The sequence below is a fragment of the Martes martes genome (genome assembly GCF_963455335.1).
Source record: "Martes martes genome assembly, chromosome: 8".
NCBI lineage: Eukaryota > Metazoa > Chordata > Mammalia > Carnivora > Mustelidae > Martes > Martes martes.
In genome coordinates this window covers 126320553-126392641 of record NC_137895.1, presented here as the reverse complement: position 1 = coordinate 126392641, position 72089 = coordinate 126320553, and positions in this window count along the sequence as shown.

Sequence of the window (72089 nt, the reverse complement as noted above, 5' to 3'; positions counted from 1 at the left end):
AAGGGAACGTGGGCATGATGGCCGGGGTGCTGAGGGCGGCGCATGCCGAGCCCTGTGGGGTAGGAGGTGAGTTATTAGGCTGAGAGCAGCTGAGTTCTCAATGGGGAACCAGCAAGATGAGATTTACATCTCGAAGGACAGACTGCTATTTAAAGGAAAGGATGAGGCATGGAGAGGCAGGTGAGAAGCTGGCAGGGTGCTGCAGACCTGGGATGATGGGGGCAACTGGAAGACAGTGGGGGGGGGGCAGAGGTTGAGGGCGGGGGTTCTCTTAGTGGAGTCCACGGGATTTGGTCACTAATTAGATGGGGTTTAGAAAGAGCATCAAGGTGACTACTGCAGACATCTTTTTTAATGCAGCGAGGTAATTAACCTGCTGCCTTGAACATAATACATCTTCAGTGATGTATATTGAATTAAATTCCTGTAATGTTGCCATAAGTTACCAAGGGCACCCAGCAATTCCTACGCGATGCAATTATGCTAAAAACGTGTGTGTGTGTGTGTGTGTGTGTGTGTGTGTGAGCATGTGTGCACTGTCTATTTTTTTAGGTCTTAAATTTGGGGTAAGAACGGGTCAAAAGATACATGAACACAAAGGTATCCCGGAAGACCACTTTCTCGCTGAACCCCGACTTCCACTTTGTTTTATTCTGCGTTCGAGAGGAAGAAGATTAAAATGGGGCCATTAGAGAACGTTGGTAAGTTGTGGCTCCCTTATGGATTCACCTAACAAAATGACTCTGAGAGTTATTTGTCACCGAGTCTGTGCTTTTGCCTGGAGGTTTGGAAAATATTTTCGTAGTAACTTACCATGACTCCTGTCTGTAGTCAATATAGTTCATCATCTTTCTGTTCAGAGAGCAACTAAGTTCCCTCTTGCAGTGTTTCCTCCGAATTCATGAGATGTCGTATCTAAGCTAAAGATTTCAGGCCTTTCACAATCTCTCTCATTGTTCCTGACCGTTTAACTGCTCATCTGAAAATAAGCCTTCTCTTCATCGCTTAGATTTCTGCGATAAGATAAACAGAAAGGAAATGAGAACCATTCTTAACAACTCGGCCAGACAACAGGAATAAATAGCTAATCAATTTAAGGGAATTATAGTTAAGCTCTCCATTAGCAAAAACCAAATACATGATAAAATCCTTAAGCAATTATACTACCCAGCTAACTTACCCTGTGATGGACGGTCTTCTCAAACCACACACTTTGACTCTAATCTCCTCGCATGTCAGCACCCACAGACTTCCCACAGTAGACACTTTAACTGCTACGGACCAATGGAGACTGAACAGTCTCATCCCAAATTTAATTTCACTTAGATTAGAGAAATTGCACATGACTGTATCCGGGAAGGACAGAATTCAAGACAACAGAAAGGATGGGAGAGGAGCCTCTGGATGGATAATTGAGCCAATGGTCAGACATCCTTGGGCTAGATCACCCCTTCCTGCAGGGACGACACCCCTTGGAAGTACCATCTCAGTACTGCAGAGTGCAAAAGTGATGATGATAATGGTGCCCTGCCATGGGCAAGCACTGCACTTTAAGATTTCTCTCTTTTGTTTCTCGAAGCATTATTACCTTGAGCAGAGGACTTGACTCGGTTGCCAGAGTGCTTGGGTTTGAATTCATGCTCTGCTCCTTATGAGCTATGGGACCTTGAGCAAGTTGCTTAATCATTGAGTATTTCGGGTTTGTCTTTTATAAAATAAGGATAATAATGTATAGATTAAGTGGCTTAATATGTATAAAGTACATCCAGAGAACTTAACACAGTAAGCCCTATGTAAAAGAGGGGTACCCGAGTGGTACAGTCAGTTAAGCATCTGACTCTTGGTTTTGGCTCAGGTCGTGATCTCAAGGTGGGAAGATCAAGCCCTGTGTGAGCACAGAGTCTGCTTAAGGCTCTCTCTCTCTCCCTCTGCTCCTCTGTCCTACTCTCATTCTCTCAAAATAAATAAATCTTAAAAAAAAAAAAAAAAAAAAAAAAAAACCTTGCCCAAAAGTCCTACGTAAGTGTTCGTTGTCACTGTTAGCATTATTATCTTCATTATGGATAAATCACAAGTGGGTAAACTGGGCTGTGTAAGTTAAGTGAGATACTGTGTTGGTGAGTGGCAAAGCCAAGATTCAAACTCAGCTCATTCTCACTGCAAAGTATATATTCTTTCTGTTATTTTCCTCCCTTCCCTCAAAGCCTGGTTCAAATGTAAGCCATGCCAATTACTATCTTTGACACTTTGGTCCAGTTACTGGACCCTCCTGAGACTCATTATTCTCATGTCTGCACTGAGGGATAGTACTGGTTGCACAAATTTGCTATGTTGAGTAAATGAAAGGGCATGTCAGGTGCTCAGAGCCGAGCAGGTGATCAATATATGATCACTGATGCTCTTGAGCCAGAAGCCAGGTCTCCTAAGAATTTTCCTGCCCATTGGGTATATCTGCTTAATCTTCATAACAGTTGGTTCACTAGAAGAAGAAAGCTCCAGATGGTTTTAAATACAAACAAAACAGCCATTTGAAAAAAAAAAAAATCGCATCATGATTTTGTTCAATGGATGCAGAAAAATGACAAACCCTTCAAAGAACTGACATCTTATCACACAAATGCATTTTCATCTGGCCTTTGCATAAAATTGACCTAGGGAGCACTGGTTTCACAGCAAGAGAAGAATTTTCTTTAGACAGTGTAAAACTCATCACATTTTAATAGTTGTTGGGGGAAAAACTCAAAACCTCCTGGAAAGAAACTGATTCTTGTGCTGAAGGCTTTCCATCGAGTAATTCAGAGATCCGCTATGGAATGTCTCTCATCAAGTCCTAATACAGTTGCCTAGTAAGTCAGCCGGTTAATCAGTAGCAACAATAGTAACACCTAACATTTATTACTTACTTATTCTGTGCCAGGCATTATGGTAAGCATTTTATGTACTTTATTTCATTTGATCTGCACAACGGCCACATGAGGTAGAAACTATTTTACTTCTATTTTATACATAAGGAAACCTAACTTGCCAAAACTCAGTTGGCTACGAAAGAGGTGGACCTGGGTGTGGTAGAGACCCCTAATGCTTCTCCTGTTGGCTCTCCCCTTCTTCCTGGCAACGTGGAAAGACTAAACTACCCAGACTCTGGAAGTTAGGCAAAGCCATGAGACTTTTCTAGCCAAGGAAACACGGACGAAAATGGTGAGTGACACACAGAGGCCAAGGCATTCAAATGCTGGGGTGTCAATGTTTTCCCTTGCCTTGTGGAATCCGTGTGGCTGCCCTTTGACACTTTTGTGAATGAAGGCAGTCCAAGAGACCTGAAGGAACTACTGATACTCCTCAAAAGATTTCTACATCACTGAACCAAGTCCTCCTGCTCAAAAAGATGGCTGGTCATAGTGACTTGAAATGAAAGCACCCACTTAATTGTATCTCAAGCTATGGCTGATGTAATAATAAAAAGACTGAGGAATCCTGCTGGTGATTCAAGAACCCTTCCACTGGCAGTGTTAACAAGACTTCAACACTCCTCTTGGCCATTTTCACCCACCAGGTCACCCCACCTATTTAGAATAGCCCCCTTTGGAGCATTTGGTCAGAGATGCAATATCTCCCAGCAGTGGACGTTACTAGAGTACCCCATGGTTTCAGAACAGATCACAATAGGTTTGCCTTCTATAAACCTCAAGTTCATGATGTTCTACCTTTATGAGACACCCGCTGAGTGCACAAAGATGAATGGGAGACAGAAAGGTCTAGAGCACATGAGAGGTGACAGTTAAGGCAGAAATGTATAATAAGAGGATAGAAATATTTCCAACTTCAAAAAAAATGTGGTTCCGTGGGCAAGAGCAAACAAAGTCTTCAGAAGAAGACAAAGCTAGCTAACAGGTAACGTATGATGAGGGCTGTATATTCAGATGATACTGGCTGGACAGAAGCCCAAACTTGCACCAATTAGTCTCTGCTTATTACAGGCATACCTTGTTTTATTATATTTTGCAGACAGTGCATTTTTTATAAACCGAAGGTCTGTGGCAAGCAAGTCTATCGGCACCATTTTTCTAACAGCATTTGCTTGCTTTGTGTCTCTGTGTCACATTTTGGTAATTCTCACAATATTCCAAACTTTTTCATTATTATCAGATTTATTATGGAGATCTTGATCAATGATTACAACTTGCTGAAAGCTCAGATGATGGTTAGCATTTTTTAGCAATAAAGTATTTTTAATTAGGATATATACATTGTTTTTTAAGACATAATGCTATTGCACAATGAACAGACTGCAGTATAATGTAAACATAACTTTTATATGCACTGGGAAACCAAAACATTCATTTGACTCATCTTATTGTAATATTTGTTTTGTTGCAGGAGTCTGGACATGAACCTACGATGTATCTGAGGTCTGCCTGTATAACATTTGCTCCAACAATTGTTGAGCAATTATTCTCTTGGAACAGGGATGATAATCTCTGTGCACAAACTATTTCCCAGGAGAAAATGAGCTTTTTGGATGGTGCATGACCTCTTCTATCCTCTTAAGCAGCATTCATTAAATGGACATACAGGTCCACACAGTAAATCTCTGGTGTCCTAAGAATGTGAACACAACTTCCTGTATGTTTTGTTTGGTCCCAGTCTACAGCACATGAGAAAAGACAGAAAAGTTATTAGCTGTGTGGCTCTCTGGGGAATATGTTAAATAGTAAGAAATGAGACTAACATTTCCCATTTGGAAAGCTACTGCCACAAAAGGAGGAGGAGAGCACTGACGACACAAGGAGACTCTGGTCCATGAGGTCACATACATATGGCAGATTTGAAGAGCTGTGGCATTTGAATGCAGACAGAACTGAGCTGGACTTTTGATTCAGCGTGACTTGGGGACAATTATTTTCCATTTCTGACCTTCAATTTTCTTAAAATGAGAAAATGGACATTAAGAGCAACCTTTGAGTCCCCGGAACCTGCCATGCTTCCTTGACAACCTTTCCTTACTGTGTCCTTGGCCTGGAATATCCTCCCCCAACATTTTGGCTGCTCCTGTGTTGCTTTAGGTCTTGGCTTAAATGCTCCTGCCTCTTCTAGAATGCCGTTCTGCCTCCCTAGGACTGGATTAGGTTCACACAGGTGTTTCTTGAATTCCTGCTTCTCAGGAGTACCTTGCACAGCAATGGTAGTATCCTGCCTCTATGTTCATCCTTCCACTGCAAATTTATTAAGAGCAAGGGCAGTTTCTTTTATCATGGACACCCCAGCACCAGTGAGATGACTGGCACAGCAAAATGAATACTTAAGGAACCTTCCTTTTCTTCCTTTCTTCCTTCCCTCCCTCCTTCCTTCCTTCAGTAGGTAAGTATTTATACCTCCTATATGTTAGGTCTTTTTTAGACCCTGGAAATGTTAACAGTAGAGAAAACAAGAAATAGGGGTACCTGGGTGGCTCAGTCAGTCAAGCATCCTAAAACTTGACTTCGGCTCAGGTCATCATCTCAGGGTCCTGAGACTGAGCCCCGCATCAGGCTCTGTGCTGACTGCAGAGTCCGCTTGAGATCCTCTCTCTCTCCCACTCCCTCTGCCCTTCCCCCAACTTGCTTGCTCGCTCGCTCTCTCAAAAAAGAAAAAAATAAGAAAACCCTCTGAACCCTCTGGAAGCTTCCATTCTAGCAGGGAGAATGAGACAATCAACGAGTAAGTACAATACACAGTATGTCAGATGATAATACACCGTCTCCAACCTCATTCCGTCTCCACTCCAACTCAAAGCCATCTTCATCCCACCCTTTTCCACATCTTTGGGCCCAACTTGAGCCCCCATCCCAGTCTCTAACCCTATCGCATTTTTATCTATAGTTTTCTAATTTAAATTCGTTTCCATCACTATCCCCAATGAATGAATGAATGAATGAACGAACGAAAAACAGAATTATTTCACGTGTTGTTTGAGTTAATACCAGGAAAGTCTCTAGCACAGGCCTGGCCCTATTATGTGCTCCATAAATGTCCCTTCCCACCCTCCCACCGCCCCCTCTAATCCTCCTGTCTGTGATGGAGTCTTGCCATTTACTTCTTTAAAGCCTTTAGGGAGTCAGAAATAATGAGGTCTAAAGCTAACATCATAAAAACATCTAAGAAAAAAATGTTGAAAGACTCCAATATTCAGCATTTGAATATATCTCAGCGGCTATCTTCTCACAGAGCATTCATAGAATTCTCATAGCTCTTCAGTGTAATGATTACCCCCAAAATCCCGGTAATCTTATGGGGGATAAGTCTCAAGCCATGTGGACAGAGGCTGGATCACGGCCATGGTTACAACTACTGTGTAACCACTATCTGCCTGGTGGGTCAACACACTGGGTCCGGGGTCCTTCAGGGTGGTGCGGTTTTAGAGGGAGAGGGCTCTTGGTTCAAATTTCTGCTCTGCCATTTTCTGGCCCTGAAGAGTGAAATTCCCTTCATGCCTCTCATTGGATTTATTAATCCATACAATTGAGATAATCAAATCATCAACTTCCTATGGTTATTATAAGGATCCAATGAATTAAAACATGTCTTAGAAGAGCATATGACATATAGAAGGTGTTCAGTAAATGTTGGCTGTTACTGTTCTGATTCAAGATTGTCATGCTGTCCCACTTTATTTCCTTCATAATGAGACTGGAGATGCTTTAGTAAACAAGCTAGAGAATTTTAATTATAAAGACGTTATTATTTTCTCATTTTGATATTTCTCGATGACTTTGTACGTATGAAATTGAACACTTTCCAAAAAGCTTTTTCAAATAAAAAATTCCTTCACAGTACTTGTATTATCATGATCATAAATGACTTTCAGTAGAATCACTTTAAAAAAAAACCTAGACAATCTTGTCTTCAATATTATAAAGATTAAATCTAAAAAAGGTAAGAAAATAAAGAACTGTTGATGTCTACTTTTCTGGTAAATGAAATTTATAGCTGCAATTTCTTTGGGGTATCTGGATTTCATGCATGTGTAATGTTATTCCGTACAAATATAAGTAATCATTGTCAGAGAAACAAAATTCTCACTATGCATATATCAAACAATCTTGTGTATTTCTACAAATTAAATAACATACATAACTCTGAGAAGTAACAAAGCAACTGGAAATGTAAATATATATATATGAATCAACTAAAAAAGAATCAGACTTACAAAATCTCATCAGACAGCCCCGAAGAACCGCTGTCCTCTCTCACTGCTTATTTGCTTTTGTACTCGAGGGCATCTTAATACACTTGAACTCCCCATGCGTTCTCTGTCAGGGATTCACAGGGTTTGTGAACCTGACAGATATCTTAATTTTCAAAAGATTTGTGTAAGAAGACTTCGCGGCGGGATTGCCTGAATCAGCCAAGTAACCCTAAAAGATAAAAGACCAGTAAGAAATCTCTGATTCTTCCAGGACTCTCTCTCACTTTACAATTCCGACTTTCTGTTTGTTCTTTCAGAATCCTAGCTCTTTTTACCTTGTGTTATTTATTTATGTCCCCTTCCTACCTGTGCTACCAAATTGTGAACTTGCTGAGGGCTCACAGTCGAGCAGATGACCTTATACAGTCTGGCCTTCTATAGAAGTTCCAAAAATGAGAAAGTTTTTGTTTTTTTAAAGATTTAATTTATTTATTTGACAGAGAAAGATAGGGAGAGAACACAAGCGAGCAGAGCGGCAGGTAGAGGGAGAGGGAGAAGCAGGCTCCCCACTGAGCAGGGAGCCCGAGGCGGGGCTCGATCCCAGAACCCTGAGTTCATGACCTGAGCCTAAGGCAGCTGTTTAACCCACTGAGCCACCCAGGCACCCCACTGAGTAAGTTTTACAGATAGGTAAGTAACAAAGCCTTACTGGGATTGGTGACTAAGCCAGAATTAAACCAGGCTCCTGAGACTTCTGTTTACATTGTATTTCACTCATTCATTCATTCATTCATTCACTCATAATTCATTCATTCATTCATCATTCACCATTCATTCATTCATTCATTCTCTTGTTCATTTATTTGTGCAACATACTGGATGCCTACCAGATGCCAAATACTATTCTAGGCACTTGGAATACATCCGTGAACAACAACTACAACAAAAAGCAAAAGCCAAAGCAAATCAAAACAAAAATCTGTGGCCACACGGAGCTTACTTTTCCGTGGAAGAAAAATAACAATAAAGAGTAAACTACAAATGCAGCTTTTCTTGATATAACAGGGACTCCATTTTCTTTTCAAAACCACAGCATACGTAGGAGAAACAGCCTCTCCCCTCTCTTTAAGTCTCAAAGCAAACTTTATCAAACCCAGTGTCACTGTGAGGTAGTAAACAAAACGGCATTTGTCTGCAATGTCTGAGGAGTGGGTGTGGCGTCCAACACAACATTCAACCCAATCTAAATCTGAAATCCTGGCAAACATGCCCCCAGCATTCTTTGTATGGTTTTTCTTAACTGGGAATTTGCTAGGCACTGTTCTGAGTGCTTTATATATACGTTAACACTGTGAACTAAGTGCCATTATCATCCTCAGTCAACAGCTGAAGAGATTGAAACACAGGGCACCTGGGTGGCTCAGTGGGTTAAAGCCTCTGCCTTCGGCTCAGGTCGTGATCCCAGGGTCCTGGGAGCGAGGCCCGAATCGGACTCTCTGCTCGGCAGGGAGCCTGCTTTCTCCTCTCTCTCTCTCTCTCTCTCTGCCTGCCTCTCTGCCTACTTGTGATCTCTCTGTGTCAAATAAATAAATAAAATCTTTAAAAAATAAAGAGAGAGAGAGAATGAAGCACAGAGAAGTTCAGTATATTGCCTGGGGTCACACAGCTGGTGAGCACTGGGATTTGAGCCAAGGCAGTTTTCTCTAGGGTCTATGCCCTTATCCACTAACCAACTTCCCATGACTCCACCAGCAAACACTCGGATCAAACTCCAATCAAATAGACAATGTATCATTTTTGTATATAAGATATACCGTCACAGAAACATTGGAAAGTTTCTGCACTCACGCTGCAATGGGTGAAAGGTTATCTCAGGAAATGACCAGGGTTGGAAGGATCTAAGTCTATGAGTTAAGGAAAACGATCCTCTTTACTATCAGGGCGGGGAGTTGGTGGGAACACAGGAATTTCTGGTATTCAAAACTGGATGAGGTGCCATTTCCCCATTTCTGGGTGTTTCCTCCTAACCTTCCCTCTTACTAATCATCACCATCTATGATGTCATCTATGTGCTTATCTTGTTTGTCATCTGTACCCTGAGCCAGAGCACAAGCTCCATGAAGGCAGAATTTCTCTCAGTGTGGTTTCCCACTGTATCTCCTTGCCAAGAACGGCACCTGCCACATAGTTAAGGCACTCCATAAAAATTCACTGAATAAATGGAGAAATTTAATGGTAATCTTAATGGTAACTTTACTACAGTCACCAACTGAAAAAAGAGAGGAAGAGAAAAAAGATCATAAAATGCAAAAGTCTGCTTTTACTGTTTTGAGTAATTAGGTGAAAAGCTTTGGTAGGGGATGAAGTTTATAGGACTGGCTAAAAGAAAAGTTCGGGATGTTCATCTACACATTGGACTTATTCACTGGGTAAAAGTCATAATCCTGATTTTGGTCTGCTAAGCAAGACCTCCTTTGAAATACTTTTATTTAACTACATTCTTTCTCCAGTCATAAATGTTTCATGATACATATATGCACTCTGATCCTTCTATTTTAACTCTTTTAGGAATAAAGAAAGTGGTCTTTCTGAAGCTCCTCCTACACCCATCTCTGCAAACTGGATTATTATCAAATGCTTTATCCATGGGAAAGGTGGGTTCTTAGGGACTCTTGAAGAGTCTATATATAGACTGTGATTATGTGATAATATTTTTGCCCTGCAGGTAGGCATTAGAAAAAAAGGAAAAGAAAGATAAAAGGAACACTTAGCAGGGGTGCCTGGTGGCTCCCCAGTCAGTGTGGGTAACTGACTACTTGGTTTGAGTTCAGGTCTGGGATCCAACCCCACATTGGGCTCTGGGATCCATGGGGAGTCTGCTTGCCCCTCTCCCTCTGCCCCTTGCACAGGCGCACTCTCTCTCTCTCTCTCTCAATCGAAATAAATAAATAAATAAAAATCTTAAAACACACACACACACACACACACACAGAGCAGTGATCCTTTCTCCCCAGCGCTATTCTACATTACCGCTTTTTAATTTCTCCGAAAGGTGAAGACATCAATTGTACTTGCTTGAAAGTTTGTTGTTGGTTATGGGCAAGTGAATTTAAACTCGACAGTGGCTGCGTGTATGGGTAAAATATGAATTTAGAGGAAATACATACGTAATTAAGGAAACACTTACACAATCCGAGCCCCTGAAATAAATCAGGAAGCCTTAATGAGATTTTAGTCAGGTTGTTTTCCTACATGATCTTTTCTGTCTACATGCCAAATAGCTTCCTTACTTTTTTTCCTTTTTTAACAGAACATACATTGGAGCACACAAGCTGCAGGCAGAAACCCGTAGAGAAGGATGGGAAGCTGCCCAGAAGAAGGCGCCCATAAAATGGGTATGGCCGAAATGAATTCTATTTGGTTTACAACTATTACCTACATCGACCTTCACTAACCACAAGAGTAGGTTCCAAAGCCAAATATTCTCAGGGTGTAAAAACCAGGCTTTACATTTACCCAAGAGCTAAAAATAGGTATTCGGATTTGCAGGGCCCTTCTGCAGCTGCGAAAGAGCCTTCATCCATCAGAGAAAGACATTCTACTACTTTCTCGCTTATAGTCCTATCATTTCATACGTGTGCAATCTTACAGAGGTGGACTCTTAAAATAATGACCCTCGCTACTACTATTAGAAACCAAATATATAGGAGAATCGCTTCCAAATTCCAGCAAATGCACCACTAATTTTAAATTAAGAAACACTTCATTTTAAAAATACATCCTGCATAATGAAAGATTTGTGATAGCTTCTTAAGAGTTCCCTGAGACGGCGTTTCGTGAGGTCTTTTTCTTGAGGTGAAATTTACATCGCACAGATGTTAAATGTAAAATCTGTTGCGTCTTGGAAAATGTACACAGTCCCGTAACGATCTTCTCAACTGAAATATAAAACAATTCCATCACCCCAGAAATTCCCTTATGCCCCCTTTGCAGGTCAATCCCCAACTCCCTCCATAAGCAACCACTGTTCTAATTTCTTTTAAGATTTTATTTATTTATTTATTTATTTATTTAGAGCAATCACGAGCAGGTAGAAGGGCAGAGGGAGAGGGAAAGGGATAGAGAATTTCAAGCCGGCCTGAGCTGAACCCAGAGCCCGATGTAGGGCTCCATGTCACAATCCTGAGATCAGGACCTGAGCTGAAACCAAGAGTCAGACTCATAACGGACTGAGCCTCCCAGGCACCCTGCAGCCAGTGTTCTAATTGCTACACCACAAATTAGCTGTGTATTTTTTGGAAACTCACATAAATGGATTCATATAGGACTCAGGCTTTTGTACCTGGCTTCTTTACCTAATGGTTTTGAAAATCACCCATGTGGTTGCCATGTCAGTATTTCATTCCTTTTTATTCCTGAAGTGTGTTCCACTGTATAAACATATCACAATTTATGTTTATTCTTCTATTAAGGAAAATAGTAATAATTGTGGATATAATGTATGAAGCCATTATGAATATTCTTATAGGAGTGTTTTCTGTGGACATATGTTGTTTTTCTTGGTTGAATACTTATTGGATCATAGACTAGATGGACCTTCAACTTTTTAAGAAGCTGCCAAACTCCTTGGCCCAATGTGCATCTCTTGGCAAAGCATGTTTATTTTAAAAATTTCACATTTAAAAATGTTCACATTACACATTGCATCTACTGCATAGATATATAATTGATTCTTTATAAAGATTTTTTATTTATTTATTTGAGACTGAGAGAGAAAGAGTGAGCAGGGCACAGTGAGAGGGAGAAGCAGGCTCCCTGCTGAGCAGGGAGCCCCAATGTGGGGCTCGATCCCAGGACCCTAGAATCATGATCTGAGCCAAAAGCAGCCGCTTAACTGACTGAGCCACCCAGGCACCCTTATAATTGATTGTTATATCCTGACCTAGAATTCTGAAAACGTGATAAATTTATTTGTTCTAGCAGTTGATTTGTATATTGTTCAAAAACTTCTAAAAATCAATCATGTCATCTATAAATATAGACAGCTTTTTACTTCTCATTTTCCCTTCCCTTATTTTCCTCTTACCTTCCTTATACATACCTACATACAAATAAATTTTCTTTGGCTAGGGTCTCCAGCACAATGAATATTAAGTGGGCAGAATGAACATTCCTATTTATTCTTGTACCTTTGTATATAATGTATCACTTTCCTTTGGTTTATACTTGATACTTAGCAACATTACTATGATGAGCCTAGGTGTGTGTTTGATTTATCAGAGTTGAGTTTGTTGATCTATAAGGTAATGTTTTTCACAAATTTAGGGGATTTTGGCCATCATTTCTTCAAATACTGTTTCTGCTCCATTTTGCTCTCACCAAAGTTATGTTTTTCCTCTGCTCTTCATAACGTATAATTTCTGCTGATCTGAAATCAAGTTAATAGACCCCATCTTCAGTCTCCACTTTGTTGTTAAGCCTATCCAGTGAATTTTTTTCATTACTAGTTCTATAATTTTTCAGTTCTAGAATTTCCATTTGGTTTTTTTCTTTAAGTTTTCACTTTCTCTTTTGATATTCCTCATTTACCCATTCATTATTACCATCTTTTCCTTTACCTTCTTTAACATATTTATAAAAGCTGTTTAAATATCCCTTCCTACCAATTCATATCCATGTCACCTCAGTGACTGTTTCTATTCATGACTTTTTCTCTTGATTCCTGACCACATTTTCTTGTTTCTTCACGTGTCTAGTGAAAATTTGCATTCTATACTAGGCATTGCCAATGACATATTACAGAAGATCTGAATTCTGTTTTCTTCCTCTGAAGACTGTAAATCTTTGTTCTACTGGCTGACAACATTATGAAGCATTGCTTTTGCATTTTTTTTAAATTTACTAGTTTCTTTCTTTTTTTTTTTAGATTTTATTTATTTATTTGACAGACAGAGATCACAAATAGGCAGAGAGGCAGGCAGAGAGAGAGAGGAGGAAGCAGGCTCCCTGCTGAGCAGAGAGTCCAATGCAGGGCTTGATCCCAGGACCCTGAGACCATGACCTGAGCCGAAGGCAGAAGCTTTAACCCACTGAGGCACCCAGGCATCCCTGCTTTTGCATTTTTTAAGGAAAGGTTTGTTTTGGTTTTTACCCTTACTTTTAGGATGAATCCTTAGTCTTGGATTTAGACTTGACTCCTAAGGCTTGGCTCTTCTAGAGATTTAATAGAATTTTTTTTGAAGATTTTATTTATTTTTCTGCGAGAGAGAGAGAAAACACAAATGGAGAGAAGGGGAAGGGAAGAGAGAGGAAGAGGGAAAGAATCCTAAGCAGACTCCATGCTGAGCGTAGAGCCCATTATGGGGCTTGATCTCATGACCCTGAGCCAAAATCAAGAGTCGGTCACCCAACTGACTGAGTCACCCAGGCATTCCTCAACAGGATTTTTTTATGTTACCCAAACCCTCTAATATAACTGAATTTAAGTCCCAAACTGTCACCTCTGTGCCAGGCAGTATTTGAACTACTCAGCCATTCACTGTTACTTTTTGCTGGGATACTTGGAATTTCCTTTATCTATGTTCAGGTTGGGAGTCAACCAAGAATTTAAGGAGATTTTATACACAAATATACAAGCTCCACAACCTGATTGCCTCCTCCTGGAATATTCTCTGTTTCCAAACTCTGTGAAAAATCAACCCAGTATGAATACAGCTAAATTTGAATTCCAGCTGTCCAATGCTGTACAGGCGGGGGGAGGTGGGTAGCCTTAGGCCAAAAGCTGTATAAATGTCAATCTAATTCAGTATGGTTCTCTTTATCCAAGATCAACTCTCTTCTAGTTTTTGCCTGCTTTTGGGCACTCTGTAAGGACTCTGAATAGCTACTGTTCATATTCTGTTAGTAGTTAAACTTATTACTATGTTGTATAATTAGTCCAATCTAATTCACTCCACCATTAGTAGCTCCATAAGTCTTCCATATATATGTTTAATAAGGATTGATTTTTCCCTCTTTAGGTTTTTATAAATATATTTTCAATCTATTACAGAATAATGCTGAAATTCAAAAATATAGTAAGGAAAAAATTACCTGTAATTTCACTATCCAAACAATGATTGTTAAAAATTTGAAATTTTCACCTCCAAATTTCGGTCTATGCCTAAGTAACAGGTATGGAACTGCCTATACCTCCAGCAAGAGTGTAGGCACCTGAACCATCTTTGTATGCAGAAATCTGCAGAAATATAGATCTTCTTTGTCAAAAATATTAGGAGAAGTTGCTTACTTATTCTTCAGAGGACTATTATGTTTTCATTGTTTCATTTACTTTGGCACAGTCCTAAATAGAAATGGAATTAAGAAATTGAAATACCATGACAGTGATCAGAAAGACTTTATAGAATACTTACACTTTTATTTCTTCTTTGACCCGAGTTATTCAGAAATATATTATTTCCAGTTATTTGGGTGAATTTTCAAACATATATTATTGATTTCTAATTTAATTCCATTATTGTCACAGAATATACACTGTGTTATAGAACCTTTTAAAATTTACTGACACTTGGTTTTAATGGCCTAAACTGTGGTTTGTCTTCATAAAAAGATGTTCACTTATATTAAAAAAAATGTGTATTCTGCTGTTTGGTGGAGCATTTTATATACGTCCATTAGGTCATTTTGGTTGAAGTCTTGTTCAAGTTTTCTATAATCTTGCTGACTTTCTATTAGTTTTATCACGAGCTATCAGTAACTGTTGAAATTTGTAACTATAATTACAGATATGTCCACTTGTTTCTTTGAGTTGACAATTTGTTGTTTCGTGTATTTTTTTATTTTTTAAAGATTTAATTTATTTATTTGACAGAGAGAGACCATGAGAGAGGGAACACAAGCAGGGGGAGTGGGAGGGGCAGAAGCAGGTTTCCCACTGAGCAAGGAGCCCAACATGGGGGTTGATCCCAGCATCCTGGGATCATGACCTGAGCCGAAGGCAGATGATTAACAACTGAGCCACCCAGGTGCTCCTGTTCCTTGTATTTTAAAGCTCTGGTATTAGGTGCGCATATATATATACATATATACACACACACATATATATATATATGAATTATTTTGTATATATATAAATTAATTCATTTCTCATGAGGATTGACCCAACTCTCACTGAGAAATGAATCTCTTTATCCCAGGGTAATATGATTTCCCCTGAAACTTACTGCATCTGATATTTAATATAGTCACTCAGCTTTCTTTTCATTAGCAGTGTATCTTTTTCTACCTTTTATTTTTCATCTACTTGTGTCTTTAAAGTACACAATACATACACATATGCATCTACAGGGAATATTCAATTTGACAATCTCTGCTTTTTAATTACAATGGTCAAACCATTTACATTTAATGTGACTTTTGATACACTTGGGTTTAAATCTACCATCTTACTGCCCACCCACCTTTGTTTCACTTGCTCTTTTTTCTTTCTTCCTTTCTTTTCTGGACTTTGGGTTATTTATTTATTTATTTTTTAAATGTTTCATTATATCTATTTTGTTGGGTTATGAACTATACTTATTTTTTAAGTGGCTGTATTAGTGTTTGTAATATATACCATTAACTGACAGTGTATCTTCCATATCTCTCTAACATTCTTATATTTTCCTCTACTTTATTGAGCTGACAGGATACAGTTACAGTTGTTTTAATATCCTTATCTTAATTCTATCACCTATGTCATTTATGGGTTAGCTTAAATGGCTTTTTCCCCCTCATTATAGGTCTTATTTTCCTACTTTCTTGTATGCCTATTAATTTTTGATTGACTATCACACACTGTGATTTTTACTGGGTTGAGTACTATATGTATTTATACACACGTATGACCTTTGTTTAAGGATACATTTTAGTTATTTGGAAACAGTTTGATTTTTTTGAGACTTACATTTAAGATTAATTAATAGGACCAAGGCAGACTTTAATTTAGGGCTGATTTTCTTCCCCAATACTGAGTCAAATACTCCCCTAAGTAGTCGAATTCCCCATGTAGTATGAAATATTCCTACTCTGACTGGTAAAACACCATCTATTTCAAGTCTTATGTGAACTCTGAAGAAAATTCTGTTTACTATTTTGAGTGCTTCATTCCCCAATCTTAGGAAAGTTTCTTCCCACATATGTCCTGAAGACTTGGGAAGGACCTTCTCCAGATCTCCAGTGCTCTGAGCAGGTCTTCCCTCCTGCACTGGAAACACTGACCACCCTGGCTCCCCTGAGCTCCCAACTCTATTTTCTCACCTCAGGGATTCCTCTGGGATTTTCCTGGGTTCCCTTCTTTGTGCTGGAGTCTAGAAACGCACTCCAGGAGAATAAACAAACCGGGGCAACAATAGGGCTCATTTCATTTATTTCCTCTCTCTCAGGAATCACTGCCCTATACTGGCTGCTGCTCCTATCTGAAAAGCACTGTTTCTCATATTTTCTCAGTTTTTTGTTGTTTCAGAGGAGAAGAAAAACTTGGGCCCTGTTACTTCAATGTGACTTAAAGCAGAAGTTTCTATTTATTTATGATGATGCCAAATTTAGCAATGTGCTGTAAGGAAGCAAAGAAGGGATTAATTGGCTGTTCCTTCTTGTCAGCAACCTTTTGTAGCCTGGTTTTTGTTGGTGGTGTGGTGGGTTTTTTGTTTTGTTTTGTTTTGCTTTGCTTTGTTTTTTGTTTGTTTCTTTGTTTTTCAAAGCAACATATGAAACCTTTGATGGTGAGGCTGGGTGAGATGCAGAGTCTGATGAACAGAACCAAGGCATCACTGCCTGATGTTCATAGTGGAGAGGGTGGAACCTGAAAGGACAGTACAAGCCAAGTCAGCCACAAAGGAAATGGGAGGACAGGTTCTAGGGATGAGGCTCAGGGAAACTAGGAAAAGCTGGCTGGTCAATGTGCCATAGGGTTGTTGGGTAAAGGACCATCAGGGTCATCTACAAAGACCCTGTTTCCAAATGAGATCATCTTCACAGGTACCAGGATTTGGGCTTTAACATACACTTTGGGGGACACAATTCAATCCACTACATGTAGTGTGTCACATATCTTCTTTTGACCTTCAGATCTACACTCTGCCCTTCTTTACTGTTCTCTTAAAAGGATGATTTATATGGGCTACATCAATGGATTCCCATAACCTCTGGCTTTTAGTTGGGTTCAGTGACATGGGAAGCCCCAGGAATGAGCTGGAGAGACTGGAGAAGAGTAAGGGCAGAGAATTTATTTACCTGATTCCCTTCTCTGAGGTGATCCCAGCCTTGCTGTGTATCTTAACAGAAGATTGCTGGTCACCTGCTCTACTTGAATCTGGCTCATTCCCACGTCCAGTAAATTCTTCATCTCGCTCTTGGTACCAAGGGCTTGGCTTCTGATAGCTCCTGCAGTCTATCTTACAGTCTCCTTTGTAATCAGTCCCTTTATTAACAAGTCATCTAGAATCATCCTAATTCGTGTGCGCCATCTGTTTCCTGTTGAGACCGTGCCATCAGTCGGGCTTCAGTTCTTCTAAATAAGTGATTACTTTTTTAAAATGTGTTTGTAACTCATCTCTTATAGCACCAAAACATAAAGGAAAAATTAACCATTTTGATGATAACCTATAGAGATAATGTTATACATTGTTTCTTAAATGAGTATTGGTGCAAATAACATATAACTAATGGGGTATAATACTGTTATAATATCTTATAATGTTATATATAATTAATGTACAATTAATAAAGTTAATGACCCAGGAACTTTATTATGAATATTTGTCATAGTTGTATTTATATAATTTTCTATTTTTACTTATTTTATCTATTCCTGGGATCCAGGCTCTAAAGACTCACTTCCCTTGCCTTTATTATGTACATTTCCGTGTCTCCTTTTACCTAACTCCTAGTCTGTTGCTAATATACTTTGGTCTGAAGGATTAAATACCTCGTTTACAGAATTTCAGGTTATGTTGCATGTTACACTGAGAACTCCAGGTTAAATATGACCTGATAAATGATGAGTAAAGGCAGAAAAATAAAGTGCAAAGCTTAATGCAGATGTTTGCTGGCAACTGTTCTGAATGCTCAGACGTTTTTCCCACAATGGTCTGGGGTTAACAGAAGTCTGATATTTGGATAAACATGTCCACTTATATTGACTGGAAGTCAGATTAATAATTAGCAATAAGCCCATGGTCATTACATGCCTCACTATCCATCTTCTGGTTTTCTCAGCTTTGAGACAGGCCAGGAATTCAACACACAAGAGGTATCATCACTCTCTCTGCACTGTCACTCATTTCCTTATAGAACTCAGACTTACTTATCTTAATAAGATAGGCTACCTATGTAACAGGAGAAAATATGAATATCCCATGGACTTTTAATCAATTCCATACTCTCATCAATATTCACAGTAAACATTATCTTTGGAGGCTGGATGGATTATCGTGCATTTATTCTGAATATGTTTTATCCTAGAGAACTCAAAAAACACATTCAAAGATGACTTAATAGTTTGGTGAGCTGAAATTTATGGAACTTTTAGGTCTTTAGAAACCTGACAATCATTAAAAGGTACAGTAATGATTTTACAATTGAAGAAATGTAGAGCAATGAGAGATTTGCTGTAGGCACAAGGTTTGGGTCACCTAGCATAGAGCATGTCCTGTATTCCCAGAGCCCTAGTTCAAAGCGGAACGTCCATTTCAGAAACTAACTCAGCCATCCCGTTGAAGAGACTGTTGCCCTTTGAGGCTTTTCAAATAATATCCTTTAGTTGGAAATTCTATCAACTTCAATCGTCAGCTCTCCCTTCGGAGTGTCATTAAACAGCTTGTAGGGACGATGTAAACAAAGAGTATGTGCTAACAGACCCTAGCTCCACAATATTCAGCAAAGAATATGCTGATTTTATTATACAGGAAGTGGAATGGGCAAAATAATAGCAATCATAAGCAATGCTGAAATGCTAATACAGTGTCTCTACAGCACTTACATTATAAACCGCCTGTAGTTTTAGGTAATTGACTAATTGTAACGGTTTCTTATGATATACAATTTGCTTGTCAAAGTAACAATAAAAAAAACAAGGGCATTACTTATAAATGGCCTGAATTTTACCCTACTGTTTATCAATTCTTCTAAGCAACTTTATTCATTTATTTATTTTTGCTTCATCATTATCCCAAGTATTAATTTAGGCCAACGCACTTTAAAGGGAATCATTTCAATGTGCCACAATCTGCAAACCAGACGGTAACGATTAATACCATCTATTTGTCTATTCTGAAGAAAAATAACACCTAAAGACTTCATAACCTATGTTCTTTAGCAGAAAAAAAAACAAAGAGTAAAAGGTAAAAATGATGCTAAAATATTACTATTTAAAAAATCATAAAGAAAATTCTCCACAAGGTAGGATTCAGTGGTCTCTGATGGAGTTCTGTGTGTGTAAAATTTTATAGTTATTCCACACTCCCCACATATAGATTTCTTCAAAGTTGCATGTTAGGTTCCTGCAGTTGATGATGCATTATATGACTCAAGTGTCTTTGAAGAGTTAATGTTTCCAAAATTCTCTCAAGTTGCACTTAAAAGGCCAGAAGAATCTGGTTCAATGTATATACTTTGCCTTAGCACATAGGAGACCATCGACAACTGGTTGTTGAATGAATGAATGAATGAATACCGAATGGAGTAAGCGAGAATTATCACAGTTTTGAACTATACAGGTACATGCCCTTTCTGTACCTTATTTGCATCCAGAAGACTGAGTTTAGAACTATAGTAAGAGAGACAGAGATGGGAGAAAGAAGAGACCAAGGTGGCCATCCACTTGCTGTTTCCCTGTGGTTTTCTTCCCTCAATGGCTGCCATGGCTCTTTGGAGTCTAGTACCTGCCCCCTCCCCTGTTGCCTTTTCAGGCAAAGGGGTGATGACAGCCCCCTCAAACCTCTAGCCCTGGAGGACTGCATGATTCCTTGAAACCCTACCCATCAATTTGCAAAGAGCCCTTGAGTCAACAGTCCTCAGTTATTCTGCTTGAGTAAACAAGGCGTTGCAAATCTGCCATATAATCAAATAAAATATTAGAAGCTAAATCTCACATCACCGGTAAGAAAGGAAAATGGTGCTCATTTGTTGTAAGTGAACTAACGCTTTCAGGCCGGTCTGATAACTTTTCTGATACCTGGATAGGATAATCCATCCACCAATAAAAATCCTGTAGAGATTTTGTGTTGGGCATTTGGTGGGCACAAGAAAACTACAACCCATAATTTCTGTCTCAAGGAGTTTACAGTCTAGTTTGTGCTCTAGGTAAGTGTTAGAGCGGTCTTGATTCAGTGAGTCTTCTTTCTCTTGGTAACTCTAGGAACAGGGATGAAAGATGAGAGCATTAGGTGAAAAGGATTGTGTGGATTCAAATTCCAGTTTGGCTAGTGACTGGAGATGTGACCAAAGGTAAGTTACTCATTCTGTCTGGGGCTCAGTGTTTCATCTATAAAATGGAGATGCTAATGCCATCCAGGTGTGTTGTAGGAGTTACTCAAGGCAGCGAAGTACAGAACTTAACATGGTGTTTGACCCTTAAGAAGCACACTACAAATGCAACTCGTTGTTCTAAGTGATACCTAATAGAGCAGGCAGAGTGGGTTACCTCACAGCCTAGAAATAGAGACTATGGAAAAGTACAGAAAAGCATTTAATGTAATATTCTGCTGCTATAGTCTCTATAGCAATGATGCTCAAAAACAATTATTTGTCTTTTAATTCTTAAAAAGACAGTGAGGTATTTGAAGCGGAAGTTCCATATAATTGGCTGAATCCTTCAGACAACACAGGGAGGGACACAGCTGGGGAAGGACAGGTCACTCCCGAGGAGCCTTGGATGGTTGTGAGGCACACAGGGCAAGTGACTGTTGAAGGCATGGAATCCAGGGCTTAATTTTAGAAACACCATCTTCACTCTGAGTTAACTTGCAGGAATCAGACAGAGCTAGAGCGTAATGAAGAAAAAGGACGGAACATCCTTAGGCATCTAACTCCTTCCCAAGGAGCCATGGATACACTAGAAAGATCTATTTCACAGACCCTGGCTCCTGCTGAAACTGCAAAGAGCTCAATTTTCATACTGCCCAGTAAGACTGCAGAAATTGCAACTTCTAAAAGACTCTGACAGTTATTTTGGTGGTATCCACATGTACGTCTTGATTGCAGATGCAAACCAATTTCAAAAACATTCAAATGTGAGAAAATGTCTGCCGAGGAACTCATCACAGAGAGTGTACAATATAGAACTGCTCTCGTGAAGCCCTAGCGCCATGTGATAGGAATGCCAACCATTCTCCAGTGGCAACGTTCAGATAATGACTATGTAAGATGACATAGAAGCAGATGTCACAGAAGGCTGGCATCTTTCTGTATTTATTTTGAAAGATCCAGGGGCTGGTTTTAAAATGCCTTATTTCATGGGGAGCTTGGGTGGCTCAGTGGGTTAAAGCCTCTGCCTTCAGCTCAGGTCATGGTCTCAGGGTCTTGGGATCGAGCCCTGCAACAGGCTCTCTGCTCAGCAGGAAGTCTGCTTCTCTTTCTCTGCCTGCCTCTCTGCCTACTTGTGATCTCTCTCTCTGTCAAATAAATAAATAAAAATTTTTTAAAAATAAAAATAAAAATAAAGTAAAATGCCTTATTTCAGCCCAGAAATGGACCCTCAACTCTATGGTCAGCTAACCTTTGACAAAGCAGGAAAGAATGTCCAATGGAAAAAAGACAGTTTTTTCAACAAATGGTGTTGGGAAAATTGGACAGCCACATGCAGAAGAATGAAACTGGGCCATTCCCTTTCTCGACACACTAAAATAGACTCAAAGTGGTAAAAAACCTCAATGTGAGACAGGAATCCATCAAAATCCTTGAGGAGAACACAGGCAGCAAACTGTTCGACCTCAGCTGCAACAACTTCTTCCTAGAAACATCGCCAAAGGTAAGGGAAGCAAGGGCAAAAATGAACTATTGGGACTTCATCAAGATCAAAAGCTTTTGCACAGTGAAGGAAACAGCCAACAAAACCAAAAGACAATGGACATAATGGGAGAATATATTTGCAAATGACATATCACATAAAGGGCTTGTATCCAAAATCTATAAAGAACTTATTAAACTCAACATCCAGAGAACAAATAATCCAATCAAGAAATGGGCAGAAGACATGAACAGACATTTCTGCAAAGAAGACATCCAGATGGCCAACAGACAACATGAGAAAGTGCTCTACATCACTCGGCATCAGGGAAATACAGATCAAAACCACAGTGAGACACCACATCACAACAGTCAGAATGGCAATAATTAATAAGTCAGGAAACATCGGGTGTTGGCTAGGATGCGGAGAAAGGGGAACCCTCCTACACTGTTGGTGGGAATGCAAGCTGGTGCAGCCACTTTGGAAAACAGTATGGAGGTTCCTCAAAAAGTTGAAAATAGAGCTACCCCACAACCCAGCAATTGCACTACTGGGAATTTACCACGAAGATACAAATGTAGTAATCCAAAGGGGCACGTGCATCCGAATGTTCATAGCAGCAATGTCCACAATAGCCAAACTGTGGAAAGAACCTAGTTGGCCATCAACAGATGAATGGATAAAGAAGATGTGGTATATATATACATACATACAATAGAAAACTATGCAGCCATAAAAAATGAAATATTGCCCTTTGCAATGACATGGATGGAACTAGAGGGTATTATGCTGAGCAAAATAAGTCAATCAGAGAAAGACAATTATATGATCTCACATATGAGGAATTTGAGAAACAAGATAGAGAATCATAGTGGAAGGGAGGGAAAAATGAAACAAGATGAAACCAGAAAGGGAGACAAATGTAAGAGACTCAATCTCAGGAAACAAACTGAGGGTTGCTGGGGGGCAGGTGGGAGGGATGGGGCACTGGGTAATGGACACTGGGGAGGGTATGTGCTATGGTGAGTGCTGTGAATTGTGTAAGATGGATAAATCACAGACCTGTACCCCCAAAACAATATATGTTAATTAAAAAAATTAAAAATAACAAGATAAAATGTCTTATTTCAGAGATCCCTGGGTATCTCAGTCAGTTAAGATTCCAACTCTTGATTTCGGCTCAGGTCATGACCTCGGGGTCATGGGATCAAGCCCCACATCATGCCCCACACTCAGAGAAGAGTCTGTTTGAGATTCTCTCTCTACCCCTCTGCCCCACCCCATGCTTGTGCTCTCTTTCTCAAATAAATAATAAACAAAATATAGTAAATAAAATGTCTTATTTCAGTGTGTCCACTTTTCTTTTTTTCCTTTCTCACTGGTGCTTCATGGTGGTTAGCCATGTGTTAACCATGAAGGAAAACTTCATGAATAACCAACGGCAAATGAAAGGTTGTTGTTTTTTATTTTATTTTAATTTTATGTATTTGACAGACAGAGATCACAAGTAGGCAGAGAGGCAGGCAAAGAGAGAGGAAGGGAAGCAGGCTCCCTGCTGAGCAGAGAGCCTGATGCGGGCTCGATCCCAGGACCCTGGGATCATGACCTGAGCCGAAGGCAGAGGCTTTATTTAACCCACTGAGCCACCCAGGCGACCCGAGGTTTTTGTATTTTAAAGTTTATTTTATTTGGGGGGCCATAGCAATTTTTTTAAAAAATGTTCACACTCCTTTTCTTGGCTTACAAAACCTCACCCGATGGTGGCCTCTGCATGACCACCTCATCTCGGGTTTTCCCTCCATCTTGCCAGCCACACGGCGCCACCTTCTTGAGGCTCCATCGCACTGAGCTTATTGGTGCCTTAGGGCTTTTGCACACGGTGTTCTTTGCTCCAGGCTTTGCACAGCTGACTTCTCGTTATTCAGACCTCAGCTGAAAGGTCAGCTCCTTGGGTGGAGAGGCCTTCTGAGAACTCGCAACCCAAAGGGGCCACTCAGCGGCTGTTGCCTCACCGTATTTTCATTTTCCATGTCAGGTGAAGAAACCCAGTGCCTAAAGAGCTCCATCACCTGTGTGAGCCCTAGAGTGGCAAGGACCTCCTTTTCCTCCCGCGTAAAGTGAAAAGGATGATGACAGCTACCTCATAAGGTCATCGGGCGCTTGGCACATGGCAAGCACTGTGTGCATGTGTGTGTGTGTATGTGCGTGCGCGCACGCGTGAGAGAGAGCTATTCTTGGTTCATTAACTGTTTTCTACACCTGAAGGCTCTAAGTTCCACAAGAACAAGGATCTTCTTATGCCCAGTTCAATACTCTATCCCCAGGGCCTAGTAGGCACAGTACTTAAAAAATTAAAACATACACATTTTTATAAATAAGTTAATAAACAAACTGACCACTACATACACGGCCACATGGGAACAGAAAGATTATCAGGATACTGAAAACTAGAACTGCTCCCCTGCAACTTCGGGAAAGCTATTTTCTCAGGTATCTGGTTTTTAAAGCTATGATTTCAACTAGAATATGTTACTGGTTTCGAAAATAGTGGAAACCACGCAGATCTGGATCATGGCCCTCCCAAGCTTAACCTCCTCCCAGGGGATCCTGGGCAGCTCGGCGAGAGCTTCCAGATGTGGCTTGTTTGCGAAACACAAAAGCACAGTGTCTCAAAGAGGGACTGGACTGCTTGACGGCTGTGCAAAAGCCAGCTAAGCCTACAGAGGTAGGCAGCTGAACCATTTTTTTTCTTCTAAGTGATGCTTTTAAACAGAGAGCAAGACACCGTGTCAGGAACTCTCGTTGGCTGGCTTCCTGGGAACTAGTTACAGCATCTGCCCTAAGGTTCAGCAGCACCAGTCCTCGGTGATTGGATTATGTGGGTTTACGGTTAAAGCAAAAATTTTTTTTTACCATTTAATTAGCGGTTATCATGATATTTATTTTCATATGTGAGTTCCCAGTCTTAAAATGTGACATTTGGTTTATTGCACACTCGTTTCAGAACTAAGCCTGAAAAAGAGACTCAAAGTCTCCAGAGGCCAGAACAACACATCTGATTATACCTGCATCTGTGCTGCAAAACCCACGACACCAAAAACAGGTGACATTCGGGGGACACAAAGCAAGAAAACATTCAGAAGTGTTTATTCTGGCAAAAGATAGAAGGTTTGTAAATCCCATCTTGAAAAGCTTTGCCCCAAAGCTCAATGCATCACCATTTTATCTTCCTTAAGATTTTACATTCGTAAACTCATATACTCACTGTGGACCAGATATGAGCATCTCAGCATGGTACCATGCTTCTTTCTTAGTAAAATTTGGTTTTGATGCCTCAAAATTCTATCTCTAATTTATTAGAAGTTTTATACAACACTAATTATCCTATGATTTCCATGTTATACCTTAAATAAAATAATTATCAGGGAGCCTGGGCGGCTTGGTCGGTTAAACATCTGCCTTCGGCTCAGGTCGTGATCCCAGAGCCCAGCGATGGAGCCCCGTGTCCCTCCCAGCTCTGCGGGAAGTCTGCTCCTCCGTCTCCCTCTGCCCCTCCCCACTCCCTGCACATGCTCTCTCTCTTTCAAAGAAATAAATAACATCTTTTAAAAAAATTATCAGTAGTATTACAAGAGGAGAACCTTAACTTACAGATAACATTGGCTAAACACACACACACATGCACACACACACGGACGCACGCACACACACGCACACACATGCACACGCACCTTTCCTGTGACTTGCTAGGGAAAGCCAGTTGAGAGAAAATGGTACAATTGCTAGGGCATAAATACAGCTGGAGTAAAGATTTTCTTTCTCAAATAACTTCAGAGGGATTGAAGGAAAGCAACGAGGGAGTGGGAAAGGGAGGCAGGCAGGTTAACGGTTTTTCAGGCACTTCAACGGGGGTATTTTGTGGGTGCTTCATGTTCATCATATCCATGGGAAATAAATATTAACCTCATCTTGAAGATGAGATACTCAGGTATTAGACTTCTGTCGACTTCTGTTTCCTTCTATGTGCAGGGAACTCCAATGGTCACCCTCCTGGTTTGTGAAAACTCCCTCCCCCTACACCCCATCCCCCACCTCCCCATGGGGAGAAGTGATTCAGGCTGAGAAGCAGGGAGGAGACACTAGGCCTGTCTGGATCTGCCCCGTCTTCCTTCTCTTTCCTGAGGACCGATGTGCCTGAGCACAGGTTCTATCCTGCTTCCCCAGGAGCACGCTCTGCCCCCGGGAGAGGAGGCTGGCTGGGTCCAGCGCTGCTGTAATGGGGTGTGGCTAAGTAGAGACTTTCTGAAATTCAATATAAGACAGTCTCCCCGCCTGCAGATAGAAGCCAATCATCCCATATCGTCTTTATCTGGAACTTAGGTGTTGGCTTTGATACCCATCTGCTTTACCACTTTGATTCTCAACTGATCAAAATTCAGGCAGAGGGGCACCTGGGTGGCTCAGTCCACGGAGTGTCCAACTCTGGGTTTTGGCCTGGAATCAAGCCCTGGGCTGGGCTCTCGGCTCAGTGCAGAGTCTGCTTGCGATTCTCTCTCTCCTTTTCCTTCTGCCCCTTCCCCCACTTACTCTCCCGCTTTCTCTCTAAAATAAATAACTAAAATCTTTAAAAAAAAAAAAACTCAGGCAGAAAAGAGGACTGTTATCTTATAGGCCCTCCTCCAATGCTAAGCCCCCAGCTTAGGGATGTTTAATAACTTGCCCAAGCTCACACAGCTAGAAAAACAGAGAGGGATCAGAAATTCACCGAGCCCGTCTACACTCGCCAGGGCTCCTTCCGCTTTGTCACTCCAGGGCTCGGCAAGGGCAGCATCGCCGTCAGAGACGACAAATTCTGAAAGACCGAGAAGAAAATGCTTCTGCCTACGAAACATGAAACAGCATCCAGGCTCGTGTTAAGCTGCAGCTCACTCAAGAAGTTCTTCCAAAAACTTAGAAAATGATTAACACACTGGAAAAAGGCAGAGACAGTCGGAAGATACTGATCCGAGCAAAAGGCAGGTTGGAGGTGGGGTGGGGGAGGAAGGAAGGACTTGGTATCTAGCTTTTCTTACCCCGTCTATGATTGGCTGCACGTAAATGGAGAGACGCTGCCGCAGTTTTGCTCAGGGATGCCTCCCTGGGGCCTGACCCAGGCCCTGGCACCAGCTTAATCAACGTTTGTTCAATGGGCACGTGCCTGTTTTAGCTGGAGGAGAGGAGAGTGGGCCATACCATTCTCTGTGAGTTGTGCCCTTCCACTTCTTTTCCTTCTGCTTTTGCTGCTACTGATTCTGCTTCTCCTCCTCTTCTAGCTCTGCCCGCCTCCCCTCCCTCTCCTTCTCTTTCTTCCACGCTTCTAAATTATTTTAATATTTTGGGGGCCAAAAACTTGGGGGATATTTTACCTCAAAGACATTCTAGGTCAAGAGAGTGGGAAAAACATGCCCGGTTTCCATGCCACGATAATGCTATTGTGCCTACCAGATTTTTTATTTAAATGTCTTCTCTCAGTAAATCTGTTTTTTCGAATCTCTAAATTTAAAGACAATTTCTAAACACTTTGTTATTCACTTCTTCCCTAAGAGCCCAACTTCATACCCTGATTTGGTAGCCTTTGCAAAGGGTAATAATAATGTCCTGCTGTGGGGCGTCTGGGTGGCTCAGTGGTTAAGTCTCTGCCTTCGGCTCAGGTCATGATCTCGGGGTCCTGGGATCAAGCCCCATGTCGGGCTCTCTGCTCAGTGGGGAGCCTGTTTCCCTTCCTCTCTCTCTGCCCGCCTCTCTGCCTGCTTGTGATCTCTGTCTGTCAAGTAAATAAATAAAATCTTTAAAAAAAAAAAAAAAAAGTCCCGCCGCTCCCTCTTTTGGACCCAGTAACAGTCATAATGAAGACAAGAATAACGGAGACCTGGCGTCTATTGCCGAGCACTGTGCACTGAGTCATCTATAGCAATTCTCCTTTCCTTATAGGTGATCTGTGCACGTTCAGATGTCATGGATCAGGAGAAAAGTCCCTGGAGGGATGTGGAGTCAGGAGGCAGAAGTGTGGTCCCAGCTCACAGTGGCCTGGTTGTGTAACTTTGGACTCTTTCCTGAAGCTCCATGTCCAAATTCTTTCATCTTCAATATGGGAGGATAAACCGAAGTGACCGAAGTGAAGAATTTGGACCTTCATGGTCACTTCCATTCTGAAATACTCTGATTCTGCCACTGTTCTCTGGTCTCTTTTTGTCGCAAAATGTGAATCATCTTTACACTTTCCTCTTACAGTGTAATGTGCTAAACAATCTTACAGTTTCTTCTCATGCAGACGCTTCCCAATTCACTTAACACACCTTATGTTCACGATTAGACTTTTCTGTTTTGTCTTTCTGGTAATTATCATTTCCTCTGATCAGTCTCCAAGATTTTCAGCTTTCTGCTAATCACTGAGAAAAGTACCTAAAGGTATGTGTATTGGTTTCCTACTGCTGCTGTAACAAATTATACCACAAATTTAGTGGCTTAAACCAATGCAAATATATTATCTCCCAGCTCTAGAGGTCAGAAGCTGGGATCAGTTTCACTGGGCTAAAGTCAAGGTGTCAGCAGCGTTGGTTTCTTCTAGAAGCTTTGGAGGAAAAGCCATTTTCTTGCTTATGAGCTCTTAGGAGTCACCTGTATTGCTTGGCTTGGAACCCCTGCCTCCATCTTCAAAGCATATCCCCCATGTCTGCACACCCTCTGTGTGGTCACAGCTCCCTCAGCCTCCCTCTTACAGAACCCTCGAGATGACAGTTAGGGCCCACCCAGATAATCCAGGATAATCTCCCCCCTCTCAAAATCCCTAATTTAAACATAGCTGCCAAGTCCCTTTTGCCATATAAAGTAACAATCACAGGTTCTAGGATCAGGATGTGGACATCTGTACAGATCATGACTCAGCCTACCAGAGAATGCTGTTCTCATCATTCTGGACAGGGTTTTTATTTTAAAAAGACTTACTCAGTTTACCTGATAATCAGCATCAAAAATAACTGCTTTACACTATTTTCTAAAGTACTGTTACTCATTCTGTTATTCATACACCAAAATCCTAACCCCCAACGTGAAGGTATTAGGAGACTGGGTATTTGGGAGGTGACAAGGTCATGAGGACAGAGCTCTCATTAATGGATTAGTGCCTTTATAAAAGAGGCCCAAGAAAGTTCCTTGCCCCTTCTGCCATGTGAGGACACAAAGGGAAGTCAGCGTTTTGCAACCCTGATCTTGGACTTCTAGCCTCCAGAACTGTGAGCAACAAATTTCTGCTCTTCATAAGCCAAGCTAGTTTATGATATTTTTGTTACTGTAGGTACCACCATTGGTTTTGGTTGTTTATCTTTACTTTCTCCCCTCCAGATATATTCTTTAGCCACATTCTGTCATTAAAATAACCCCCTTATAGTCTTTAGTACCTGTTGAATTCTAAAGTTCTCATCTCTGGAGTCAAGAATACACGCAGTCACAACCTGGCAAATAACAACATTGAGCTAATAAGTTAGGAGTAGAGCTATAAACCGAATGCACTGGCACCTGTTCTTAATTTTTTAAGATTTTATTTATTCATTTGAGAGAGAGACAGAGAGAGCACAAGCAGGGGGCAGCGGCAGGCAAAGGGAGAAGCAGGCTCCCTGCTGAGCAGGCAGCCCAACGTGGGGGCTCTATCGCAGGACCTGGAGATTGTAACCTGAGCTGAAGGCAGATGCTTAACCATCTGAGCCACCCAGGCGCCCGAGTGGCACCTGTTCTGAAAAGGAACATGTGTGTCTCTGTAACCAAACAGCCCGCTGGGAAAATCTGCTCTTTTGCAGGCACCCTCCCAGAAGAAAATCACTGACTTCCACAAAACTACACCGGGCACCCATCTCAAAATACCACGTTATTTTAAACAGAGGCTATTTGACCATCCTGGCGCCTGGATTCTGATTTCCCTGGCAAAGTTTAAGAGGTCTCCTTGCACGATGCATGAAATATCTATAAAAGAGTAGACAGGCAACACTATTCCGACCACGAGAGAAGGAAGTGACAACAAGGTGCGTGCATCTCGAACTAAATCTTTCAAGCAAATGGCACCAGGAAAAACCAAAATGCTCTCTGATGGAATCTGCTCCCTGGATCAGAAAATTGGGCCAAAAGGAGCCCGCAGTGGTCTGTTTTGGACTCCAGCTGCAGAGAAGGAATGTTCTGTCTTTCTGACCCAATCCCTTGGAGAAGCCAGTCATCTCCTGTTGGGTGCAGGAATCCTAACACGTACACTTCACCAGAGACAAATGTGCCAGCTGCTGAAATGGTCCCCCATAAAAATGAAAGTGGTTGTCATTAAAATGGAAACAAGTTTAGTAGACACCAAAACTGGGTTCCCATAACAACAGTACTTCCATCAGAGCTATCAGTGGATTGAGCCTTCTTAAGGTAGAAAAGTCCTCACCACTGGCTGTGTTAGAAAAGAAGCCAGATCAGGGTTGTCTGGGTCACTCAATCTGTTAAGTGTCTGACTCTTGATTCTAGCTCAGGTCACGATCACAGGGTCATGGGATTGAGCCCTGCATGGGGCTCTACGCTCAGCAAGGACTCTGCCTCAGATTCACTCTCCCTCTCCCTCCCAGCTACCCTCTCTCTCTCTCTCTCTCTTTCTCACTCAAATAAATAAATAAAATCTTTAAAAAACAAAAAAGTAGAAGAAGCCAGATCACTACCTCTTGGAGAGTGATTTAAGTGACCAATGGGATGGAGGAGACAATCAGCTTTAAAGTTCTCAAAGGTTCTTGCAAGCTTGATGTTTAATTATTCCAAGGCTGACTCTAAAGGGGTCTGATGACTCATCTTTACTATCAACCCGAAAGACTGGAGAGAGACCAGTGAATTCTGTGGTCAGCCAAAAAGCTCCAGGTGCTTTAAAGCAAAATGTTATAGGTCCAGAAAGAGAGTGCACTTCAACAATCCAGCCAGTCAAGGACCTGCCCAAAGGAGAGGACTGGGTAGGACAAAGCAGACAGAGGCTAACAGAGAAAAGGTTCAGTTGCCACACCTGAATCTGCATCCCCAAGGTTGGCCCAAGGGAGCTCCTGGAAGAGAACATGTAGGCCCTCTCCTCCTCACGTGAATTCTCCTTAAAATAGATCAAGCATAAATGGGCTGAGCCATGTTAGTGGGATCAGTGGCATGAGGCAGGGTCAAAACGAAGGACCTCCCTGTGCTAGGGTTGTTGAATATGGAGTGCAGGGTTAATGACTTCTGATCCATGTGGCAAGGCCTCTTTAAGGTCACCCCATGTGGAGTCTTCTCTTGGAGGACCGAGCCCTGAATTGTTCTTTCTTGGAGACTCATTCTGGACATGTCCCAGGAAACTCCCTGCTTCTGAGAGCTCAGGAAACTCTAGTAACGTGTTCTACCCTGAAGAAGCCATATAGGAACTAGGTGGTCAAGAAGCAAAGAGGCAGGGGGCAGAAGTTTTGGTTTTTCTGGTCTTGCTTGTCACAAAGACTCCTCCAGATTCATGTCCAACTATGTTTGCCAGTGCCAGAAAAATTAGGTTTGGGACTGAGGTCTTGGGTTAATTAATCTTGTCCTTCGCTCCTGGAGCCCAGGACAGTGCCTGAGCACTAAGTATGAATGAATGTTTGATGAATGAGTGAAGAAACCTATATAGCCACACTCTATTAGAGATTTAGTGGACGGGTTGTAGTCAAGGTAAGTGAATATATTTTACAAAGGTTGTGACTCTAGCTTCAAACATACATGGCTGACATGTAACATTTGGTGCCTTACTGGTTAGGGATTCCCTCATTACTATGCAATGACATTAAACCTTCACCCAGATGGTCTCAAACTAAGGATAATAAACACTAAATGATCGGGGGAGGCCAAGTCATTTCTGTTTCTTTCAACATGGTAGACTGGAAATGAGTCATTTCCATCAGTTACTGAGGCCACAAGTTCCTGCTCCCATGGGCTTGTCCCAGATCTGTATGGAGTGGCTTCTAATCAGGCTCAGGGACACCCAACTCTGACTTTGTAGCAGCCCCACTGGTGTAAGGACAGGTGTCCCACCAACTGTTCTCAGAAAACTTGCCCTCAAAAACTGATGATGTATCATATACTGGCTAATTGAACATAACAATAATAATAAAACAGAAACCTTGCCCTCTGAGCCATTTTTTTTTGGATGCGCCATTGTTGACACTGACTGTACATTTCTCTTTAGCTTCCTAAAGATCACAAAACTACTACCATATATATGGAACGTAAAGTTATTCCTGTTCCATCCAATGCCGGGAGCACCCTGGACCTTGCTGTCATTGTCATGTGTGGGGGCTAGTGGCTGTCTCACGATGGCAGCAGGTCTGCAAGGGAGCAAGGACTCAGGCTGCTGAAGCCACGGTGGGAACGATGATCTTCCCAAAGGGATCTCGGCCAAGACCCAGCGCTGGAGCAGAACACATGCAGAGGTCACCATGGCTTAAAAAGGCTTCCTGAAGGGACCAGCCAAGGGTCAGTTATGCTACATTATGATGACAAGATCCATTTAGAGCTGGTTGTTCTCCACTTATTTTTCCCATGGATGAGATGAGCCAATTTCTCATTAGCTCTTGGAATTTTTCTCTAATTGCAAAATAAAAAACATACCCGGGGGCGCCTGGGTGGTTCAGTTGGTTGACTGCCCAACTCTGGATTTTGGTTCAAGTCATGATCTCAGGATGGTACGAGGAAGCCCCGAGTGAGGCTCCGTGCTCAGCCGGGAGTCTGCTTGAGATTCTCTCTCTCCCTCTCCCTCTACACCACTCTCTTGCCCCCACTCACGTTAAGTATACTCTCTCTCAAATAAATAAATAAATAAATAGCATATTGTCTCTCAATTGGAAAAAAATAAATCCTATTTAAAAACATTCAAACTAAAACTGGCTCAGCTGATCATATGCACACATGTATCTATACAGATAAACACAACACACACCTCAACCTAGAAACAGAGCAGTCCAGCCATCAAACCTCACCAAAGGCCTGACAGACTCCCAGGCGCCCCTAGCTTGAGGCAATGGAATAGGTCTCCTCATCCTCTCCTGCTGATGGAAATTGGGATGAAATCTGGAAGCAGGCACCAGATATCACTTGTCAGTGACAGCTGTGTGGACAGCTGGGGAGAGTCCTGGGTTACATCCTGGGGACTCTCTAGCTGGCTTTTTTTTTTTTGTTGACCTTTCATATTAGCTGTGACAGACAAGCTCTAGGAAAGAACATGTTGCAGCTAAAACTCAAGTCGCTTACCACTCCCACACACTCTCCTATCTGCTACTCAGTCCTGCGGGCCACCCCACCCCCACCCCTGCCCCTCTGTGGCTCCAGGCTCTCAAACACACCTGTTCCTTGCCCCCGCCTCACGGCAAGCGAGAATCTCCACTTCCTGTATCTACTGTCCTCTTTCGACCAGACTGTAAGCTTGTTCCAAGGACTCTCACAGGAAAAGCACTCTCGAGAATTTTACAGTGAGAAGCAAGGATCTGTGTATTCCCCCTGCCTGAAGCCCTACTGATCTGGCCACTGGCTGGACTGGAATCATAGTGGTTCCTTGTTGGTAAGAAACTTTGGTTTTGGAAAGTGCAATTCAGCAAGACTTGCATTCTGCATATTGATTAATTTTAGGGTCTCTGTGCAATGCCATCTTTATCTGCCTTTTCCTCCAGTATTCACTGTTCAATTTGGGCACAACAGCCACCACACAATCATTAACATGTTACAAGGAACCGGAGTACGACCTAATTTTTTTAAATTAACATAAAATGCGTTATTTGTTTCAGGGGTACAGGTCTGTGATTAAAATTCTTAAAATAGTAAAATTTGGGGTCCCACTGGTTTACAAATATTCTATTTTTTTTAAGAAGAGAGACAGAGAGAGAGAGAGGGAAAAAAATTAAGCCAAACATTTCCAATTCAACTTAACTAGGTGTAAGGATATGTTTTTAAGTTACATGGTAAGAAGCTCTCCAGTCACTTCTAATAACTTTTATAAGGACATGCTTTTATACTGAGCATTTGAAAGGTTTGATGTATTTATTTTAATCTACCCCCAAGGTATTAAATAAACATGTGATTGCAGTGCAATGAGATCATGCGACTTCTCGTTGAAGGGTATGAAGAGTTGGTGCTCAGTGCAGGAAGTGACTGACACCGCCTGGGTAGGATGCTGGGGAGGTCGGGGGCAGGGGGGAGTGCGTCTAAGTGTGTTAGGTCACACAGCCAAAGAGGAAAGCAAGGAATGACGAGCATTAATTTAACTTTCCTCAAACCCACAGCTTTAGTGAAGTTTAACAGATGCACTCTGTACCAGTTACTATGAATCTAGACAATGGAAGGCTTAGCTCACCCTCATTAGACATCAGTCAATCTATAAAAGCCACTTTTATCTTTCTATCTTTTTACTTTATTCACCATGATAAATGTACCTTTTTTTTTTTAAAGATTTTATTTATTTGACAGACAGAGATCACAAGTAGGCAGAGAGGCAGGGAGAGAGAGAGGGGGAAGCAGGGTCCCTGCTGAGCAGGGAGCCCGACTCGGGGCTCGATCCCAGGACCCTGAGATCACGACCTGAGCCAAAGGCAGAGGCTTTAACCCACTGAGCCACCCAGATGCCCCCATAAATGTACTTTTTAATCCCCATCTCCCATTTCTTCTATCTCCCTCCATCTCAGCCCCGCCCCCACCCTACCCCAGGAACCATCAGTTTGTTCTCTATAGTTAAGAGTTTGTTTCTTGGTTTGTGTCTCTCTCTCTTTCTTTTCCTTTGCTCATTTGTTCTGTTTCTTAAATCCCACATATAAGGGAAACCATATGGTATTTCTCTTTCTCTGACTTGTGTCGCTCAGCGTTAATACCCTCTAGGTTCATCCATGTCCTTGCGGATGGCAAGACCTCACTCTTTTTTATGGCCGAGTAACACTCCATTGTGTACAGGGACCACATCTTCCTCATCCATTCATTGACTGATGGGCTCTTGGGCGGCTCCCATCATTGGGCTCATGTAAATAATGCTGCTTTTCTCTAAAAGCTACTTTCCGATGAACTTTTTTTTTCATTAGAACGGAGCCAGGTGACCATCTGACGAGAGCAACTTGGGCTGTGGTCTAGACAACCAATGCCCGAATGTTCTTAAGTGCCAGAATAGAATATCTGTAATCAGAAAAGAATAAAGTTCCTAAAAGCCACCCAGGACACTCAGATAGTCTCCACATTGCCCCAGGCGTTCTTTCTGTCCCATTATATGCTGTGGCTTTTAAAAGAATCTCCCCACGGTCTAAATCTTCCATTTCCGTCCTCCCTCAATTTAGCCCATGATAGGACCTTTTCTTTGTCAGAGAAAGATGCCATCCAGAGATGGCCTTGAACTTCTCACTTCTATAAATGCACGTGTGCCTCTGCCCACACCTCCCTCCTCCATCTGCTCGTGGCCCTGCCTTGCTACTGGTCTTGCTCCTTTCTCTCTTTTTGGTCTCATTGGAGGCAGCTACCCCACAGCTCATTTTCAAAATAACCTTTGTTTTGAAACGGGTTTAGATTTCCATGAAAGTGGCAGAAATAGCACAGAGAGTTCCCGCATCCCCTTCACCCCTCTTTCCCTGTTGCTAACATCTTACATTGCAGGGGCCTGCCTGTCAAGATTAAGGTACTGAAGACATTGGACTGTTACTATGAACTAAACTCCAGACTTGACTCGGATTTCACCAGTCTCCCTTCATCTCCCTTTTCTGTCCCCAGTAGCATTTTAACTTATCCAAGTCCATATAATATTAAAAACAAGTAACAAAAGCTTCTGTCCCAAATCCATGACTCCCTTCAATTATGACCCTATCTCCCTTCTCCCTCACAGATTAACTGCTGTCCACACGTCAGCCCACTGCCCTTGGCCTTTCCGAGGTTGCGGATGACCCACGTGTTTCTAAATCCAAGGAACGCTCCCCTTTCCTTAGCTACATGACTTCTCTGCAGCCTGGACCACTTCCCCTGGTTTCCACGCAATTTCCCTTTGCGGTTTGCAACCTCCTTTCCTGCTACAGGTGTCCCCTGCTATCCGGAAAGCAAAGCGTTCTATGAAACCTTTGGTAAACCGCAATGCGGTAAAGCAAAGAAGCAATTACCACTCGTTTATATGAAAAAAAATTTGCACATTCCCAGACCCCTAAAATAACGTCTCTGAGGCGTTTCTGATGCCTTAGGGCACATTTTGTTAAGGGATGCACAAAATATACCGAGATAAAGCACAGATGCTCACAAACACTGGTCAAAGCTGTGGCAGGTTCATGCTGAGTAGAGTTCCCAGGGAAGGAGCTTAGCAGTGTCCAGGGTGCACAGGGCCTCTCTGGATTTCTTCTGGATAGGGAAAGGTTCTAAAGCAACTTTTTTTTGTGAAAACAAAGTGGCCCAGTATGAACTTTGAAAAAATGGGGGATACCTGCATTTCTTTTTCTTCCTCCCTCCTTCCCTCCTCTCTTCCTGTCTCCCGTCCCCACTACCGCTGCCCCTCCCTCCCCTTCTCTTTTCTCTTATGAGGTTCCCCTTCTCCTGCCTTCCCCTCAGTGTTGGTTATCTCTGGTCTGATCTGTTAATTTCTTTCCTTCTTACTCAACTCATTTTATCTGCAAGAACTTCCTTAATTCTCCAATTAATAAACAGATCAGGGGCACCTGGGTGGCTCAGTCATTAAGCATCTGCCTGCCTTCAGCTCAGGTCATGATCCCAGGGTCCTGGGATCGAGTCCTATGTTGGGCTCCCCGCTCAGTGGAGAGCCTGCTTCTCCCTCTCCCACTCCCCATTTGTGTTCCCTCTCTCTCTGTCTCTCTCTCTGCATCAAATAAATAAATAAAATCTTTTAAAAAAAAAAAGATCAAATGACTCAAACTTACGTCCATACCCCCAATCTCCCTTGAGCATCAGGGCATCAGAGCAGAGCTCCATATGCCCCACCTGCTCCCCAAGTAAGCCCAGCTCTGCCGCCTCATCTGCCTGCTCCCTTCCAGGGCCCAAGACCCCCTGCCCCCTAGCCTGAGACATTCTGCCACGCCCTGTCCTGCACTGGGTTGGGGGTTTGGATTGTATCTAAGTTAGATACAGCAGCTGCCACACCGAACAGAACAGGCAGCTCACCAATTATTTCCTCCTCGTTTGAATGAATTTAACCAAAAAGAAGACTCATCCCGGACCTACGCACACAGGGTTGCACAGGTATTCACACTGTCCCCAAGCCCGGGCTGGGGTCACTGAGGGGCACACGTGGGTACCTTGCTGTGGCATTTGATTACGCCCTCAAAGCCATGGGCTGGCTAAGAGGGGACATCAGGGTTCTGTACTATGATGGAAGAAAAAGGTGGAAGTGTTTATGCTAGTGACTGGCCCGTCACACCCTCATGCAAGCTGCATCCTGCCTTTAGCAAGTTTTCTTGCATCTGGAAAGATCTTCCCTATCAAGAAGGCTGGCCAAGGCCCAGCCATCCTCCAGAACCTGACCCGAGCTTCTCCTCCCCAAGGCAGTCTTATTTAAGTCCTCAGGCTGAATAAGAGCACTTACTTAGTCTGAGTCCCCTTATTTAGACTGTGGGTCCCCTCTCCTGTGACTTTGCTCTCCTCCTGGGGCAGCGTTGGGTCCCAGCCTTCCATCGGCAAGGGAGTACGTCCGTGTTAACTGTTCTGTCACCAGCACCGACGGAATGTCTGAGGTTCTGGGGAGGTTCTAACGAATTTGGACTAAATGAGTGAAGGGCCATATGGGTGGGGACAGACCACCCAGCTCTACCTTCCATATGTGAGGACAACAGGTCCAAGGAACCGGAAGCAGTTCTCTCCTCCCCCGAACCCTGAAGATGTTTGTCTGTTGGCCTTACCGCCTCCCCAGTGCGTAAAGGAGGAATTAGAAGAGGGGACAGAAATAATGTATTTTTTAGTTTATCTGGAGAATCTGCCTGATTTTTTTCTCTGCTGGGGTACAGGCATACCTTGCTTTACTTCACCTCACACTGCGTTTGTTATAAACTGAAGGTCTGTGACAACCCTCCACAAGCATGTCGATCAGAGTCCTTTTTCCAATAGTCTTTGCTCCTTTTGTGTCTCTGTGTCACATTTTGGTAATTCGCACCATATTTCAAACTTTTTCATTATTATTACATTGTTATGGTGATCTGGTCTCAATGATTATGACTCACTGAATGCTCAGAGGATGGTTAGCATTTTTTAGCAATAAGGTTTTTTTTAAATCTTTTTAAAGATTTATTTGTTTGAGAGAAAGAGAGAGCAAGAGCTGGTGAGGGGAGGGGTGGAGGGACAGAATCTGTCAAGCGGACTCCTGGCTAAGTTGGGAGGCAGATCTGGGGCTTGACCCCCCTCCCATGACACCACCACCTGAGCCGAAAGCAAGACTCAGACGATCAACAGACTGAGCCACCCAAGTGTCCCCACAGTCTTTTTTAATTAAGGAATGTACACTGTTTCTTCAGACATAATGCTATTACACACTTAATAGACTACAGTATAGTGTAAACATAACTCTTACATGCACTGGGAGACAGAAAAAAAATTCGATTCGTTTTACTGCAGTGGTCTGGAACCAAAGCCCCCAGGATCTCTGAGGTATACCTGTATATGCCAACTGAAAGCACCGGCACGATTCTGGAAGCCGGGATCTCCCGGGCAGCCTGCGTGAGCCTCTACCAGCCCCGCGCTCTCCAGCAGCCTCTGCATATATACGGCTGCACTTCCCTCTCCACTCCAACCCCTAGTCTTCTAATTAAATACATCTCCCCACTCTCCCCGCACCCGATCTTCATCTAAGAAGAACCTCCAGGCGTCCATGCAAGTTCATAAGGCAGGTTGTGAGGCCAGGGGTAACAATGGAACAGGGGAGAACCTCCTTTTCTTTATGCAGGAACACAAAGGGTACAAAAAGGCTAGTGCGAGGGAGCTCTGCTATCTTCTTTGCCAGTGTACATTCTCCACTTGGCTAGGCTGTCTGTTCTCGGGACACGATTTAGTATGACAACTCCTTTATCTGCCCCGTAGTGAAGGAGACTGATGTGCAGACCTCGGGGGTGGGGGGGGGTTCTTCTCAGTAAAAGGAAGGTCTCCATTAGACTCCGGCTGGCTGTCACAAGTCATTGGGAATACACAAGCTGTCTTAGGAAAGAACAGTTACCAAGGGTGACCTTTGTTCCTAAGGATAAATGAATCAAAATCACGCTGCTTCTGTTTTTCTCCTGCCGGCCATGCTGTGTTGGGTGCGTTACAGACCTAGGAGAGACAGTGACGCTCCAAGGAAAACCCCAGTGACAGACTGGCCGAAGCGGGCCGAGACCGTGTCACCGTACTTACAAAGGACAACCAAGTGGCTCTAAGAGGGCTGGCATCCCCGCTCTCTTCTTGCCGCCAGTGCTGAAATGTCTGCTCTCTGTTTCTGCCTCTCACATTCTTTCCAGCGGAATGTGTATTATGTTCCTCCAATCACATCGAAGTCTTCTCTATTTTACTATGCACTGCCTTAAAGTTTACCTTAAAGACGCACAGTTCATCCCGGTGCTGCCAGACCTCCTCTAATGGGCTCATTTCCACCTGGATGCCGAAAGGTGGGCAACAGCTCCCAACCGCACAGCAACTGAGGCCTAATCCTCTGGGAACCATCACCCCTGCTGTCGCTTTAGGTCACTGTGTGACCTTCCTCACGTTAAGGTACTGCACTTAAAGCTCTCCTAGAACTTTAGTCTTTCGTTAAGGGAACCCATGGCAGGGATGAGCGTGTAGATGGAGGCAGAAGCCTGGCAAGGGAGCGAAGGGCTGCCTCCCATGAGGACGGGAGCTGTGGGGTGGCGGGTTTGGTTCCCGTCCACCATCACCGGAAGCAGCCAGCAGGACCGGAACTTGGCTTCCGAATGCGAGGGGCCACGTGGTTACTGACCAAGAAGTCCCGTCCCAACCACCCACCGACCTCAAATTGCTGCTGGGCACAGACGTCAGAGCTGGAGGCCCCAGCTGACCTTCTTGGGTAATCATTAACATGGTGCCTAGAGGTTCACATTCACCGTGGAAGGCAGGACCAGCCTTGGCAGACCACCGGCTGTTGGCAGTCCAGTTTTATGCACCCCCGTAATAACTAACATTCCATTCCCAAGCCTACTATGAATTTCTTGGTAATCTAGGGGGCAGATGGGAAGGAGAATGGTGTGACAGAGAAATGAAACTCCTAAACACACACACACACACACACACACACACACACACACCCCTTTGTTTCTTGCCGCTTCTGTTCTTACACGTGAAGATAAAATGAAAAGGGTGAGTCGTGTGCCTTTCAATGGTAGAAGCTATAAAGCTGACAGTGATTAAAACGGTTCTCATTTGAAATACCCACTGGGCAGGAGTGGGGAACTGAAGTAGTCTGGGGTGTCTTCTTACCATTTAAAAGTGATAAAGGGCCCAGAGGCAGGAAAATAATAAGGTCAGCCCTGACAGTTACACAGCCATGGAAATACCTCTGAACCTGAAGTCAGATGACCTGACCTGGCTTTTCACTTACTGGAGATACGACTGCCGGCTGGTTGCTTCTTCAATTTCTAACACTTGTGTGGATGAAATCAAGTATCTATGGCCGTTCTTGACACAGTACCCAGCACGTTGATGATACTCTCTAAGTGTGGATCTATCTACATTGTGTCACGACGCCCAGAAATGGCCACCCATATCCTCGCAATTCTAGGCTGCATATGACGAGAACTGTTCCATCCACCAAACCCCCACCCTGTTCTTTAGGCATAAATCTCCACTTGTCCTTATTGTATTTGCAGTTGAGCCTCCTTTCTCTCCCCTACTCTAGAACCCCACTGCGGTAATTCTCTTGAATAGTCTTCTTGACCATCTCTAACGTGTACATTTCTGACTCTGATCCCAGGCAGTACAGATGGAAAGACCTTTGGAGGAGTTGTGAGTCTACCATCTGGGACTCCGTGCTGCCGGACCCATCAGGTTCAAGCATCTTGCTCGTAGGGGCTTTCTATCCCTTCCCCTCCCTTCAAGTCTTCGCTCACTTTCCTGTCTTTAAAAAAACTGGACCTTTAAAAAATCTAAAGCGATTTTTTTTACTTTCACTTATTGCCTCTGATCGCTCGCTGGTTGCCCCACACTCTGTTATCCTCACCTTGGACTTCCTCCACCTCGAGGATGAATCCAGGAAGCCCAGGACTTGATTTGTCTCCTGGCCAGCCCCTTTCTGCTGCTGGGAGCCAGATATCACCCCCATGAGCCAGCCCTGTGGCTGTTCACAGCAGTTGTGTGCACGGACCAGCTTCCACATCGTATCTGATGGAAACGAAGAGCCTCTGGCTGTTCCTAGATGCTTCGCCATTTGTCACGCCTCAGGTTTCTTTACCCAGGATTTGATTTTCTTCCTCAGAGAATTTCATTTTCTTTCATTTAACCTAGAGCTTTGTTCTTAGGGGAGATCATTTTGCTTTCCCTGGTGAAGCCTGTAATGTCCACTGTAGCCAACAGCGCAGCTGGACCCATTGCTGACAGTCTGGTCAAGGCAGTCTGGAAGTTTCCCTGGGAGTCCCCCTATTCTTTTCTTCCCATCTAGAAAGTCCCACTTCCCCCTGCTACTTCAGAAGGCAGTTTCGTCTAAGGTTCTGAAAGAGTTTGCCCACAGCTTTCCTTCCTTACATTTCCTTCCTTCCTTCTCCTCAGCTTTCCTTCCTTACATAACCTCCACCTTCGAACCCTTTCCTAAGCCTTCCCCTCCCTTCAAGTCATGCCTTTGCTCACTTTCCTCTCTTAAAAAAAAAAAAAAAAAAATTTGACCTTTAAAAAAATCTTAAGTACATTTTTCACTTTCACTTATTTCCTCCGAGCGCTCGTTGGTTGCCCCACACTCTGTCACCGTCACCTTGGACTTCCTTCACCTCGAGGATGAATCCAGGAAGTCCCATTCACCTTCAAGGGCTGAGCACAGGGCACCATCTGACAAACCACAGGGGGCCAACTTCCTAGAACAAGCTCTTCGGTGAAGCTACATCCGGAGAGGAGCCGGACTGGTGACAGTAACCCACCAGATGCCCTCCTTGTGTCTCACAGCCTTGGGAGGAAGAGGCAGGTATAGGGTTGAGATGAAGCAAGGACAGAGTATAAGGTCACTCAGGAGCTCTAGCTCCTTTAGGAGTAGGGGACACTGGAAAGGCTGACACTGAACAGAGTGGACCTCTCCCAGAGGAGCTGGCCCGTAAGCTCAGCTGAGAAGTTAAGACTGGGTTGAGGAACTAATGGTGCGGAAACCACGGTTCAAAAGAGGTCACCCCAAGAAGGTGTCTAGAGAAAGGAAGAGGGTCAGTGAAGGAGCAGGGGTAAAGAGTCAGAGAGGTGGGAAGGAAAGGAGAGAATGATGCTACCACTATCTTCCGTGGGGGGGGCGGTAGGGACACCAGTTCTAAAGGGAAGAGTATCAGCTTTTGAAATTGGAAGAAGTAGTGCCTGAGAAGACGAAATCCAAATTGTGGAAAAATGTTGAAACAAAACAGTATACCAAGAACTTCTTAAACCTGAATTCCTTGGCAGCGGACACTGCCATGCAATATGGATCCTGGCCACCCCTCATCCTGGCCCTACCACTGCTGCTTTCTTTGCTCCAGTTCTCAACTACCCTCGTCCCTGCCTTCTGCCTTTGCTTCCACTCTTCCCTCCTCCTGGGACCCTCTTTGCCCAGGTCTCCTGGAGGTCTCTGGCTCACGTTTCACACGCAAACTCCTCAGAGGCTCGCTCCCTGACTACCCAACCTGGCATCACTGCCAAGCCCCATGTCATTAACCACACGACACTCCCCACCCCATATAATGATCTTCAGACACGTGATGCTGTTTCCCCCTCACCCTCAAATGTTAACTCCATGAGAGGAGAGTTCCACCTTGTTCATGGTTGTTTCCCCAGGGTCCAGAGGGGGGAGGGCCTCTAGCAGCCCTTGCTAATTACTGGTTGAAGAAAAGGAAGGAAGGAGGAAAGCTGTAAGGAGGAAAGAAGAAAAGAACAGAGACGCAGCCTATTTGCTGACGAATTCAAGCAAAGCAGCAGCCCCATAAAAGGCCCTTAGGCCATTTGCTTAAATACACAAGGGAGAATGGTGTGCAGTTTTCATGTCAATTATTTATATATGGAAATCCAAAAAGGGCTTTATGCTGCCTCAGATGGCTTCATATACGCTGATGTTCTCAGTACCTCGGTGTATAAATATTTGAGTCGTTGAGGAAGGCAGTTTTCTTTCCTCATAAACATTCTCTCTATAATAGAATTTATCCCATTACATTGCACATGTTCTCAAAAAAGGTATTCATAAAATGTAAGGGAACATTGTCATGGTGGCCCTAGTGTATATGATCATTAATAATAAAAAAACAGAAACAGGGTGGGGGGATCTGACATCAGCCCTACACCAAGACTTCTCTCCTATCATGATGTCACACACCTGTTGGGCTCCAGTACTAAGAACTACATGAGGTTTTTCTTGTCTTCTCCTACATGCTCTCTCATACACTCCAGGCTCATTACCTCTTAGCAATCATGAAACAAAAGGCATGCTGGGATTTAGTCCTGGAGAAGATGAATTTTCTTAAGGAGTCTACCCAGAACTATTTTCCTAGACACAATTCTATAAGAAATTGGAAAGTGGGAAGCTTATGAAATATTTTTGGTAGTAGGACTAGTGTGCACAAATATAAAAGTTCACCTTAATTACAGTTTTACTCCAAACCAAAAAACTAAGATCATAAATAACCATAAAAAAAATCCCAAACGTTAACAAAAGTGATTTCTGTCTCCACTTTTTTTTTTTTAAGATTTTATTTATTTATTTGACAGACAGAGAGGACAAGCAGGCCGAGAGGCAGGCAGAGAGAGAGGGGGGAAGCAGGCTCCCTGCTGAGCAGAGAACCCAATGCGGGGCTCGATCCCAGGACCCTGGGATCATGACCTGAGCCCAAGGCAGAGGCTTTAACCCACTGAGCCACCCAGGTGCCCCTCTGTTCCCACTTTCTATTAGTTGTTTAAGCAAACTCCATTTTGCATCTGGCTGTTCTATGAAAACAATGAGTAGTGAAGAGATTAGGAACATGAGAGATCGTGAGAAGAGGCCTGATCACACGTTTTGTGTGTGGGTGTGTGTGCTTGCGCACACTTGTTGGCACTGCCCTGCTATGGCAATCTGTCCTGGAATTTTGGAAGAACGGCTCGTTATTTGCTTATCAATATTTCAAAGCTGTTGGGGGGATGATAATGACACTGCTGCCCGATTAATGAGATAGTCACTAACTCCTCCCCTTTTTACCAAAGAATAGGCTCTTTCCAGCTGATGGTGGACCCCCGCCTCTCCATCTCTTTTCTGCTCTAAGAAGTCTGTGGCAGAGCATTTTGTGGGGCCCCTTTCAGGAGCCCACGTGGTGCAAATGGGAAGAGTCTCCCTGAGTTTGTGGAGTCCTGGGATCTCCCCAACCCCCTTAGCTCTTTGACCTTGGGCAAATGACTGAACCTTTTCAAGAACCTTCTACCATTATCTGTAAAGTAGAAAGCACCCTTCCAGCCCCTGAAAGAAAGGTCAAGAAAGGTCAACTAATGACTGCACTCCTTCATCTCCAGGATCCTTGGCTGTGGGAGTAGAGCAGGTCACGCCACAAGACACTTAGAAAGCCCGTCTCTTAAGGGGGGACACTTACAGAGACAATCTCCACCTACTCATTCCACCCAGATCCTCTGGACCCACTTAGCAGGCAGTGCACCGGTTCCAGAGACCCGGGCCCATTCTCTCCCACTCCAACTAGGAACTTTCCTAGGCAATAACATAGTAGGCAGCCCCTTCCTGATCTCCGTTTCATACTGATACTTCAGGTACAACGACACACTTGGCAATATGGTGGCGACTCTGCAGAAAACCCAAGGTGATGGGAAGTCTGTTCCCAAACACACACTCTCAGCTATAGACTCATCACTGTCTACTGGATGGAAAAAATAAGAGCTACGGAGTTTGAAGGCTGGGGTCAAATGCCGGCCCATTTCTATTAGGTGGCTGGCCGTGGGTAAGTTACTTCACCTTTCTGGTTCTTTTTTCTTTCATCCGCAAAACAAGATTATTAAAATTTGGAGCCTCACAGAACTCTTTGAAAGATGAAATGATACATAAGATAATGCAGGTGTGGGGATGTTACCGCTGCTCACTCATATTTCATTTTCTCATTTCCCTCTGGGTCACAGGATGGCACTTGACTGCTTCCATGAGGTCAGACGTAGCCACATGACTTGCTTTGACCAATGAAATCTGAATAGAAAAGCCACGTTGCACTTCTAGGTGGAAGGATTCAAGAGCCAATGCACTAGATTTCGTGTTCTCTCTTTGCCTGCTGGGACGGCTCCGGTAGGACTCTGGCAGCACACATGGATATGGGAGTGCCCCAGGCAAACCAGTCCTGACCAACTGCCTAGAGGGCCATCTCGCCCTACACCTGACTTTGCAAGCATGAGGCATAAACCTTTGTTGTGTTAAACCAAGAATACTTTGGAGACTGATATATGTACGACAAAACTTACCCTATCCTAACAAATACCTTTAAGAAAAATTTAGCTAAATACAACACACTCAAAAGAAGCAAATTCAGTTATTGCAGGTAGCTATTAGGATGATGTGATGAACACTAACAGAAGACACACATGATAGCATCACAGCATCAGAAGAGGGTAGCACCAGAGCATGGTACCCTGATAACGTATCTGGACTACTGCTAAGGTAAGTCATTCTCATCATCTCATTGCCATCATATAAAGCCCCCAGCATGTTTCTGATGCTATTCCAGGTAATATATACGCAATATTTTATTTTTGTTGTTAAGTTCCTTATATACCAGGTGCATTTACATTTGACACACCTTTTGAAAATATAATGACGGTTCATAAAAAGACTCATACTAAAGACTCATAAAACAAAGACTCATACTAAAGACTTCCACTTTGTAGAACATTCCAGGTTACTGCTGGGTGGAGAAGAGCTGAAAAAAGTATTTCAGAATATACAGAAACATTGTTCTTCAAGAGCTACATGGAAATGAACTTGTATATTCTAGCACAGGATTCTAAACTTTATTTGAGCAAACTGGTCTGCCAACTTTGGATAATCTGAAGATACTCGGCTGATTTTGTATGGAGTTATTTCTCCTTCATTTACTCTAAAGGAGGCACCTTTCACCATGTCCCCAAACCCCAGGACTAGAAAGAGTTTCTGGAAACTCCAGCAAATCACTCACACCTGACAGAAACTAAGTTCACCATGTGTGAAGGTTTTCCCTCTCTCTCTGCCTGCCTCTCTGCCTGCTTGTGATCTTTCTCTGTGTGTCAAATAAATATATAAAATCTTTAAAAAAAAAAAAAGGAAGAAAGAAAATAGTCCTATAAAGCTTTTGTGTCTGACACAGAGCAAGCATTCGATAAATATTAGTGCTTGTTATTGTGGTTAAAAAAAAACATATTAGAGCAAGACGGGTCAAAATCAATGGGACAAATATTTCTTCAAGAAAAATAATGGTTACCACTCACAGCAGTTATCATAATACAAACATTATTTTCCTTAATCTCCCCTCCGAGAAGTTTCGTGGTATGTGCATTACTGATTCATTCTGCAGAGACTGGTGGTTAGAGAAGCTCTGTGATGTACCCTTACCCATCCAACCAGACATGACATTGCTGGAATTCAAACCACGTCTTTCTCAATAGCCCAGCGGACCTCAGGGGAAGGAAGGGAAAACTGGAAAGGGAGGAGGAGAAATCAGAAGCGGAGACGAACCACGAGAGACTGTGGACTCCAGGAAACAATCTGAGGGTTTCGGGGGGCGGGGGAGGATGGAAGAGCCCGGTGATGGGTATTAAGAAGGGCACGTGCTGCGATGAACACTGGGTGTTTTATGCAAATAATGAATCGTGGAACACTACATCGAAAACTAATGATGTACTGTATGGTGACTAACATAACACAATAAACCATGTCTTTCTCTAACCAAAGCCTGTGCATTTACTCCTCCCTACCTCCTAGACACAAGGCCCATTGCCAAGCACTTGTAGTCACCCTTTGATGAATACTATGCCACTCCTGCCTTCAAGGAGCTTGCACTTCTGCCGGTGACAGACCTCCTCATTTTATGAGACAGATTGACATATTAGAAGACTGACGTGCTAAAACTATGCAAAATGTACTTTGTAAAAGGAAGTTCTTAGGTAAACAGTTTTTTGTAAACTGACATGAACATCCAGTGATCACCTGTAGCGATATCAAAAGTTCTGTGATATATGCAATAATTCTTCATTGTTTGGGACTGTGCCATACAGCACATCTCTGGTTCCTGGCCAGTAAATGCACGAAAGCCCTCACAAATAGCTAGCACCTTCCCTGGAAGCAGTTTGTCCTCGTCGAGAACTACTGCATGTTTGGATTGTGAAATCAACACTGTTGGTGCCAACCTGGAAGGAAAGAAGGAAAGGAGGGAAGGGATAGGAGGGGACGGGGAAGAAAGAGAGAGAGAGAAAGGGAGAAAAAAGGCTAGAATAAATTAAAGTAAAAATATTGAAGTATATCATACTTAGTAAATGTATTACTTTATGAAATTTTGTTTTAGTTTGTGTTGTTTTTCTATGTGTTTTACATACATTTGCACGCAACACATTTACACATTCACATACCATCAAAAAAGTTAGACTCTGGTACTCTAAGCTTTCTCATGGCTTGGCTAGCAGACCATGCGATTCCTCTCACTGAAAGATTCTGAACAGCATCAGAGGAACAGAAGTAGAGGGGAGGGCGTGGAGGAAGGGTGAAACGGGTCAAAAGGTACAAACTTCCAGTTTTAAAATAAATAAGTCATAAGAACATAATGTACGACATGGTGACTATAGTTAATAATACAGTATTGCATGTCTGAAAGTTGCTAAGGGAGGAAATCTTAAAAGGTCTCATCACAAGAAAAAAATGTTTCTATCTGTATGTGGTGATGAATGTTAGCTAGACCTATCGTGTGGATCATTTAATAGTATATATAAATATTGAATTATTATTCTATATACCCAAGGCTAATATAATTTTAGATGTCAATTATATCTCAATAAAAAAAGAAGTCATTCAACAGGGGATCTAGGGGCAGTGCTCATATTATATATTTAGAATGCTCTGGAACAAAGCTGCCAAGGTTATGGTCAGTTATGGAGTTACAGAGTTAGAGTTATAGAGTTAGGGAGTTAAACAGTTATGGAATTATACTTATTCTTTTTCCTGCCTTGACTTGTATTTCTTCTCCATTAGTCCAAAATAAACCTGAAGATTCAAATTAGACATACAAAAAGATACTCCAACTTCATCAGCAATCAGGGAAATGCAAAATAAAACCACACTGAAGTTATTTGCCACTCCTCAAATTGGCAGATATTATGCAGTTTTTGACAATATCAAGGACTGCAATGATACAGAGCAACAATAATTCTCATATAAAATTGTAAATCAGGAGAAACATTTCGGGACATGAATCTGGCATTGTCTAGTGAAGGGAGCATGCATATACCCATATATATACTCAGCACTTCCCTAGGTTTATACTTTAGAGAAACTCTTGCACAAGCATATACAACATGAACAAGATGCCATGAGCAACGCGGCTCCAGGGGAGTTGGTTATAAAGTAAATTTTAAGAACTCTGGAAGCAACTCAAAGTCCAGAAAAAAGAGAATGGATAAATAAGTTATGGAATGGTTCCATAATGGAATAGCATACAGCAGTGAAAATAACTCAAGAAGAACTAATTTTATCAACATGGTTTAGCAAGGATATAAGGTTGAGTGGATCAAAAGAAAGTTGCATTCAACTTAAAAAGAAAAATTCTCACACAGGATACGATGTGGGTGAATCTCAATGATATCATGCTAAGTGAAATAAGCCAGTCACAAAAGAACAAATACTATATGATTTCACTTACATATAAGTGATCTAAAGTAGTCTAATTCATAGATGCAGAAAGTAGAACAACGGTTTCTAGGAGCTGGAAGGAGGAGAAAGTGGGGAGTTGTTCAATGTGTACGGAACTTCAGTTTTGCAAGATGAAAAAGTTTTGAAGATTGGTTGCACAATAATATGAACAGAATTTTTTCAAAGATTTTTAATTTATTTATTTGACAGACAGAGATCACAAGTAGGCAGACAGGCAGGCGGAGAGAGAGGAAGGGAAGCAGGCTCCCTATTGAGTGGAGAGCCCAATGTGGGGCTCGATCCCAGAATCCTGGGATCATGACCCAAGCCGAAGGCAGAGGCTTAACCCGCTGAGCCACCCAGGCGCCCCAATATGAACAGAATTTACTTAAGAATGCTGATCTGTTCACTTGCAAATAGTTAAGATGTTAAATTTTACATTATATGTATTTCACCATAATTAAACTTTTTATAAGTTTCAGAAGAATGAAAAGGGTATTGATTTTTATGAATCTTAAACACCTGAAAAGTTACCATATTAATTCTTAGAGATACAGACATTCATGGTTAACGACCATAAAAAGTAAAGAGCGCATGGGGTCTTCAACGATGATTGCTGTGTTCCGACCCCTGAATTGGGTGTTGGATACAGTTTTACGGTTGTACATGTATCATACGTAGATCTTATAAATATATAAACTTTTTTCAAGCCAAAACACTGTGGTCTGAATGTCAGAACTGAAATCAGTATGATGGAGTATATGAAACCAAGTTCCAGCTTAGAAAGTCATTCTGTTTGCAATAAAGCACCCAATCTCCTGGTTAGAGTCAGAATTTATGTGCAGCCTGTTCAATAAAATATGAGTAGCCACTGTTTTCTTATACTCGCTTAGCAACAGCTAAGCACTGGTACTGAAGAAAACCCAGCCATATCACAGATGCTCTGGCAGTTTCTCTCTAAACTATTACTATTAGCCTAACCCAAAATAGAAGTCTATTTGTAAAAGAAGGGGAATTGAGGATCCGAAGGAGAACTTAAAAAAAAAAAAAAACAATTTAAAGATTGTTTACTATTCAATAAAATATAATGTCATGTCAGATTTTTCTTAGGAAATTAGATTTTTGTAATACTCTACAGAAATTCGAAGAGGTGATATACTTAGAAAATAATCTTCCGGTTACACATAGAACAGTGATTTGTCCTCACATCAAATAAAACTCAAAATCGTTGCCCTACTATTCATCTGAGTTTTGTGAAGGTCGAAGACAATGGCAGGGCTCTACGCTGCCAGTCAGCATTCATTCCTCTTGGCTCCAGGGGCCTGAATGGAAACCTCTTCAATATAGAAACTGTTGGATAACAGTTGGGTGTGATCCACCCACGCACCCTGGCTCCATAGCTGGTCAAATCCTCGAGGATTCGCAACTTCCACCCTCGGCCCCGGCAGGAATGAAAATCTCATCGGCTGAAGCCTAGTCCGCTGTTCCTCCTACATAGGGGAGCACTAACAGATCCTGTGGATGGTTCAGAGGACAGCCAAGGGTAGAAAGATAGGGCAGCAGATACGCAAGTGGAAAATCAAATCAAGAAGTAACGCTGAGAAAACTATCGGCATGTCAGACAACTTGGGCCACTGCCGCAAATAAAGAGGCAGAATGATTTTATTTTCATTTACGGGTAAAATGAGAATGAAGGAAGTTGATGGAGACCCCCAGATCACATGCCTGACCAGATGAGATGACAAGGTCATTTTAAACCTATGGTATCTGTTAATAAAGAGTGGAATTATTTACATCAGATCTTTATTTCTAGCAAGAGGTCTTAAAATCAGTCCTAAAAATTTTAACTACGTGAAAATCTAGGAAGGTTCATATACTTACCTTCAAAAATTCACCACTTATTTCCTAAAGATGTTACTAAGGAATTGTAGGAATGTCTTTAAAATATTATACTGACCACAACTGTTTCTATCAAAATGGAGAGAGGGGGACGCCTGGGTGGCTCAGACGGTTAAGCGTCTGCCTTAGGTTCAGGTCATGATCCCAGGGTCTTGGGATCAAGTCCGGCATCAGGCTCCCTGCTCAGCAGAGAGTCTGCTTCTCCCTCTCCATCTGCATCTCCCCCTGCTTGTGCTCTCTCTCTTTAAGTGAATAAATAAAATATCTTGAAAAAAAAAACAAAAACAAAAACAGAGAGAGGCCAGCCAACAAATTAAAGCAGCAAAATTCTTAGCTGTCCACTTTGAATTGAGTTTCTAATCTCTATAACTTATAAATCTCCACCCACCCTCAGTCAAAGCTTCAATGTACAAAGTCTCTTCTCATTTGATTCAACTTCACAAAAACAAAACAAAACAAAACCCCAGGTCTTAGGCAATCTCAAAAATTTGAAAATACTAACTGATAATGGAAAACATCTCGGGTCTAAAGATGTTTTCGCAGGGAATGCAAGTGTTGTCCAGGTTCAGCGGCTCAAGACTTCCCCCAATCTTTGGGATGCTACTCCCCAAGTAATCTACTGCAGCAGTAAAACAGGAGTTTATTTTAAAACTATTCTTCCCGGGGCGCCTGGGTGGCTCAGTGGGTTAAGCCTCTGCTTTCGGCTCAGGTCATGATCTCAGGGTGCTGGGATCGAGCCCCGCATTGAGCTCTCTGCTCAGTGGAGAGTCTGCTTCCCTCTCCCCCTCTGCCTGCCTCTCTGCCTACTTGTGATCTCTCTCTATGTCAAATAAATGGATAAAATATTTAAAAAAATAAAAAAAACCCAGAAAAATAATAAAACTATTCTTCCGAAGTCCTCATTATCCAACATTACCCAACTGTATAATAGGCCAAAGATATCAAGAGGCCAAAATGAAATCAGATATGATTTACAAAGAATAAACAGCACTGTGGAGGTCACCAGAAGGACCACTATTCACTGCCTGAAGCTAAGACAATATAGTCAGGTAATGACTTCCTTGGGGTGAGATGAGGGTAGGCAAGGAAGAGGACATAGGTATAAAAGCAAGAACTTACAGTATGTGGGGTATGAGTGCTGATGAAAGTGTGACAAATTCATTCAGAAGTATTTTTTCACTTGTTGAAATAAAATCTCAAGTTGCATCTAACGAACACTGGATGGTACGGATGATGATGATACCACGAACAAAAACAAAAAACAAATTGAAAGATGGACACAAAGGATCCTGTAAATTGAATAAAGAAATATAGAGCCATTTGCCTTTGATGATTATTCTACTTTTCAAAGAGACTTCAATGTCATGCTATGTTTTCTACACCATACATCAGTCAGGAGGAATAGGGACTCTCTTTCTTTTTTTTCTTTTTTTTTGGGGGTGGGGACTCTATTTCTTTTACCACAAGGTCATGGTTTGTTGATGATGGCATTATTTAATTTTAAGTTGTAGGTTTATTTTCTTTTTCCCAGTTCTATCAAAATTCTTAACTCAGGCATCTTTTCTTTTACTTATAACACTGAACAAATGAATAAAATTAAAAACTAAGCCATCATTATTAAAAGACATTTAACACAATAAATGAGGTACACTGTGCAAATTGTCCATGAGATTTCTCCTCCCTGGAGGAAATGAAAACTGATGCTTAATGCATGTCATTAATAACTCTTAATTCAAAGGCTGATTTCTGTTACTGAGAGGCTAACATCCGTCAGCAGACTCCTAGTCCCGAGGCCAGCAGACACTGAACATATTATGAAAGATGACTCACTTGGCTATACCAGATGTACCACAAAACTCAACAAGGCTTCTGAAGCATGCCATGGGGGACTAGAAATAGCCTTCCAGCTTACTGTAATGATAATTTTATTTCCATTAGTTAGAAGAAACCAGACTAAAGGAAAATCTCATAAAAGGTACTGTTTACTTAAATGTTACCCATTTTCTCATAAAAGAAACCTACATATTACTACTTGACAAGAAATATTTAAAAGGTAATTTTCAAGTCGAACAGACATTAAAGCATTTAATGACTGTATTTTTCTTTATATTTTGATTAATGATTTGTGTAAATGAATGGATGGCATTTACTTTCCAAACATCAATTTATGTATATCAAATTACAGACATACACACACACACATACATGGTTTTTCATTTTTTAAATCAAGCAAATAAGAATTCAGAGGGAAATAAAATTTTAAATTAAGAAGTGTAAAAACAAATAGTTCTGAGAATAGAAAAACAGTAGAGAAGTATTACATAAGAGAAAAATAACACCTGGAGGTAAGGGGAAAACAGATAAAAGGAATGTATAGAAAGAATTTAGGGACCTCAACTTCTAATCTAAACAGGACCAGTTCTTCTTCCACAAACAACTAGCCAAAATATACAACACAAGACTATCTAGGCAATGGACAATAGGAAGCACAAGAATGCAACCCCTGAAAGAAGGGAAACCCATGAAATGAGCCCCATAATTACCCTGGGAGTCTGTCTGAGAACAATTTCCTGACTGATATGAGGGGCTGGAGCCCAAGCAAAGCATAGCAGTTCTGCAGATCTGAGAAAGGAGAAGATCAGAGTTTGAGGTTGTTGAAAGTGTTGAAATTTGAGTGGGTGGGTCCTAGAGGGTGGAGAACTGCCAGGTTGTGGGAGAAATAGACTCAGAACTCCAAATATATGTTTCCCATAAGTCCTTTGTTCAGGTTTGGGCTGTGCATGCACAGAACAATACTCAAGGCTTATCAGATGGCTGCTGCTACCAAGCTGAAAGCCAAACACATGTAGTAGAATCAAGCAGTGTTGGAAAATTTTGGTATTTTGACTCGACCAGGTAAGAAAGACCTTGGTGACATCCTGACATACAATACTGATGCTGCCAAAACACTAGAAAGGCTGTATCTTAGGGGCACCTGGGTGGCTCAGTGGGTTAAAGCCTCTGCCTTCAGCTTGGGTCATGATCCCAGGTCCTGGGATCGAGCCCCGCATCGGGCTCTCTGCTCAGCAGGGAGCCCGCTTCCTCCTCTCTCTCTCTGCCTGCTTCTCCGCCTACTTGTGATCTGTCTGTCAAATAAATAAATAAAATCTTAAAAAAAAAAAAAAAAGAAAGGCTGTATCTTAGAAGAAAGTATCAGAACTTTAAATAAAGCTTCCACTATGCCTGTCTTTACAAACTAAAACTACAACTCACCAAGATCAAAAGGGGAGACTGAGCTCAGAGATTTGGAGATCTGTAGAGCTTAAGAAATACTCCGAGCTTTCCAAATATCCAATCTGACAAAGTATAAGAGAGTTGAATACAAGTCCAACATGATTATTCAGAAATTAAACTTTGTACAAGACCAAAAATCTGTAAATTTTAGAGAAAGAAAAGAGAATCCAGTTTCTTCAGCATATCATTTACAAATTTCCAGCCTCAGTCAGAATTTACTGAAGAAAGAAGAAAATAGTTCCCACTGTAAAGAGAAAAAATAACGAATACAAACAGACCCACAGACCACCTATATTTGAAATTAGCAGACAGAGACATTATCGCCACTTTAAAAAATACATTCAAGAAAATAAGAGAAAGATGATTATGATAAGTCAACTGAGGAGGAATATCGGAAGAGAAATGGAAATTATATGTTAAGTGCAATTATAGAATGGAACAGTACAATGACCAAAATGAAAAATTCACTAGATAAAACATTCACAGCATTGGAGATGGAAGAATAAATGGGTTAGTGAGCTTGAAGAGAGACCAGTAGAAATGATCCAAATGGAGGAACAGAGCAAGAAAAGATTTAAGTAAAAAAATGAACAGAGTTTCAAGAACCTATGGAACGGGGTGCCTGGGTGGCTCAGTGGGTTAAGGCCTCTGCCTTCGGCTCGGGTCATGATCCCAGGGTCCTGGGATCGAGCCCCGCATTGGGCCCTCTGCTTGGCGGGGAGCCTGCTTCCTCCTTCTCTCTCTGCCTGCCTCTCTGCCTACTTGTGTTCTCTGTCTGTCAAATAAATAAATAAAATCTTAAAAAAAAAAAAAGAACCTATGGAGCAATATAGTCTAATATATGTCATTGGAATCACAGAAGAAGAGAATGATAACAAGCCAAATAAATATTTAATAGTTAATTATTGAATTCTGTAGCTTTGAATCATACAAAAGTATGTGCATTACTTTGTGATTCCAAGTATATATACAAGATAAACAACAAAAAAATTGTATTTCTGAACAAAACAAAGGGGTCAAAACCCTTTTGACTTCATCTGAGGTGGACAAATGTTTCTTAGGTAGGAAAAAAAAAATGCCAGCCATAAAAGAAAACTCGATACAGTGGACTTCATTAAAATTAAATGCTTCTGCTCCTCGAATGGTATTTTTAAGAAAATTAAAATGCAAACTGTAATCCAGGAGGGAATATTACCAAAACACATCTGCCAAATAATTTGTATCTAGAATATATAAAGAACTCTCACAAATATGTAATATGAAGACAACCTGATAAATGGAGAAAAGATGAGAAGAGACACTGCATGAAAGAAGGTTTGTAAATGGATAATAACTAAGAAAGGTACCCATCATCGGCAGTCACCAGGAAATGCAAGATGAAACCACAATGAGGTACCAATATGTATTCTTCAGAATGTCTATAATCAAAAAACAAAAACAAAAACAAAAACCAGTAATACCAAGTGTTGACAAGGATGCAGAGCAACTCAACTCTCATACATTAGAAATAAGGGTGTAAAATAGTACCATAACTTTGGAAACAATTTGGTAATTTCTTTAAAGTATTAGGTGCACTTACTGTATGACCAAAAGTATCACCCAAGGGAAGTAAAAACATGTCAAAACCATACCTTGCACTAAAGATTCAGAGTGGCTTTAATCATAATAGCTTCAAACTGTCAACTACTCAAATGTCCAGAAAAGGTGAACTGTTGCATTTTCATAAGAGAGAATACAGTAGTCCCCCTCCTAATCTGCCGGAAATACATTCCAAGACCCCCCAGTGGATACCTGAAGCTATGCATAGTACAAACCTTATATATACTCTGTTTTTCCTATACCTACATACCTATTATAATGTTTAATTTATAAATTACATAAAATAAAGTATATCAAAATAACTAACAATAAAACAATTATAATGATATACTATAATACTATAATAAAAGTTAGGTGAATGTGGTCTCTCTCTCTCAAAATATCTTACTTAACTGTACTCACCTTTCTTGGGATAATATGAAATAAAATGCCCATGTCATGAGATGAAGTGAATGACACAGGCATCACAATGTAGCATAAGGCTACTACTGACCTTCTGACAGTAAGTCAGACAAAGGATCATCTGCTTCCAGACTGTGGTTAACTGTGGGTAACTGAAACCCCAGACAGAAGACTACAGATTAGTGGGGACAACTACACTACTGCCTTTGTCTCCTCAAGCTACCGTAACAGAATTATTGTAAGTGGCTTGAAAGCAACAGAAATTTATTTCTTACAGTTCTGGATGCTGGAAAGCCCAAGGTCACAGCACTGGGCAAATTCTGTTTGGTGAGAAACTTGTTTCCCGGTTCACAGACCACTGTCTTTTCATTGCAACCCCACACTGTAGGAAGGGGGAGACAAGTGCTTAGGGCCTCTTTTGTAAGGGCACTAATCCCACTCATGAGGACTCCACCCTCATGACCTTATCACCTTCCAAAGGCCCCTACCTCTTAATAGCATTGCTTTGGGGATTGGGTTTCAACCTGTTCAGCTTGGGGGATGGGATGGGCACAAACATTCAATCTATAGCAACTAATCTGCAATAAAAAGGAACCAACTAAACTAGTGATACAGGCCACAAAAATGATGGACCTCAAAAGAGTGATACTGACTAAAAGAAGCCCCACACAGTTGAGTATGTACATGACTGTGTGACTCCAAGTATAGGACACTCTAAAACAGAGAAAACTAATCCACAGGGCTAGAAGTCAGATCAGTAATTGCTGGGGGTGGGGAGAGGCAGCTGACTGACTGCAACTCTGCAAGAAAGAACTTTTTGGGTGACAGAAACATTCTATATCTTGATTTGGGTGTTGGCTACATGGGCCTAAAGAATTGGCAAAATTCATTAAATTATACATTTAAAAAAATTCTCATTCTCATCTGCCTCTGCATATTACCTGGCTTTCTATACTCAAATTGTTAAGAAAAAGCCTAGCTGAAAATTAAATGTGAAACAACATCCTTAAAACTATCCCTAAATTTCAAAAATCCATACAGGTTTTTTTTGTTTTTTGTTTTTTTTTTTTGAAAGAGAGGGAGCGAGCGCAAGAGAGCAAGCAGGTGCATACATACCACACCTGGATCTTCATGGAAGCTAGAAAAGAAAGATTTTTTTTTTTAACAGAAACCAAGAAATGTGATATAAAAACGATAAGTAAAAACGAGTGCTCTTACACCCTGATTATAATCAATATAAGGAAGTTTCAGGCCTGCCTTGTATTCGCAGATACAATTTTGGTTTTTTTGGGTAACTGTAGATATTGACCCCTCAGGACAGAGATACGAAAGCCTTATATTCTTGAAACACAGATTCTAATTTATCCTAATGGCTGCCTATAGCGGTGTTTCTTTCTTTCTTTACTTTGTTTTTTTGAAACTCTGTTGTAAGAACATCAGTAATGGAAAAATTCAAAGGGAATGTGAATTAGAGACTAAAAACAAACACCACCCCCCAGCAGTTACACAATGTATTTTCTGCATCCACATTCTGTCTTAAATAGAAACACTTACATAATGATTTATACTTTTAATAAATACTCTGACATACTTTATTGGATGTGATCATCAATGGGTAAGATACCATTATCCTTCTATCTTTTACAACTGGGGAAACTGAGGTCCGGTGAGGTTTAATGATGTCCCCAACCTAAGAAATTTAGAAACTGGCAACACCAAACCTAAAATCTAGGACTCCGGAGCCTGAATCTGTTTCTCCATCAAATTTAGCCAGAAATATCTTAATGGCAAAGACTAAGTGAGGAGGGTCCTCAAATCCCTTCCACGTAAAAGATGAGGCATTGGAACATGTTCTCTACTGGTCCAGCAGTTGAATCCAAAATTCAAGGTGGTTAACGTTCCAGCTATACTTTCCTTTCTCTTAGCAACTAGTCCCTTAATAACTACTAATTTGTTAACAAATCACCTTTTTCGGGGAAAAAATACTTCTAAACTATAATAAAGATCCAAACCACCCCATCTCAGAGAAATGAAACTAGTAACAGAAGACTTCTGTTCAGATACTGAACACATATAGCATGAATCTGAATCTGAACTTGGGAGTCTCCCCTGATCATTCAGCTGACCTTGATCTGAGTCAGTTTCTTGGATTCCCTGGTGGAGAACGTGTCTCAGGGAATGCACACAACTTCTCACTGCTGCACCCTAGTGGGCATGTTAAAAATGAAATAAATAGACCAAAGACTGGCAGATTCCTTGGTCTGACCTCCTAATCTAACCCTACTAGACCGATAGGACTTCTACAATCACTTCCCCCAAGCACGCCTAACACAGAGCTTTTGTCTTTTGGATAGGTCTTTGGATAAATAGCAATGACTGACTGGTCGACGCAGGCACCCGTGTAAACTGGTGACACAGTTTTGAATGAAATATAAGACTCCCGATTTTCAAAGAAAAGCGCTTTAGAGAAATACCGTTTTCTGATTCAAGTACAAAGATACCTATGTTGACATCCACTCAATTAGCAATAAAAACTATAAAAGTGATACTTGGTACTCCCGGCTGCTGGAAATCAGGGAAACTCACTACAGTGTCACTAAAGCGTCAGCTTTTCTTCTCTTTTTCTGGCTCTATGTTAAATCAAGGCAGACGATAAACAAGAGGCAATATCACAACAATGATTTATCTACTAACAGCTGCAGACACCACAGCCACCCTTGGCATAGAAGGCTTCACCAATGCTACCATATCCGGAACGGAATCAGAAACACAAGTCATTACGTTTCAAAGAGAAGGCAATGCTTCACACTTGTGAAGTGACCATAGGAAACAGCTATTTTGTCTGAGCCCCTCTGGTTACACAAATAATCCACTAAACATGGGCACAACAATTGCTAATATTTCAATGATTTGAAAGACAGCTCAATTCAGAGCTAATTGTGCAAATGGGTTATATAAACACCCAGCTTCCAAGAGGGATACAGCAGAGAGGTATTTGGAGACAGAAGCTGGGATGAGAAATGTATTTCCTCCCTTCTCTCATCACTCCATTTTCAATTGTACTCAGTCACTAATTGTCTGCCGTCCCTGGTTCAGCTGTGTACATCTGTGTTCTACTCAGTGCAACAAATATTTATCAAGTACTTCCTAAGAGCCAAATACAGGGACTACATGCTGAAGATACAAAGATGAAAAAGGCACTTTTCCTGAACTTTCGGAGGTCAAGTCTATAAAGGAGCTGGTGAGAGAAGCATCTGTCATTCTGATTTGCTTCCTATATTGCTTCTGCCTAACCTCCTCGTTGGTGAGGTCCCTGATCTTCAAGCCTACTTTCCATCGTTGTCCTCTTCTACAAATTTCAGCTTAGGTGCTTAAAACAGTACACTGCGAGGGGCGCCTGGGTGGCTCAGTGGGTTAAAGCCTCTGCCTTCGGCTCAGGTCATGATCTCAGGGTCCTGGGATCGAGACCTGCATCGGGCTCTCTGCTCATTGGAGAGCCTGCTTCCCCCCTCTCTGCCTGCCTCTCTGCCTACTTGCGATCTCTATCTGTCAAATAAATAAATAAAATCTTTAAAAAAAAAAGTACACTGCGAGGTATAAAACTCAGAAGACCACCCAGTCTCTCTGACTGGAGGAAGCAGAAAAGCTTCCTTCCACAAAATAGCAATTTAAGCAACCAGGAGAGAAGAGCATGGCATGATAAGACAGAGAGGAGAGAGGGAAAGGTGGTAGGGGTGACCCACCCCAAAGAGGTCTGTTCTAAGTTAAGCTTCTAGGCAATGAGTTGAAGACGGAGTGCTAGGGTTAATGAGTAACCGTGGAGACCGGGCATTATTAGCATCCTGGGGAAACCAGCAGGTGCCAGACCCTTTACTATTCCAAAGAACAGGATATAAAATATACGAGTTACTTGGAACAAAGCTGAACCCTGCAGTGAAGGGCAAATCTGCTGGAACAATTCCTCTAATTTTACCGCGTTTCAGTGCCTGCGATAGGATAATTAAAGAGGCAACCGGAAATGCAAGAGATTATGTATTACAGTGGCTGAATTTTATTTTTCTCTAGGTAACAGTCTGGACACTGGTGAGAAAGAAGCCTCCTTACCTTGGAAAATAATTTTGCTTCTGAGACGACAGAACTGGCAATGCATTATCAGGCTAACCAAGTGAATGAAAGCTATGGAATGCCCACTTGCTGCTCTGAGAAGGGACAAGTAGGCAGTCACTAGACAGACAGCACTTTCCCCTTTCCTGTTGTCAACGTGTTTCCAATGGTCAGACATCTCTGATCACCCACAGAGACACTTTGAGGCTTCAGAATAATCCAAAATGGGTTAGAAAAGCACACCAATGTTTTCCTTTGTATCCAGCAACCAATACTCCAGTACAGTATTTTTTTTACTTTAATTTTTTAAGTTAGAGGCAAAAACATCTCACCTGCCTCCTACCTTTCATTCTGCACAATTTAAAATGTAAAAGTTAGAATCTGAAATATTAACTAGTCTCATGCCCTTCCTTTAGGTGACTTGCCTGAGGTCAAGAATGAGTTAGGACAATGACTGGACAGTGACCATAGAATTGGAAGAGTAAAGGGTCTGGCACCTGCTGGTTTCCCCAGGATGCTAACAATCCCAGGTCTCCATGGTTACTCATTAACCCTAGTGCTCCATCTTCAACTTACTGCCTGGAAGTTTAACTTAGAACAGACCGTGCCTCTCAATCTGGCTCAGTTCAAGATACTGTGATTTTAATAGAGTATAGTATTATTTGATTGGCTCTTGAAGTGACCATAGTAATTCAAGGAATACATCTGTCCCTGCCTTTGATGATCTGATCTGGGTTTTTTTTTTTTTTTTTTGAAGGAAGATGAGCTGAAGCAGCTATTACTATAATGCAAAACAGTATAGGTAAAAACATTATATGGCTCATCAGAGAAATCCATTCTGAAAGAGGAAACTCTCCCGCCAAGACTGTTACTCTGTCTCATCATGTCTGCCCAAACTTTTTAAAAGTTAATTTCTAATTAATTAATTTATTGTGGCATTCATCACAGTTTCTTCTTCTTCAGCCCACTGTCACGAAGAATCGCACAGATGTTTTCTAATCTATACGATGCCTCACAAAGAAGAATTTACAAACACGCTTAAGCCCAAAATGAAGTAGGAGGTGTTCCAGTACTTAGTACTTGGCATAGGAAATATTTCCGGGAGCAATTCTCCAAAAGACCATTTGCTGCTCCAGACTGATCTTATGTGACAACAAAAGAATGGTCAAGGGTGGCTCAGTGGGTTAAGACCTCTGCCTTCGGCTCGGGTCGTGATCCCAGGGTCCTGGGATCGAGCCCCACATCGGGCTCTCTGCTCCATGGAGAGCCTGCTTTCTCCTCTCTCTCTGCCTGCCTCTCTGCCTACTTGTGATCTCTGTCAGATAAATAAATAAAATCTTTAAAAAAAAAAAAAAAAAAAAGAATGGTCAATAAGTCTAGACTTGAGAATCTGGAGAATGATAGTGACGACTTTCAACTTCATCTCGAACATAGTGCCACTGGTAAGGATGGACCGAGAGAGTTGAGTGTGGGAGAAGATGGAGGGCACAAAACTCCCAAATTGAGAGACAAAAGCAAACATTGAGTCACCTCAAGCAAACACTGAGTCATCTCATCCTAACCAGGAATCCAGTAAACCTCAACATTGGGGGGGGGGCATGTATGTGTTTTTATTGTTTTAAAATGTATCCAAAGTTTTCATCTAACATTGATGGTGGTGAGAGTTATAACACTTTTGAGACCATAAAGAGGCATTTAGTTTTTCAGAACTGGAAACCATATTTTGTCTTCAAGGAAGGGGTAAAGAACACAAATTCATGTTCCCCTCACACTTGTCAGGTGATTGTGTCTTGGTGAGTGGATCCGGGGCAGGGTTCAGCAGCAGACAAGAGAACATAAGCCAGGACCAGTGAAAAGGAAATTGGTGGAAGGTGACCGGGCCACAAGGCTGTGTCACACGAGGGAAGTTGTACATGGGCCCACCATGCCGGCTCCTCACGCTAGAAGAACTTGGCACTCTTCACCCCATCAGGGAAGCAGGGCATGGAGAAAGACACCCAAGCCCCCCGGCCCCCTACGCAATGGAGTGAAAGGTCATTAGGTTGTCTGACAGCTAAATCCCCATTCACACAAAGAAATTCTGAGATGTAATGGACAAACTCTTCCCAAAGTCAAGCATTTTATAGCTCTGGCATCAGTCTTATATAACACGATTTCATCAATTACATTGTTGAAGAGTGTTTCTTAACCATAGTAAATCCCTTTTCAGCAATTTAGCAAAATTAAAGTGATTTACAAAATAGACGGAGAGATACATTATGTTGTTTGTCATCATTTCCCCAAACCACTGGGGTTACAAAGAAGCATAAATATTTAAAAAGTGCTCAGGATAGTTTAATTCTGTCTTTGGCAATTTATTACTTTACAAGAGACAGATTACGGAGATGTATTCTAGCAATCACTAATTGTTTTTAGATTATACACTAATATATTCATTTCATAATTGTAAGTGAAAGAATGCATACTAATGTGCATAGCTGTGGTCCTTTTGCATAACTTAACTAATTTTAATAGTTGAAAACTTAATTAAGTAGATTCAAAGTGAAATCAGCCTCAGCGATGAATGCGCTTACCTTTCATCAAAATAGACAGTGGTTTTGTGGCATAAATGGACTACTAAACCCATGTCTTCAGCAATTTCCTGACCCTATCCAGACCTCCAATCCATTAATCCTACCGCCTTTTCATGGTGCTGCTTCTCCACAGTGTCCTCACTTTACTCCAACTGGCCTAATTCGGAGGGTTCGTCATTATAATTGCACCACTGCAAATCACTCAACTCTGGGGCCCACTCTCTCTTCTTTTTATTCCCCTGGCAAAGAGTGCACCCTACTTGAGTCCAGGGTTCCAGGTCGTTCTGCATCAGGCAAGCCCTGAATATTGCTGCAAAACACACAACTGCCGTGTTGCTGGTCTTACCCCAACCCGTGATCCTTGAACTGCCCATCATGTCACTTCCCTTATCCATTGACTTATTTTCCCTATGGGTAGTTCATGGTTTGCTCTCTCTCCCTAAGCCTCTTATCCTTCCTTCCCATTCCCTCTCTCATTTGAAGAACTTGCTTCCTATTTTTCTGAGAAAATGGAAGCTCTCAGAAGACAACGTCATGCACACCTGTCACCTGAAGCGTCCACCTATCTGCAAATGGTCCATGAACTCAGACCCTCCCTGTAACTATGGAGCAATCAGCCATGCTTCCATCCAGAGTAAACCACCCACACATTCCCCTCTTCGCTACCCAATGGGATTGTTCCACTAATTGTTCCTTCCTTCTCCTACATCATCATTTCCCTTCTCTACTGGATCATTTCCGAGAGCATGTCCTATTTGTATGTGCTATTATTTTTCCCATCTTAATACAATAAAACTTTTACTCCCATTGTCTCCCTCCAGCTAACTCCCCACTTCTCTGCTCCCTTTTACAGATAAACTTGCCAAAAGGGCTGTCTTTAAGGACTCACTGCCATTTCTCTCCTCTATTCTTTCTTAAATCCATTCCAATCAAGCTACCGCCCCCCTTGAGCCATTGATACAGCTCCTGGTAAAGCCATAGTGGGCTCGTATCGCTAAATCTGATGGCCAGGTCTCAGCCTTCACTAATTTAACCACTGTCCACGGCATTTGATAAAGTTGGTCACTCCCTCCAACTCCATACTCTGTTCACTCAGCTTCCAGAACTCCTCACTCTCCCAATTTTTCTCCTGCCTCACAGCAGCTCCTTCTCTGTGCTCGTTCCTCTTCATCTCCTTGGCCTCTAAATGTTGGCATGCCCTGGATTCTGTCCTCGCCTTCTCTAACCACACTTACTCCCTAACCCACTCTGCACACAGTGGTCATCTAGAGAGGTTTTACAATGTCTGGGACCCATCACAGACCAATCAGGTAAGAATTCTAAGGGTAGGGGTGGGCACCGATTGAAAACCACTACCTTAGATGATCTCATCCAGCTTCGTAGCCTTGAATGCCATCTAAGAACTCATACCCTAGAATATATGTCTTCATAGAACTTACCCCAGAACTCCACACTTGAATATCCACTGACCACATGACTTCTGTACTCTGATGTGTCATTAAAGCATATCAAACTTTACAGAGCTAAAGCAGAATGCCTAATCCTACCCTCTCCAAACTTGCTTCTGTGGTCTTCTTCATGCCAGTAAAGGACAACTCCATCTGACAGTCGGGCCCAGCCAACATTCCTGGAGTCATCCCTGGTTATTTTTCTCTCATACCCCACATGCAATCTGGAAGGAAATTCTGTCATTTCCACGTCTAAAATAGTTGGAGAACCTGTCACTTCCCATCACCTCTCTTCCTGCCACCCTGCTTTCCCCCGGACATGCACGTGGCTTGCTCCCTACTTTCTTCAGTCCATTGCCCAAATATCATCTACTCAGGGGAGACCGTCCCTGACCACACTGTTTTAAAAGACACCTTCTCCCACACTGCATGCCCTAGTTCCGCTCTCTGCTTTATTTTCTGCAATTCCACTTATCACAATGTGACATACCACATCTTTTATTTATTTATTAATTCTGTCACTCCCTTCAAATACAGACTCAAGAGGGCCCAGCATCTGAAATAGAACCGAGAACATGAATATAAATATTTGTTGAATGAATGATTGAATCTTTTATATCCTAGCAAACAAACCCCGCTGGTGGAAATAAACTTCTATAACTAAACCAAGAGAAAAACAGTGTGATCATTTTAAGCAAGAAGGAAGCACTGACCCAAACTGTGGTTGGAACACCACTTTCTGATTCCATCCAGTGGTTTGGAGATCCTGAAAAAGCATTCTGTCGCATAATGACGCCTCCTCCAAAAAAAACGTCATATGTGAAGAGTATGTTATTTCAATATAAATCATGTCTGAGTTGTTTCTTGCTGTGATCTGACTCAACGTCTCACGCTGCTCAGAGCCAAGCTGTCTCATAAGTCAGTCTTCCGTGTTTCAGAGCCTTCCTGCCAGGAAAAATTGGAGGCTGTCTGTGGTTCTTCACTGTGACAATACACATCTGTGTTACGGTAATTCCCCTGCACTTGCAGTAGATGCGGCTGAACTGTGTGCCCTGGGCAGTCTGGTTCCCTTGGTGCCTCTGCGGGCACTTGACAAGAAACAGAGGAAAACCTGTGCTTTTATGTGGCTGCAAATCAAGATTTCTCTGTCTCCTCGAACCCCTCCACCAGGAACACTGGCATCCCAATATAAATCTTTTACATACCCATGTTTATTTGGTATGTAACAAAACAGATGACTGCCAAGTCAGAAGAGAGATTTTTAAAGCCTATTTTATGTTTCTGTGTCAATTTATATCTAATGCTAAAGCCTTTGGTAGTGAACATTTATTCAGAAGTTATTAAAGAGAATTAACTTCCTAATTTTTAAAGACAATTGTACATATCTAACAGGGAAAAAGATACACAGCTCATGGAAACCCGTCCAAGTACTCACAGGGGCACTGTAATTACTTTGGGCAAAACTATATTAACTTCTCAAGACACCCAGGCATGCGCACTGTTAATACAAACATGTCAATTACGGATAGTCTCCCTCACCCAGGATTTGATATCTCTAGCTACGGAAAGAGTTTTGTTCGTGGATGGAAAGTGTTAGACTGAAGGTCAAGGGGAACTGTCCTAGAAATGTTAAAAATGATAAATAGAATTTCACATATCAGGACATATAAAAAACAAATTCTGTCCTATGTCCAGATAGAGAAGCCTATGTGAAATTAAAGTGAGGAATCAATCACCAGTACCACGGCTGGGACTTATTAAGCTCCTTGGTCGAATGCCGGCTCTGGAGAAGACAGCCACTGGGCTCTCTACCTCCCGTGTGACCCCCATCTCACAGAAGTCTTAGAAACTACAGTGCCAATTAAAGAGGAAAATTAGACAATCCATCTGTTAGCCAAAGAAAGTGCAGCTAGTGACATGTAAGAACCTGACTGATGAAAGGGACCCTGGAGAGAATCCCATCACCGGCTCCCACGCCACACTTCTTAAAATGGAGAACTTTTACAAGTTAAAAAGAAATCCGCAGTTCAAATCACTCAGTGGCAGAGTGAGTCTAATTTCCAGACGAAGGGATGCATAAATCGGTGTCTCTATTGTTCAATGCACCTCTCACCCAAAACCTAACTCTTTGTAACTCACCCCTTACTGTTGTCATCAAATATAGTTGTAGAATTTCATGGTGGTCTCAGCCCTGAGCACATACTGCTTTAAATCCAACCATTTCTTTTTTATGGGAAGGAAGGTAAAAGTTTCAGTCAAGAAAAAAAAGCACTGAATTATAGATTCCAGTTCAACTGCTGCAAGATGGCTTTCCAAGGCAGTGGAATTTATGAAAGGGGAGGCCATGCGGCATGGGACACGGGCCAGAATTGTAACAGAGGCGTGCACGCCTCATGTTTGTGGAGCTTCGTTCCAACCATGGTGACCCCAAAGGATATTCATTAAACATGCTCCATGACCACCACAGCGCCTTATAAAACCAGAGGTGTGTTTCATGGGGAAAACTCGAAGTTAAACAGCGATTAAAATCGAGATGAAACACTCTTTTTCTTGGTTATTCGGGAACTCCACCAGCCAAGCCCTTGAAGGATCATATTCTGAACCTAAAGAACAATGGCTCCTTTATAGTATCTTCCAAAGTCATGACATCTCTTCTGCTGTTGGCTACTTTCCTCCTATCAGACTCCTGGCCCCTTACTTCAATAAGAGAGGATCTGAGGACATTTTCCTCTTTCCCTTCTGGTTGTTTATCTGTAGTAGTGACCAGTGGAGACACCAAAGATAAAATCAGGATGCTTTAGTGAAGACCAGTAGTTCTTGGTTCTAGCTGCAGGTTCGAATAACTGGAGAATTTTTGAAAATACGATGTTGGACTCCATCCCCAGATTTAATTGGTCTGGAGTGGGGGCCCTGTATCAGGTATTTTCCAAATGATGGTGTATATGTAACTACAGCACTGTCCTAGATAAAGGAGATATGAACAGGGATTGTGGAATAATGAAGGACATGAACTGAACCATAAAATGACACAATTGTAGAGCTGGAAGGGACATCAGAAGTTTAAGGACCATCCTTTATTACAATAAAGTCAGGGGATACTAACTGAGTATGTCAAGATCTCATGGGTGCCTGGGTGGCTCAGTCTGTTAAGTGTCTGACTCTTGATTTCAGCTCAGGTCATGATGTCAGAGCCATGAGATCAACTGAGCGCCTTATCAGGCTCTCCGCTTGGCAGGGAACCGACGTAAAATCTGTTTCTCCGTCTCCTCTGCCTCCACCCCTTACGCACACAAACACACACTCTCTCTAAAAAAAAAAAAAAAACCAACCAAGATCTCAAAACTAGTGGCAGATCCAGAACTCTGGTCACATGATCTCATGAAATGACTAGAGACCTTTCTTGACAGCTAGGACAGAACATTTAGAATTTACATAAAAGAAGTTATTATAGCTTTACTCGAGATACAAAACATGGCAATCAAGAGGCCAACATCATAACACCATTCAAGGATATATTATTAGGTAAATCCATTATGGCTCACCACAGACTTGTAGGAGAAGCTGGCGGCTTGACATATCATAGCAAACTATGAGTGGTGAAAGTCAAGGTAAAAACCAAACGATTTGGTTAATATCAAACAGAATACAGGTTTGGATGAATTACAAAAATGATTCCATAAATTCTGCATATTTTCTCACCATGTAAGTAAAGGTCATATTGGATATGTTCTTACCATGTACAGTGTAGTGCTTGGCATACACTAAGTGCTCAATTAATGATAGGTGCTGCTTCACTTCACTGCTACCACTATGTAAAATCCAACCGAACTGGATGGTGCTAGTTCATATAATTGGAATGCATTACTATCATACTGGGTATAGAATCGGGTTTTCTTCCCTTACAGTGGCATTAGACTGAAAATTTGTAATCTCCACTGACCTAAGGCAAAGACTATTTCAAGTTTCAATTTATTTTTGAGCAATGAGAGAGAGAGAGAGAGAGATCGGTTGGAGGACCGAAAGAGGATAACAATGGGGCTCTCCCTTTTCTTCCCTCCACCCTTCCAGGCTGAACAAGAAGAGATTAGTAACTAGAGAAGAGATGTTGACATCTTGGATTGGTCCTGGCATGCTCAAACATTGCTTAAGCCCATTCACCTTATGAAAATGCATCGCCCATCTTAAAATTGGGAGTATAATACCTAACTCATAAGATAGGATGCACCACGCTCAATGATATATCCTAGTACATCATCTAGAATGTTCACACAACTCTTCCACACAAATCCATTTTTCAGATAAATTATATTCCTTTGAGTCATCTTTCAGAAAAATATTATTTTTATTGAATTATGTATAAAGAACATTAATCATGACCCTGTTTTTCTTAGTCTATGCTAAACCTAATTTGATTTTATACTTGAGAAGAGTAGGACTAGCAATTATTTTATTTAAAAGATGTGGTGGTTGGAAAGGATATTAAGGTATGGAAAGTTATTTATTTTTCCTTGTATTTAATGGCCCCAGAGTATAGTCCTCATACTGTGTTGTTCCGAGCCTGATTTCTGGTATCAGAATATCCCGCTTTTAATTTGGTTCTTTCTTTCTTTTACAGGATTTCTAACCCATAAGAGGCTCTGTATTCCTCGTTGGATGAAATGCATAAGCTTCGTAACAGACTTTTGTCCCTTACTGGTACTTTACGTCAGACTGCTCACCTGCTTCTTCTGGGTTTGCTTCATTCTCCAAATGCTGGAAATCTGATCTTGAATCCTGAATGTCATCGACAAACTCCAGGAAGGACCATTGAAAATACACCTCCATTTCTATTCTCAAAATTAACTGTGAGTAAATGTGTAAAGAGCCTCCACTGAGTACAGCCCTTAGAAATTAAACTTTAGGGGTACCTGGGTGGCTCAGTCATTAAGGGTCTGCCTTAGGCTCAGGTCATGGTCCCAGGGTCCTGGGATCGAGCCTCATGGAGTCCTCTTCTCCCTTCCTGCTCCCCCTGCCTCTGTCCCCCCCGTCTATCAAATAAATAAATAAAATCTTAAAAAAAGAAAAAGAACGTAAACTTTCACTTTAGTTGGCTGGCTTTTTTCTACAATGCTGTATTTTCACAAACCTTGCATTGAGAACCCTGGAAGCAAGGTTGGTGGGCACATAACGGTGCTTAGGCTACTGATCAAGGCAAAGCGGCTTTGCAAATAGAAAAGCCAGGGAAAAAAAAGTAATTAACTCGCTAATCGTTTCCCTTAATGTGAGCGCTAGCTAGTGGAGGTATCTCAGCAGAGGTAAAAGAAGCTGTCGGCAGATTTAGCAAGGCTGCCACAACACAGTCCTGGGGGGATTGTCCCCGCCAGGCTGATGGTACCATCGGCTCCTGCAGCTTTTGCTCTCCAGAAGCTGAGAGCAAACTTCTCCTATAAATTGAGAGTGAGGCTTAGTAATAGTGTTTAAATGGCTTCCACTTTCTATCTTCTTCTCCTAAGCGCTTCTCGTAGACAGTCTACTGGTCCTTTCCAAGTTCATTCTGGGATGCTCTTCTCTGGTCATCTGCTCCTGGGAAGTCCTTGCCTTCTGGAAGGTACGGATGCTCACTTTCTTATGTTCCTCTTGCATTTCCTAGGTCAAAGTACCACGATTCTAATCCATCTCCTTCACTGCCTGTCAGGATTTCCAGCCGTGTGACCCTACTCACATCATTTAATTTTACTGATCCCTGGCTTCTTCAAACAGAACAATGGGATGATCATAAGAGCGACCTCACGGCATAGGGATGGGAAAGGAGCTGCAGAAACCCCATGAACTTGCAGCACAGATGATGTGGTAGAGAAGAGTGGCCAAGAGTCTTGATTCTGGAGCCAGACTGTCTGAGTGTATCTCTTGGCCAACTGCTACCTGCTGGGTGAGTTACTTAATTTCTCTGAGCTTCAGCATTCTTGTCTATAAAATGCAGCTATTAATGCCAACCTCATGGAGTTATGCAAATTAACAAATTAACGTATGGGAAAACTCAACCCCTCTGTCTGGCACAGAAGAAGCAATAAATAAGCTTTGGCCCAACTCAGGCTCAGTCCTCACTACCCTGGTTCTTAGTTCCTCTCCTTGGTGGTGGTGTGTACCTTTCCTGGTGTTTCTCTAAGTATGTGTGTTTCGTGGGAGCAGGTGGACTGGGATGGAGAGGGGTGGGGTAGGAAGGGGACTCATCACAGCTCAATGCATATCACATAACTTTATGATGACGCCTCGCGGCAAAGAAAATCTAGAATGTGAAAATATGGAATACGAGACTGAAAGTACTGGAATGTTAAGGAAGTCCGTGTCTGTGACCCAGCAGCCAGCAGCAGGAACATTCCAGAGATCCATCTGCCTCCAGATACATTCCCACCTCTGGACCCAGGTAACATCTTCTCCCTCAGCTGTCCGACTCCAGATGTGTGAAAGTCCTCCCCTATTACTGTGTAGAGGGTAGTAAGTTAACTGGAATGAATAAAGGGGAAAATCCAGCCCAGGAGTTCACACATAGGATGGACCACATTTAGGAGACACTGCCTTCTTCCTGCCGTGCCCAGATGTTGACAAATATGGAGAAAACATGCATGAGAAATATTTGTATGGAAGCAACGTAGATGACCAGAGACTTTCTGGGTGTGGTATCCATGAAAACATTTTATGTAAGTAACAAAAGGACATTTGGAAGTTTCTGGAGGCAGGGACACTTGTCTTACCAGAGGGGTGGCCACAACTCACCCTCTTCTCTCTCTCAAGAAGCCACTTCAGAAACCACGTTGGTGAGCATGACATCACAGGGCTAACTAAACTTACCTCGGCTACCACCATAAATTGTCTGCAGACGTCAGGACTTTATTTCTAGTAGCAATAAATTACTTACCTCAGAATCGATGGAGACGATTTAAACCCCAACGCGGTTTAAAGCTCCCACACAGTCGGATGCTTCCCTTTTGTAGTCGATAAAAGTGATGCTCGGAAAGCATAAATTAGATGCCGGAGGTCACACAGCTAGCGAGTTGCGAAGCCGCCACACCCACTCGGGCTCAAATGTCCATTTCACGTTCATACATTGAGCTGCGCATATATGTACCCGGGACTGAAAATACATTTACAAAACATTGGGGCCGAATGTCGCTTAGACAAAATTTGTGTTTTTTACGGAATTATTATAACTGAGAATCTTTAATTCCAATGACAAAATGGCCTACAGCGATGTTTAATATTCATTCACTTTTATTCAGGCAGAAAACTGACATCAGAATAGGTCTATTTTTATAAGAGGCATTCTAGCTTTTCCAAAGGAAAGACACTTTTTAAAATGTTGTTCAAAAATATGCACTCAAAGTGTAGCCCCCAACATGTGATACCAAGTGCTAACTTTCTTATTAGCTACTACATCCCATAAAGCGCCTTTGCAAACCCCCAGACCGTGCAGCAGGCCTGGCTGCTGGGAGACTTGGCTAATAACGAGGACAGACAGCTCAGGCCCTGCCATGTGTCCTAGACAGAGGTCACAAGAGAAATGAAGGATATTCCCCTGGAGTGAATTGACAGGCAGTTATTTGCTCAACACCGAGGCTGCAGATGTTGGAAAATGTCAACCTAC